General features: G+C 41.1%; 1 long non-coding RNA gene across 1 annotated transcript; it reads left to right on the top strand.

Annotated features, from left to right (window-relative positions):
* The first annotated feature begins 12,842 nt into the window (after positions 1–12,842).
* LOC142035469 (uncharacterized) lies at positions 12,843–61,201 on the top strand. The gene is made up of 5 exons (XR_012651896.1): positions 12,843–12,951; positions 14,018–14,165; positions 31,206–31,280; positions 60,669–60,738; positions 61,136–61,201. It is a non-coding gene; the product is annotated as an uncharacterized LOC142035469 (long non-coding RNA).
* The last annotated feature ends 10,888 nt before the right edge of the window (positions 61,202–72,089 follow it).

Raw genomic sequence — 72,089 nt, 5'->3', positions numbered from 1 at the left:
GAATTTTTGACCGATTTAATTCAGCTGGAAGTAAGCATACCTTGAATAATGACAGAGGCTGATGTCCTCAGCACTTAGTATTATCATTGTAAAAACACTTCTATCTATATCTCTATAGGCAAAAAAATATTTGAATTATCCATCAAATGTATTTTTAGTGTAGGCAAGATGTTACAGGTTTTTCCCCAGCTCATTCGTAAAATGTTAATTTTCAAACTTTTTTTGCTGTGGTTTTTTTCTGAAGAGCCAGTGGTCAGCAAGAAGAATGAATGACTCCATGGTGACTTCTTTTATAACAACTTTTTGCAATGTTCTTTGTGATATCTTGGTGCAATTAATAATAAATTAACAACACAAGTTAGTGGCGATCACAGTGAGAACCTAGGGGAAAACAATGAAAAGCTCCCATTTTAATTTAAACAATGCAAACCCACATTTGTATCGTTAGCATCTCTGGTAGAATATTGTAGGTATAATGTGATAACTGCTAAAAGTGCCACAGTTAATCCACACACAAGTATTAGCTCCTGCCAACACAGGCCACTTAAAACATGCATGAAAAAGGACAAAAGTATTTTATAGTGTGATAGTGTAGGGTTCGGCGTTCGGAAGATCTCGCGATGTCACGGAAAGTTAGAGGGTTAGTCGCAGCCTTGTGATGTACCTGTAATCCCGCCTCCTCTTGTTAGTATAAAAGGAATTAACTGCGCAATAAAAGGCAGAAGTTGGCGCTCACACTGTGTGTGTTATCTGTCTCTTTCCCTGGTCCAGGCCGACCAGTGATCTAAGCGTGGCACCTTGATATGCAGCAAACGCTACATGATAGTCAAAAAGACACCCTATGGTGCATGTCAATGTTATTGTAGCTATTTGGGGTGCTAAAGGTCATAAAATACTATGCATTAATGTATAGGATAGTGATTTTTTACAAAGTCAATTTTTTTTATACCAGTCTTCACCTCTTAAATGGCAAGGGGAAAGGCAGTCTGTTTTACTTGTGAGCATAGACATGTCAAAATCTCAAAGTATGCTTGTGTTGATGGAGCTGTGCAAATGAGGATATATTGGCCAGAGTAAGTGGAGGAAACTCCAGATTCCTAATAGACTCAGGATTTTTTTGCTTTTACTTCCCCTTCAGGTAACTTGTTGGCAAATCCTACATAGCACCAAAGGCAAAAAAGATACTTTTTTTAATTCCTGGGAGAAGCAAGATAAGATTTCTGTGACGTCTGTGGCACGGGCACCCAGTGGCTAAGAAGCTGCACCCTTGAGGTGCTGCACTCGCTGACTGCAGGGAAACAAGGCAGAAGTCATCCAAAAGGAAATACCCTTTCCCGGGACTTAATGCAATCCAATGCTGAGGCTGTCGGTGAGGCACATTGGGGTTGCAATGGGATATACGATTCAGGATATTACTGATACAGAGTTGCACCCAGTGTGCAAACCATTGGGTGCTGAGGTAACTTGTCTGCTGAAGATACTTCTGTCATGCCAGGATGTTGTTCAGGGCATAGAAAATATCATTTAAAATGTGCTAAAGGTAGATGGCATGCAAGTGAATTGTAATGCGTTGAGGTGAAAATGAGATAAACTACTCTTAGCCTTTGACAATACTCTGTACCACTTCAATTCTTGGAGAAAATGATAAGCTTCTGATAATAAGAAAAACAGAAGAAAACACAAGCCTATCTTCATCTGCTTCCATCTCTTTAGTTCACAGAAGTGAATGCTGTACAGGAGCAAGAGCAGAGGGTAAAGGAGGATTGAGGTGGGAAGGATTGTGGTTATACTGAGAATAGGGGATATGATCAAGTAAGATAATCAAGATTAAAGAAAGAATACTTTACATAAGCTTAAAGGGGAAGAACTTGGTATGTTGCAAATCAAAAGAAGAATAAATAATTGTTAACCTATAGCTCCTCCTGGAATTATATACATATAATATAAATACAAAATAAATAAAATGTATTAGTCTTTTCAGTGAGGCTGCAGCAAGACTATTGCCAAGGGATGAGCTGCCAGAATAATAACGAAGAGTGTTGCTATAAATTCTCCTAAAACAAAGAGGATTTTTTTGTTTTTAAGAGGAATTTTACTAGTGTGATACTACTAAGGAAGTTTTGAGCAGAACTGTTGTTTTAAAACAATCATTGCAGGTTAACATAAGCATGTCGAAGGAAGAATAGGCAATTGTGGTGTAGCGGTTAGATGTGAACTACTGCTAATATTCAAGATGAATGCTAGCAGGAATACCAGGGTAAGTAGAGGAGCATTAACAGTTTCATCTCACTTGTTTCCAGCTTTTGGAAGGAATGTGGAAGGGCAGGAAGAGAAAGCAGTACTACAGAAAAAAACCAGAAAAAATAACTTCATGAAAATGATACCAAGAGATGTGTAGAACTCAGAAAGACCTAAAGGGCCTATTCCTAATCAATAACACCTTCAAGATACAAATAGTGCAAAAGACAAAGGGATTATTCACCATATGAGATGGAGGCAAGAATGAGGGCCTGAGGCAAATGCAAAAAAAAGTTTAGTATAAATATTAAGCAGAGTTCTCAATAGTATGATTTGCTCCTGAAACTGTGGCTGTGCTCTGTACTGTGCAATGTTTTGATAAAATGCAAAATTCACTCTTGAATGCATTTGGAAAAAAGATCGTGTCACAACAATACACTGAGGTTCTCCATCATCCTGTGCTTGAACTCTGCTCGGAGATTACATATGCAGGATAACATTTCTCCTTACAGGACAGGGAGGAAAGCTTACCCCTTTCCAGTGAAGAGCAGGATCATTTTTGGGAGATGCAGTTGCCTATGGCATATTAAATACACAGATCAAGTTTGGAATAACATATTTTTTATGCAAAGTTTGGGGAACACTCCTGCTGTGGTGATGGGCTTTGTGGAGGGTGTGATGCACCTGGTGGAGGTTATGAGACTTCTGCTGAAATGCACTGGAAAGGTACAGTGCTGTGTTAGGCAAAAAAGTTAAGCATAACCTGGAATTCGCAGGCTTAAATGATAGGAAAAATGAGTAGAAAGGGAATTCTTCTTTTCCTTCTAACCTGTTAGTTTCAGTGTCTTCAGAGAAATCCTTTCCTGGGCTAAGATCATCCAAGCTATTTCATTCATACAAGAATTTAGTGGTGGTACACGTGGTGTGCAGAGTGGAAGAGACTTCTAAGAATAAAAAAAAAATCAGTTTTTTAGCTAATATCAGCAGACGCTGATCTACATCATGTGACTTTCTGTAACCTGATGTAGCACTCTGTGTTTAGGGTCATGGAACAAGGATCTGTCCTGGAGGAATTGCTCTTTTTTCCACAATGGAGACAGTGGAGAAGTTAGGAAAAATATTGCTCACTATTGGTAGGGTTATTTTCTAATTCCTCTCTTATATATCACCTGTTGGGGATGGAAGTCGCCATACTGCACTTCTGTGGTGGTATGTGGAGGGAAGCAGGCAGGAGTGAGGGGGGAAGTGGCCCCTGTCCAGTATGGCTTTTATCCTGTAGAGTGTCAGCCTCTGCAGCGGTTTTACAGGAGCTCTGCTTTATGTCACAGTGTAGGGAGTTGCCAGGAGAGGGGGACAAATGGGGGAAAACGAGGTTTGGTTTATAAGGCAGGCTGACCCCTTGAGTGAGGAGCATTGGTGGTGTATCAGTGACTGTACCAGGCTTTTAGGTACACAAGATTTGGCTGTAGGGCTGTACATCCTCAATTGCATGTTAAAGATTAAGGAAAGGCTCCGATAGCCTGAACTGCCAGTCTCCCTGCATGTATTCCTGTGAGCACTGGCTTGTGCCACAGGTTTGGGTGATGTTTCTTGTTCAACACAACCATTGGCTTCTTGGAGCATACAGGGAGAACATGTGTTTCTCAAATCTCCCTGCAACCCTTTGGATATGACTGTGTTTTAAGTTTGACAAGGGGAGGCGAGGGTGCACATGAAAGTGTGCGGTTCTGAGTTTGTTCTTTTTGGTGCTTTCATATTGCAAAGATCAATAATTTACCTCCTGTCAGGTGAAACCAGAAGATTAGTTGCATTAATTTTTGAATGCTTGCATAGTGTGTGTAAATGGATCTTACCTTGCTGAAGTCCTATTTGCAGCCCTGCCATGCTTTGGTGGCAGGGGAGCTACACTGAGCTGTGCTGGCTGAATGTATGGCTTATAAAGCACTATATGGGAATAAAAATTGCTGTTACAACAGGAGGCAGGGAAGAAGGGGAATGAATCATCAACAAACTGGTGGGTTGATGGGGCTGTGCACTGTTTTGGTTTAGGATGCTTATTACACTGGATTTTTCACTCAAGGTAATGGGTTTTTTGTTGTTTGTTTTCTTCTCAGATACACCCTGTGCTCTTGGTTTAGCTCATCACCTGTATGTACAGCACAGAGCTTTAGAGTGATTCCCAGTGTTCTTCAAAAGGCCAGTCAGCCCCTACCCAGCTTTGCATGATTGCCAGTGCTTCCTATAAACGACAGGGGTACAGAAATGCTGTGCTAATGATCTGGTGGGATACCTTTTCGGCTGAACCTGAAGCAAGTGTTGCTGCTCGTCCTGAGCACCTTGGTGCAGCAGCACTGCGGTGGCTGAGGTACTGTGTGGCTCTGACCCCGTTGGCACCTGGCGGGTCCTGGCCCCCTCCTGCTCCTGCCACAGTGCCCAACATGGGGACATGGTCTCAGGGGCCTGCAACTCCTCCCAGCTGGCTGCCTGGCTCTCTGCATTATGGGTTTGGGCTCTGAGGGCACTGAGGAGCACTCGCTGTGGGAGGGGAGTGATGCCTGCCCAGCAACATCCTTGGGCAGTGCAGAGGTTCCTCAGATAGGCATTTTGCTCCATTATCTCTTTGCAAGTACTGTGCCTGGTAGATATTATAGTGCTACCTAAAATGTTGCTTACTTACATTATTCTGAAAAAATGCTGGTAATAATCACCTACCAGCAGGCAGCGGTTCCCTCTGTGTTCAGATGCATCAATTGCCTGCTGCAACACTGCTCTCCTCAACGGCGCAGGATCTGCCTTAGGCCCATGGCAGTGCTCTCTGTGCTACTGTGAATAAAGGTAATTCTCTGATCACATCTCTCATTTGTGCATTGATTTTGAACTAACGATGTGTTTGTGTGTGCATACCTAGGGAAAAAACCAATGTATTATGTACTAGAATTCCTCCTCCATTTTGGACTGTGTAGCTCAGGGCTGTCATGGAGGTGCTGCATGTAGCACTGCTGCTGTGCCTGGATTTTTATGAAGTCCTTGGAAGGATTTAATTAAAACTGTTTTCTAGATTTCCTCTTCTGCAGGAATGGCCTTGCATAGGATCTACCCATGGGGTATTGTTTATCCAATTTAAGGTATTTAAATGCAGAATATTATTCTGGTGTATTTATTCTGTGGAAACCTAGACACAATATTTTTCCCAAGCAGTTTGCCATTATGTGGAACAGATGCAGTCCACATTCTGCAACTGCTATGAGAGATGAGATTGAAGTGAGTTTGACTCTCTCCTGTGTTTTGTCAAAAGCCTGCAGGTAACTTGGCCTCGCTGTGTCTGAACATCATAAGTATTTCTTGTAGTTCTATTAAAACACTTCCATACATATCACTGTCATTTATCTTATTCTGTATTTAACCAACTACATTTTGTTTTCTTGATTTTTTTCTCCAGTTCTGGTCACTGTACTTCTATTCAGTTTGTCCATACAAGCTATTTACTCAACTTCGCTTGCTTGCTTGCAGGGTTTGCTTGTAAATTGAATATTGTGATGTTCCCAGGTGTTGCCATGAGTGCAACATGAGGGCACATCTCTTGCACTGCCATTGCACGGGCACTCAGATTCCCCAAGTTTCTCAGTGTGCAAATCAGAGTTGACAATTCAGCCAGACCATGAAGTTACCTGTGCTGGCGCTGTAATGAAAACACCCACTGCTCTCCTGTGCTGGAAATCCCCTTGTCAGACTCGGTTACCCACAGCTCTTTTCCCCATATGTCATCACGGTTTTGCAGCCTCCTCTGCTTCAGGGAACCTCTCACCACAAACACAGTTGACTTTTCTTACTGCAAATTGAGCCTCAGCAAATTTCTGCATGATCAATTCTGTTCACCCACAGGATATGACCAGCCCTTTTCCTCAGACCCTGATCAATGTCTTCTCCTTTCGACTTGCTCCTACTTTCTACCCTACACTTTATTTATGCAGCCATATTCCCAGGTCATTCCTTGCCCTATTCAAAGAGATCAGGTTTGCACCTCTGCTGCACAGGATGTCTCCAAAGTCAGAGGCATTTTCTTGAATGAAATTAAGTCCTTATGTCTTTGCAGGCCCTTTCCCATTCCAGAAGCTCACCTGGCTCAGGCACTCTTGGCTTGATCCAGCCTGTTCCTGTCTCCATCAGACTCTTTCTGCTCTTGCCAAGCCCCAGCCCTTGGTGGGCTCTGTTATTCCTGAATCTCCTTCTAGCCTCCTCAGGCAGGTATGCAGGTCCCACGGAGGACTTGGGTGTGGGGCCATGCTGGCTGCAACGCGGTGCCTTACCCGGCTCTGCCCTCCTCATGGGGAAGCAACCAGAGCAACTGCTGGTATGTATCCAATTTTGAACTTGCGTGATTTTGAGTTGCATTGTATGAAACCATACAATATCTCCTAATGCTTACAGTATAATTTCCCCCCGTTAGTTTTCATTTTCTAGTATGGTGCTAGTTCTATATTGTAATTCATTTTATGTACACTTTATCATATTTGTCAGTAAATCTCCAGCAGACACAAAGCAGTGGGGTGTGTTTGCAGCACTACAGCTACCAGGGCTTGGCAAAATAGCAGTGCAAAAATCATTTGCATTAGAGCTAATAAAGACAGCTGGAACGGACCCCAAAATATGTTCAATAAACCAATAAGAGTGACTGCTGATTATACTCCTACTTTAGTGAAAGTAACTGGTTTTCATTCAATGTTTAGAGTACCCTAAGTGTGTAGCGTACTATTTTACCCACAATTTAAATCTAATATAATGGTCAATGCCTGCCTTTAAATGCTGACAGTTTGCTAACAATTTCCGGTCTCATGCCTCATGCATTTTATTTCCTCCATATAAGGGTAGGGTGAATGTCTCACCATGTAGTTTGCTGTAACTCCTGATAAATGCTGATACTTCTATTGTAATCATTATAGCTATCACTTTGGGGAATAAAGGTGTGTTGGGTCTGCCCACCCCCCCCCCAGTTCCTGTATTCAAGGTTTTCCAGAAATATTCTGGAGGAGTAGAGACATCATACTTAGGAAAAGAATTACAGGAATTAACCAATTAATAGAATTATTTGAAAATCTAGATGCTAACATACTGCCATAGATTCCCTCTCCATTTCGCCCTAGCAAGTTCAGCTTATCTATCCCATGGAAATGATCTACCTAAAATAGAAGTGTCAGACCTTGAGACAATAATATCCTACCAAATCTGCATGTCTTCAAAATATGTGCTTATTCTGAAGCATGCACATATTTGCTTTCATAAACGAACATGCCTGTTTTTTTCCTTGTTTGATGCATGCCAGCGATTTTTATAAAGAGGATAACTGATAGATGTTCTTAACAATAATAACAAATAACATCTCTTTCCCACAATGCTTGACAAAGCAAGGATTCTGTACAGGATTATTATAGGCAAAAATAACAAGCAGAATTTGCCTGTACCCTGTGCCATAAGTGAAACAACAGATCAGTCCATACTAAGTTCATTTAGCCATATTTTACATCTTCTAGAACTGGAATTGTGTAGCCTACAAAACAATTTATATTTTATCTGTACCATCTAATTAATTAAATGGCCCCAGAGTACCAGACTCACAAATCTCGTTAATAGCTGAATACTGAAATAAAGGCTGTTCACCCTTACTAGAATAATATTTGCATATCTCCACCTGCGATGGGTAATAAGTACCTGCCACAAATCAGAATTATGAATTTTGTACGCCTAACAAAACCGCAGGGGAAATTATACCTCAGACATTCCATAATAATTGCAGCTAAGCTGTTTAGTGCCATCCACTTATTCTGCCTGAAGTGTTTAAAGCAGCAACAGTTGTAAATGAATTCAGGCACGCATTCAAGAGAAAATGTTTTAAAAAGTTTTTCTATCTTGCCATATGTAATTATCTTTATAGAAATGTTCAGCTACAAGTTATAACATGCTCACATTTAAAATTGCAAATTAAAAAGTAAGTTCCTCCAATTAAAGTACATTTTATAAGACCTTTTTTTTTAAGTTTACTATGATGATACAGGAAACAGCTTGGGCCACGTTTATGCCATTGGTCTCCCAGAATCGGTAATCCAGTCTATAAACAACCGCAGCGAGGGGTCTGCTTTTACAGTGCTTCTTTCCCCAGTAACATGTGATTCCTGGGGGCAAGTTAACTGTTAAGGCTTGGACAGAAACAAACTGCAATGTAGATAGTCTTTCATAGGCCAGGGAATTGGGACATTAAAGTAGGAAGCATGAGTTGCCTCCGGTTTGTCTATTTTCATGAAGGGAATGGAACCTGCATATGGAGCAGAGCTGGGAAGGAAGAGCAGTGAGATGCTGGTGGTCCCAGCTTCTGAATGGGAGTATAAAGGAATGATAACACCCGAGTTTACACTTTATATAGTGATTTGACTTCCAGAGAACCCCAAAGCTCTTTATAAGCATGGATCCTCCTCAGTCACCCATATTAGGACAACTCGAAGAAGCGGACCGTCCTTTCCTTCGGGTATATGGGATGCTCCATGAATAGGGTATGAACACATCCACCGTGTGTGTGTCTGCCGCTTGTGGCACTATGTGACAGTTCCCAGTTTATCAACAGAAGCTCAGAGACTGTGGCACAGGCAGTGCTTTTGAAGCCATAGCAGTGCATGACGCACATTCCATCTCTGTCTCCAGATGAAGATATGGAGACACGGGATAGCACCTGTTCCTGTGGGATCCCTGGTCCCAGCCTGCCTCTCTGCAGGAGCTGGTGGGGACAGGTCTTTGTTACTGCAAACATGAGGCATTAGGTAGCAGACTGGTGACAGTCCTGCTGCCTCTCGTGATGTGAATGCATTAATTGTTATGTTACAGATTTTAGAGACGGCAAAGACCAACAAAAATAACTCCTCCTTCACCCTGGTTCTCACTGAGCACTTTGTGTTTTATGAAGAGCTAGGTTTCCCCTCTCCACAGCAGAGGAGAACAGAGCCAAAACTGCAGTCTGAACGGTATTTGTGATCACTGAAAGCAGCTCATCTTTTTAAAGCTAGTCTTCTGATTTTGGGGACCTTTCTCTTGGTAATGCACAGCATGGGCAAGCCTGGGAATAAACGTTCAGGCTGGGTGTGACAGTACACTGGAGGGTAGGGAGAGACAGAGAAACCCCATTTCCATCTGATGAGAAGGGCAGAGCCAGCCCAGAAGAGGGCATGGAGTGGCGGGGGGAAGATCAAGGTGTCCCTGAGGAAACCGTGTCCTGGAGCGGGGCTGGCAGTTTGGGTAAGCATTCAAATGCACATATTTGTACAGACAACCAAACATTTCAGGGCTAGGTTTAAGCTATTATAACACCAGCCGCTGTAGCCTTATAACACAAGAATATAACCTGGCTATAACACTTACTGCCCCTCCAGAAGAGGAGCAGGAGAAGCTAGGAGAGGATCACTCCTGGAGAGGTGGTAGTACCCTCTGCTGAGCCCTGCCGGTGTGAGCAGCCCCCAGGGAAGGAGACCCCACGGCACTGCAGCTCCTGTGCCTATAAACATCTGCATCTGTATGCTGTAAGGGTAGCAGTCATTTTGCTGGTGTTCTAGTAAAGGATTAAAAAATAATTAGGATTTATATATGTTCAAAAGGAAGGGGCACAGTGCAGTGAGTCACAAGGAGGTGATTAAGTCAGGTTGTCTGGCTCTGCCTAGACTGACAGCAGTGAGTCTGAGGGTTTAGGAAAATATCTGATAGCCTATTACCATGATGAAGTGTAGCTTAAAACTACATTTTATATTTTATAGGACTAACAGACAAGGTCCCTATGGATTTTTTTTTTCCATATTATATAAAATGGCTTTAGAAGCTGAATCATAATCTCTCACTAACTTACACATTAGCCCAGGGCAATAAAGATGTTTTTATTGGAGGCAGATTTCATGAAAAGTTGTTCAGTTTTATCTCTGAATATTGTACTATGCTGAAGGCATTTAAGTATCCTGTTGGGACACTCTGTCCTGGAAAGCAGTTACTCTAAAAAGGACAGTGAGGTCATTGGAAAAGCTCTCCTTTCTGCCAGAGAGCTGCAGGATCCTGCCCTTTCCCCTCCGCTCATCTCCCACTCTTTTGCCTTAAATACAAACAGAGGCCAAACCACACTTTCAGACTGCAATCCCTGTTTGTCCTCTGATGGATCCGGATCCAGATCTGGCACTGGCAGCTGAACATGGCTGAAAGGGAGGTCCTGGTCTTCCTGCCTGCTTCCTCGAGTCTTGCCAAGTCCTTCTTCCTCTGTCAGCGGTGCAAGATCCTGCCTCTCTCCAGCAAGGTTGCAGGTCTGCTCTTCAATTCACACTTCTTACCTGGGCCATTCCCAAAACCAGCAGGCTGGTTCCCTGCCATAAGTTGCCACTTTTCCTGTCTTGGCTGGAAGCAATTAAAATGCTTGCCTCAGCTCCCATCATCTTATCTTGTTTTTTCACAACATCCTTTTCTCTAATCTTGACAAAGGCAGCACTAGTTACCGCTACCCATCCATGGCACCCACCCCTACCCTAATAGCTCATGCTGGCCAGGCTGCCTCTCTGTATGCATCCCTCCCTACTAATTCCCTTGATTTCACAGACAGCATAACTTGCTTGTCATCAGGCCTCTTCCACCCATCACTTGGTATCAGCCTGCGACTGTCTCTTGGCAATTGCTGTCATTGCAGGATGTTTACATTTTCTATCAAGCCCTTCATGCCTTCTCCTTCTATTCCTATGCTTTCTCTCCCTTCAGTTGGCAGCGATGCCTCATAAATATCCATAAGCCTGGCTTCTAGCTGTTATTCAGCACTACGTGTTTGTCTCCATGGCTTCTACATTTGGAGGACTATTGGCAGTTCAGGGGTCCTCTCTGCATCTTGGGCAGTCCCAGCTCCATCACAGACAGTCCACCTCTCTTCTGGATTTTGCTGTCCCATTCGGTTCTTGTAGAAGCTCAAATACATAAAAAAGGTGAGAGAGTATCCGCTCTAAAGCCAAGAGTCTAGACTAGACTGCTATTGGCTAATAGCATCAGAAAACGCTCATTGTACTGCTAAGTAAATGCAGCAGTGTATGGCCTTAGCAGCAGTGTTACTTGGGTGTAGTCCCCTTCCAGCTGTATTTGTATCAGCTTGCCTCTGTCTAGAAGGCAGATGAGGAGTTGGCGTTAGTGGTTTCTTTCCATAAACCATTATGCAGAGGATAATCTCTGATTGATGAGGTCGTGCCCCGCTACCTTACAAAGAAACACATGTGTCTCTCCTAGATTTAAACCTAAGGCCATACTTGGCAATCAGTCAGCAGTTCCTCATTGATTATGACTGGCAGGAATTTTTATTATGCTTATTTTTCATTTTATTTCCTTCATTTATCTAAATCTACCAAATATTTCTGTTTAATCTTTCAATCTATAAAAGGTACAGATTTCATCTTATACGATGCTTTAGTATGTATGATAAGAAGACAGTTTTCCCTTTACCTTGCACTTTCCATTCATATTGTAATTTCTTGTTCAAGCTTAAGCAGTCCACATTTCATTAAAAAAACCCGCACTATTCATATTTCTTTTATCCCTATAAGATGGTAAAAGCAATGTTGCTTTGATGAAATTTGGCAGGTAAGAGGATCTAGTTGAATCATCTCAAACCCCTGGAGTTTTGGGCCTCCAGCTATTATGGTAGTGCAGCTATGAGTATTCAAAAATTGGTCCTTTGTTTGCACTGAATTTCCAAGCCATCTGTAGCACACAAAAGCCACAGCTCTCTTTATAGTTCAGAATGAATATTTAAAAGTTCAGTTTTAGATTTTATTTGTAGCACTTCAGATCTCTCTATCCCATCTGTCTTGTGTCTCAGAGCAGTTGCATTAAACTGTACTTGGCAAAGTCAGAACTTGGTCTTAGAATTGAAGGTAAATCCTGGTTCCTTTTCATTTGGTACTGCAGAGGAGGCACACGCATGATCAGGATGTGCACAGAGGACTGATAACATATGGTTTTATTTATTTACATGCTGTAAATTATTATTAGAATATTAACAAGCAGCTGCAAATATCAGGTCATCGAGCCTGAACCTTGCTGTATGCTCTTGTAGTGTGGCAGAAAAAAGCAGACATCTGCACGACTGCTGCTGGCTCTGGATGGGTGTAACATGACAGAGGAGTGTGGCACCCTGGAGTGGCTGTCAGCACCCATCCCAACCTGGGCTTCCCCAAGTTGGGAAGCCATCCTTGGACCCATGTGCTGAGCCTCCGCTTTCACAGCGTGGCTGGGAAGTGACAGGTGCCCTCAGGGAAAGGGAAGGTGTGAGGACATGTCGTGGTGAGAGGGGACTCGTGCCGGCTGCTGTGGAGGAGGCCATAGGGAAAGGGGGTAGAACTGCTCACTTCAGACAGTGTTGGTGTATGCCTGTTTCATGGAAAATTTAGCAAGAAACAACAGAACTTCTTTAAATTATAGGAAAATAACTCTTTGTGGTAGTTCACCCTGTTAGAGTATCATCATCTGCTTGAATCACATTCAGTATTTTGTACCTAAATCTTAGCTGCATATGTCAACAACGTGCAATGTTTTTTCTCTTCTGTGTTCTCTTCAGATACCTGAAGTCACCTATTCTGAGTCAGTGGTATGAAAAGAGAAGCACCATATCTTTCACAAAAAGTGAGAACCACCTACCTCTCGTTAAGACATTCTTCAGTTCTGGTAAATCATTCATCCTTCATTTTCATTCTATGCCCTGTCCTGAGCTGCAGTGGGGTGTTTGTTAGACTCTTGAGGTGTAAATGAATCACTGCCCTTAATGGAGCTCTTTAATAATTTTTTTAATATAGAAATATATAAATACATAGGTTTATATATATATGTGTGTGTGTGTATATATGTGTGTCTTGCCATTACTTTTTGGAAAAAAATGAGCAAAATAGGTACGCTAATACGTTCCACTACGAAAAACTTCTCTACCTCAACAAGATCTTAAATATAACAAACATGTTCCAATTCACCACGTAGAATCTGTCCTAAAGGCTGTGTTGTCTTCATATGAAATGAAATTAAATGAATGAAGTCTATGGTATCTTGAACTGAGGTCCTGGGATTAACTGAAAAACTGGAGTTTATAAAACCAGCAGTTTATGTTCTTAAGAGTAAATTATATATCATCATCTCATCAGTTAAACTTAGAAGGGTAAGAATTATTCAGGTTATTGTACTGTTACAGTTTAATATAATGAAAAATAGTTATTTTAGAATACAGGCAATTCTGCAGTAGTTAATAGTAATTTAAAGTAGATTCTTATAGTTATTTAGATAAATCTTTAAAGGCAGCTGTGTACAAGTCTAGTAGGTGTGTGTCTTCATCGTTTCTCACCCAGGTCTTCCATGAGGCCAGATTCTTGCTTTTCCAGAGATGAGGATTTTATATAATATTTTAACTAACATTTGCACTAATCTCTGCAGGTTTATGTCACTTTAAAGAACAAATGGAGTAATGAAAAAAGTAATATGTTTTAGCTAAATTGAATAAACTGTGGGGAATTAACTGTTGCTTCTGGTAACGCTGTCTCTGACACAGAGCTGTGAACCTCACTGGGAGTCATAGCAGAGCACTTCAAGGCTGCATTCCCATGAAGAGAAGGGCTGTTTTTACAGTGGTGGGTTGTCTCTTTTCCTAATGAAAAGCAGCCTAACTTTCTGGCTTTGCATTTCCTTACATGTTCCTGTATGAGTTTTTTTCTTAGGCTTTATAATAATGAGCTTCTCTTTACCACAGGCCTCTGTCACCTACTGCTAGTGCTCCCCAGAGATTCAATGGTCACAAAAGTGAATGGTGTTTCTGGGTGCATATGGCATCTGACACTTGAGTCCATGCACTGCCCATGCAACCATTCCCACCACTTCAAATGAGCAGCCTAAAATAAGTAAGTATGACAATTTGACTCCAAATGTTGTTCTGATTATTTATTATTTGGGGAACTTTTATCTGTTATCGCTTAATGAGAGATTGAAAAACATAGATAAGTAAAATCGTATAATGTGCCTAAAGCACTTCTTGCTGAGACCAGCTCAGCTCACCCAGCTGCAGCAGTGTCAAGTGGATGAGAAGAGCAGATGCCACACACTTACGTACTATTTGGGGCTGGGAAAGGGACTCTGCTAGAGGTGAGGAAGGAAACATTTGGTAAAGGCATTTATTGATGGTAAATTGTTTCTTGTCTAAAGGTGACTATTCTACAAAAGCTCCACCTCACTGTACTTTTGTATGGAAATGGGGAGTAAGCTTTGATCTTCAGATTGCAAAATCTAAGCTAGAAAGACTTTAGAGGAAAGGTGAAAAAAGAATAATTCAACTGTTAGTTTCCCTTCTTTTGGGAAATGAGTGGGTCTAAAGAAAGAATTTATGGAGGATGGGAATGTAAGCTCTTCCAGCTGATGGCCTGAGTAAGTTTGTTAAAGACAAAATTTGTGGAGTGTAGTTTGCTAACACATGGCTAGCCACGTTTAACTAAACATCAGGTTTTTGCAAAATTCTTCAAGTCCCGGAAATAGTCAAATGAAAGAAGAATATTGCTAGTTTCCCGGTAATAAAATCTCTAAGTGGAAAACATGATGGAGCCTCAGACCAAGTCTAATGAAGGAAACACGCTCAAACCCAAAGACAACAACAAAAAAGTCTTTCTCTGGGGAGCTCTATACCCTTTAGGCTCCAGCTGTCCTACCTTGCCCTGTTGGAGAGGCCTGAGCTCCCTGGTGAGCAGCCAGTGCTCTGGCAGCATCTGGCAGCCTTTGGTCTGACTAATAATACTTAGAAGTCTCTAGGGCTGCCTGTAGTCTCAGGAAATATATATATATTTTCATTTATTCTTTTATAAAACCTTTGTTCCTTCTACAGAGATGCATGGCTGGTCCACTGTAAATCTTTGTTCTAGATGGTATTTTAATCCTTTTGCTTTGTGTGTATAAAAAGCTGCGTATTTCTTATACTTTGCCCATCTTTATCTTCAGCAGAGAAGCTCCTTCTACAGCAGTAGTCAGCAGGTGGGATGCTGCTTCTGCCTGGCTGCAGCCTGCCCGTTTGTGCAGCAGTCCATGCCTGTTCACCTTCTACTGCTCCATAGTGCATTTAAATATCAAGATGGGTTTGGCTGCAGTACAGGATTTCCAAAACCAGGAACCTGGAGTTAGGTACCAAAGTGCATACAAAAATACTGAATGCATCTAAGTTTTGACTGGTCTCAAAAAAGCTTCCTCACAGTCTGAATTTCATGGGATGGTTATTTTTCAGGCATCTCGAGCATTGATTTAGGAACCTAGTTTTTTGAAATCCAGTCTTTCGGATCTGGCCCTGCAGTCCTATACATACACGGTGGGACTCCAAGCTGCAGAGTCCTTAAGCAGAAAGATGTTGGAATAGGGCTCTTCTCATCCAGGTGTGTGTATGCTCCCCTCTTCTGCCTTGCATACCAGCAACATGCAGACAATAGCAGTGTTTTGCATCGAGTTCATGCTGGCTGATGGCATAATCCAGCTGCTTCAGTGTAAATCAAAAAAGATTTTGAAAATGTGCAGGTACCAAGTGCTGACAGAAAAAGCATTTAAAAATACAGCGACTATAAGATCCTAAAAGAACATCCAACCTGAATTTTTCAGTTAATTCCACCCGTTTTGTCCTCTCCTCCAAAAAGTAAGACCTGTGGCTGGGAGTTGGACAAGATTTGGCTGCTGCATGGCTGGGGTAAGAAAACAAGGATGTTTCTCTGAGGGTTTTCTGAAATCATCAGCTGGTGTAATTATTCTTTTAACATGAAGTAGTGTAACCCAGGGACCACTTTCTTTAGGATAGCTAATTCTGAAATATTCTGCATATTTTTAATTGTCAAATAAGTTGCATTTAATATCAAGCAGTATGACCAGTTAGGGCAGGAGGATGAAGGTGGCTATCTGTTAAAACCCAAATCCAATGAGGTAACTGTTTTCCTGCCCAGTCTTCAGCACCGTGGTGCTTTGAGGAGGAGGGCTATGGAGAGTGAGGCAGAACATATTTTGGCCATTTCAGCAGCCTGGGCTTTCTCCTGCAAAGGAGGGGGCTTCCCTGCCCCCAGCTTGATTAACCTGCTCCTGTGGAAGAGGATGTGCAGGAGTGCTGGTCCAGCTGGGCCATGGTTACACAGTAGGGTTGAGCTCAAATGCTGGTTTTCAGTGTTTTGTCAGGCTGGCACACGCTCACCCCAAGTCTGTAATTGCACTTCCAAGCCTGGTGTGGTCTGTGCCAAGAGCTGAAAGTGAAAAAGCTAAAATAGAGAGAGCAAGGGGAAGGATGAAACCCCTCACTCCAGATTATTGGTGTATTTATTTTTTTAACCATTTGTGAATGGGCAGGGCAGGTCAGAAACATTCTTCTGTGCAGAGCTGCGCACAGCTTGAGCAACAGCCCGAGTCCCACCTCAGCTTGGTGCTGCCAGCCTGCCTGTTATCCTTGTCCTGTGTTAGAAAGTTTTAAAGGTCATCTCAAAATGAAGAGAACGAGAAGTATAGTGACAAAGAGGTACACTTGAGGTCACAGCATTAAGGTGCAAAGTAACTAGAGGATTTTTTAAATTTTTATTTTTTACTAAATTTTCCCTTTTATAGCATGACTACCATTTGGTGCCCTGTAGCTGCAGTTTAAATGAATATTCATGTAAATTTTAAAAAAGAATAAATGGTAGACAATGGGGGATTGGTTGGTTGTGATTATGATCAACACTGAAAACAAGAACATGCACCTCAAACCACATATGTGATTTTCATAGGCCAGTTTATGAAATTGCAGAGAAGGAGGATATTCAAATATTTACTCATTTTTGTTAACCCAAAGAGATTTTAGACCACATATTCGCTGAAATTCCAGAATTCCATCAAGCTGCATGTATGCACTTTTTAGTCCTTAAACTAGTAAGATGTCATTAAAACATTAATTGACACAGCCACCGTCTACTTTAGCTAGACCTTCAACATTACTGATTCAGGTCTTCCTGCATTTGCATGCAGCACCTCAGCTACGTGGCTTTAATGCTGTTCTCTGTTTTGTTCTGCTGTCAGGTATTCAGCTCTAGTGTCTTCTTCACTGAAGAATTTCTATATTACAGCTCTGAATACAATCTGTTTTGTATGCTCATGAACTAGCTCTAGGACTTGAAAAAAACCTATTTTATATTCTACACTGGTTAATTTTTCATTTTTCTGGCACCTTGGTGAAAAGTAGTCAACACAGTTAACAATATACATTGTGCAACAATAAATATTTTATTGGATATATAATCTGCACAATTTACAAGTTTGATTTTTCTCTGGGAGTCTGAATAAATCTATAATTTTGAATATTTGGTGAAAACACATTTTTTATAGTATATTACTCTATAATCATTATGAAATGTATGATCGGCTTTTTAATGGGAGCTATAGACATTACCTTCATTTTTTTCCTAACATTGCTAAACTCTAATAAAGCTATTTTATGGGGAGGGTAGTCTGGAGCAAGAAATATGGAGGTTTCATCCTGGGAACAGTATATAATTCATATGCTAGTAAATTATAGTGTATTCCTTGCACAAGATAACTTTAAGGAGGTTTTTAAAAATGTGTGTGTCTAAATACTTGTACATCAAATTCATATATAAACTAGATATGTATTTGTTTAGTTTTGTTGTGTTTTCTGGTTTATTCCATTGGAATTAATAGATTTCTTTATTTATGTCTAGCTTGTGGTTCCTATCCTTGTCTTAAGCCCATTGTAATAAAGGAAAAAATTCTGTTCTTTTCTACTCCAGCATTTCCACTCTACATCTACAGTTTTATGTTTCTGTTCATGGTTTCATATACAGGAATGCAGGGCTGGAGATCATTTGCTTTCTTTATATATTAATAAATTAGGCTTTTACTGTTGCCCGTACCTAGGAACTGTACTTGATCCAGGAGACAAAAAGATAAATTACTCCGTACGCAGGACTATTGAACTCCTATCACTATATTGTGATATATTAATTCTCCTTTAATATATTTATCCTCACTCTGTGCCTGTGAGATAGGGAGGCTAAGTCATACTTATCTCAAAGATGGGGGGATTAAGCCACAAAAAAACCCTAAGCAACTTGACTAAGGCTGCACAGGATGTTTGTAGCAGAATAGTGAATGATCATAGCTTTGAGTAGTGATGTTAAGTATGGGATCACTCACCCTCTGTTCCAAGGCTTCAGCTCTTGCCTCAGAAGCTATGCTTTCACTTTGCTTAAATAAGACTCCATTTGAAATAAACCAACAGTTGTAAATGCAAGTATTGTAGCCTGCAAGCCAACCAAGGGATTTCAAATACTACATTACTGGGTATGCAATTCCCCATCATTTTCCCCTGGTACTTTTGATTTTTTGGAACTATTGACCAAGTCTCTCGATGGAGCACAGCAACATTAGTGCCTATTTGAATATAAACAAGATTATGAAAAGAAGATGTTGCAGCTGATGATTGTGGATGTGTTTCAAGCACGTAGAGAGAAAAATATTTTCATGTCATCCAAAGGATGAGCAAAAAAAAGAAGAAAATGAACAATGCATATCAGAGAAAAGTTACCCAGCATAGCTGGCTGCATTTAGGTTGGTGAATACATTCCAGAGAGGGGAAATGGAAGCTCAGGTGCTCAAACAGTTTGAAATTAGACTGGTGAATGTGTTCAGAAAACAATTTGTGATTAAACCAGGTCTGTTCTGATTCTAAAGTTTGTTTCTGTGAAAGAAACTCATATTTGGTAATGTATTTGTTCCAAAACTGGTAACCTAAATGTTGATGCATGTTTGCAAAATTATGCTGTAGGTGCACGGATTAGCTCAAGGTTTAGAATTCCCTCGGGTAACAGGAACTATCAGTTGTTTCTCCCAGATGAAGATGAATGTGTTTACTGTTGACAAAATAGTCTTCTTTATTCTTGTAATGGAGAACTTTAATACTGCTTCTTTTAAATGTCATCCGCCTTCCCAATATCTTTCTTTTCCACCTTATCGCTCTCAAAAACTCAAGATGAACACAAAGAGTTCTTGAAGTTTCATTAACCTCCTCTTGCCTCTTTGTGTGAGCTTAGTGACTAGAAGATCTTTACAACCACTTTAAAAGTGATTATTGTTCTGACAGTATCCTCTGTGAGGGTTGTTGTCCTGCCATTGAACTGAATGGGCTGTGCACAGGACATTATCTTGTGTTTTAGCTAGGAACAGTAAACCACAGATAAAGGAATTCAATCATCTCGCTATGCTAAGTAGTACAATTTCTTTGATTTTAGACCTATGGATCATTGTGTAAAACTCCTTCTGCAATTTCTTCTTCCTTTACTATCACTTTTTTCATCTCCCATCGTCCTTTCCCGGTTCTTCCTTTCCCTTGTTTAAAGATATGGCTGTCACTGAGCTGCCCCTCGCTTATCATCAGCAAACCCACCTTTCAGAAAGATCTACCTTTTTTCCATGTCTGAAGTCAGTAAGAGTTAGCCTTGTCATCCTTTATGAGAGCCTCATCATTGACTATAACCCCATGGTTGACTGCTGTGTTATGCAGAACGAGGCAGGCTGCAAGGATGTCAGATGCAGTATTGAGTCTGTGCTTTGACAATTGGAAAAGACACTGAGAATGAGATTTCACAATCCCAGAAGACCTTCGAGTGATCAATGAATTCTGAGTAAGTGAACTAGTAAGTGAACTTCTGCTGGTATAAGGGCAAAATCAAATTAGATCCATCAGCTGTTTCTGTCCTGGATAGCCACTGTCGCCTTGAAATTATACAATAAAAAAGTAACTAAATCTGATGTATAAGACAGGGGATCAATGATGTGTTAGAATAAATGCAATGTAGCAGTAAATCAACCACCTAAAATACAAACCATATTCTAAAAATCTTGCCAATAAAGAGACATTTTCTATTTACAAAATTCATGAAAATTAGGACTCAGCAGACTGTTTGGGGAATAAATCTTGTTCAAAGTTCGCTTAGTAAACTAGTAATGTTACAAGTCTGAGCTTTGATACACTAATACGATACAGGCTCATCACATTACAAGGCGGCATTCTGATGTGAAAATGCTTGTCTCATTATTAATAATTGACAGAGCACATGATGTTATTCACTACAGGAGCCTATTAACTGAGCATTGGTAGCAGGATACAGTTGCAACAAATAGCCTGTCTTTAAACATAAAGAAAAAGGCATTGACTAACCTGTGTAGTTTCCTTTCAGATCTTGGGACAGCATCCACCTGCCACGATGGGAGTAGATTGCTGTGCTCAGTCTGGAGAACACCTTCTCAAAGTCTGTACCAGACCTTGGGGCTTCTCCACTGTCCCAAATTTTGCATTTAAGGGGGGAATTACTGCAGTTAGGACTGAAGTGGAGCCACTGAATATAACTAGCATGTATTAACTTGTGTTAAGGTATTGCAGAGAATGCCCACCAAGGACCAAAGCTACTTGTGCTGATGTTCACCGAGGTAGCACTTTCTTCCCCCTCCACCTGATGTGCTGATGATGAGGGTCATGAAAGAGGCAGCTGAGTAGGGTCTGGTGATACCTATGGTTTGAGAGAGTTGAAGTCATAATTCATCACTCAGATCTGAATTATCAGCTTCACCCACGTCTTAAGTTATTACGTAGAGAGGTAAGAACGAGAATTTTTTTTTTTTTCCCCCTAAGAGAAAGAAAAGATATTCACAACTTATAGGTCTAAGGTCCTTAATTGGTTCACAATCAATCTGCAATTGTTCTTGGTTCTTCAGGGACAAGAAAGCCTAAAATATCCTGGTTTATCATTAAAATTATCAGATTTATAGAACCAGTATTTTGTAATCAGTATAGCCTGTTCTCCCACGTGGCAGACAATATTGATCTCGTGTCTGCAAAAGGGGGGTTAGATGGTACCGAACTGCTGAATAGTAGCAAGGGTACCAATATCAGTGAAATGGAGCATTCTGTGCTAGGAGGGATCTTGGGAAGGGTTATGATCTTTTCAGTTCGGTGGGGAGGGAGGGTGAGGTGGGGTGGTGGTGGTGGTGGAAATGTTGTTTTCCTCTTTCAGGTTCATCTTGTTTATAAACTATTAACTTTATGTCAGTTAACTGGCAAGATGAAATTTTTTCCTAATAATAAAGCGGCAAGAGACTTGTAGACATACTGAGTTACAGCATCTATGGCACCTCATTATGATGTAGCAAATGGTCCCTAGATACTAGAGTATATTCAGACCAAACCTATTATTCTTCACTTCTGTTCTTAATTAGCAACTAAAAGATAAATAATTTTGCTGTCATTGCAACATAATAACAATCAGGTCAAGGCAATGCCCAGTGAGCCTTGCCCTAAATCCTGTAGCCCTAAATGTTCAAACAAACACCCCCTCCCCTCCTTACTTTGATTTATTAACTTGAGATGAATGATTTGACTGTCAAAATCTGTCAGTGCCATGCAAGGAAAATAAAATTGGTGGCAGTGCCCCGTGTGTGAAGCCACTCATGGTATCTAGCCTTAGACATTAGCACTGAAGCTCCAATCCTAGCCTGCTCCCCACCCCCATTCATTAGCTTTCTAAATCCTCCTGTCTTTGTGGAATCACTGCAGCAAGTTGAAAATGATATATGTAATGAAAACCCCTGTCTGCCTAGTGCAGAGAGGGTGGAGAAAAAAACTGTGCTTAGCAGTCGCTGCTGTGCTGATTCCAGCAACGATTAGCACAGACTTTGTTAGGGAAGCTCACCAAAGGCAGAATATTAAGGCACAAAAGGGAAACTCATTGTTTCTAAAGATTTGTGTCTGCCTGGCTGGTTTTGTTTCCTCTTTGAGTGCTATGACCAAATGCACTTAGAGAATTCAGTGGGAAAGAAATGCAGACATCTTTGAGGCTTTGTTATAGTTTGGGGCTATTTTCAATATTGTGCTATAAATACGTCATTATCTTTTCAGTATGGGTACCTGAAGAGCAAGAAAACATACAGGTTCTGTTTCAAGTGCAGGCAGAGGCAGAGGGAATGGCTCTGTGTCATATTGTGATACGGTTCAACTCAGTAAATGATGGGTGTGGGAAAATAGCAACAGATAAATATTTCTGAGGTTTTGTGAACTATGTACATACAACAATATACTGGTTATTTAAAAAATGTTTCATACTCTTCTGCATGACACACAAAAGATTTGATTTTTCAGAAGCACTGGATTTCACAGCACTAATCTAAGTCAATGACAGTGTGGGTGTTTGGCATCTCTGATGCCAAGCTATAATTGTACTTGATAAGCCAGGGTAAGGAACCTAGATGTTTAAAAATCTTGTGCATAATAGAGGACTCAAGCACATCCTGCCTCGTAATGTGAAACAAAATCTCTCTCATAACTATACAACAGTGGCTATTTTCCTGGTGGGAATGTAAATTTATTATAGTCCAGATGTAGCATAAGGTAAGAGGCCAACAATGCAGCTTTAGGGCTTGAAGCTCTATGGCCATCACTTTGGTTCCCATGGACCTACATACAGGATGTTTTGGGTTGGACACAGAAGGTTTGAGATATTTACAATCACACATACACCACCATGTTCTTCCTTCAGGTGTCTGCACAAAATTTGGTCTGTTTCTGAAGCTCTTTTGTGTCACTGGACTGTAGAGTATGTCTTGGAGCCTGATCTATTCTTGACTGCTGGACTTTATAGTCAGATTGTGTTGTTAAAGATGCTTTTTAATTGACTTGGTATTTGTCCCACATAGAGCATATAATCCAACTGTTGTTTGTATCCTGGTATACCTTGAGGTGCCCACGGAGATAAAAGCTTGTTTAATGCCCAACATGCTGGAAACTTGTATTGTGAAGAAGTCCTTGCCCCGAAGTGTTTTATATTTTCATCTAATGTGATGTGAAAAACAGAAGGAAGGAAAATGGAAAGCATGGGGAAGTGAAATGAGTTGTCCAAGTTCTGGCAGCTGGTTTCTAGCTTGTAATCCAGTCCCTGAGCAATGAATCACACTGCTTACCAAAGGCCAATTTGTGAAGGAATGAGCTCCTACTGGGAAGCAACAGGCTCATACATGCCTATTAACTTCCCTGCCAGATCTTCCCTGTCTTGGCTCTGTGCTGCACTTTACCACTCAACACAATGTCCAAAAATGTTCACAGAATAGCTCAGAGGTAGCAGCAGACTTGGAAAAAAGCCAGAGATGACCCTTCTCTGTGTGTGTGTGTGTGTGTGTGTGTGTTCTGGATGCATGCATACAAACTCCTTGGGATGGCACAATATTAGAAACAGCTACAACTACATTTGATTAATGTCTTTCTCAAAATCTACTTTGAAAAACAGCCTCAGGTATTAAAATGATAGACACGTAGTGCTAATCAAAATGACGCATATTTTTAGGATGCAAGAACTCTGGGCTAACTGTGCTGAGTCTAGAAGTGCTTGCTTTTTCTCATACTCCTAGATATGCTTTTAATTCTGCAATCTTAGCATCGGACTTTCTGAACACATTGGGCTCTCGTTAGGGTTTATGGTCAGATATTACTGAAGAACAGATGGCTTCTCCTTTTGAATTGAGCAAATATGGAGATATTTTTACTTTTAAGTTCTATGTGTTTTAAGTTACTGTGGTGCTTAATAGAGATTCCTTTAAAAAGATTCATTCCTGTCAAAGTAATAAGTGTAAGGATCCACTATCTGTGCTGTTTGCCTTCTTTCCCAATATGATTTCTTCATTGCATATATTAGATACTGAAATTTTTTTTAAGTGAAAACATCAAAAATGTGTTTATGACAAATGCTTTCAAGTCCTGAATCCTATGTTCTGTGGACCGTAGGATGTGCTGCTCTGCTGTCTCTTACCTTTCTCCCCCTGACAATTTTATTTAAAAATAGCCAGAGAGAAACAAATGACAGCCTAACAAAAAGTCCACACTGTGTGCCATGTCCCCTGCTCCAGCCCTGAGCCTCTTGTTCTAGCAACTCCTTTGCTTTCCCCTTTGATTCGCACAAATCTACCTTCAGATTTTTTTCAAACATTGCAGTGCATTAAACACTACAGCAGATGGTGCTTTTTGACGATGCCTTTCTACACGAAGCAACATTTTGTAGTGTATGCTGCATTATCAAAAAATCAAACATGTAATTATGCAAATATGTATGCCTTTATAATAATCAAGTTTTATTGTAAATGGTTGATGCACATCAATTTGATCCTGTAGTGCTGCTTTAAGTGCAGTTTAAGTGGCTTTTCAGTGTACCCAGAGGCAACACAAATGCATCTCTGGAATATTAATAAAATCCTGAATCTTTGAGACACCAACTGGTACAGCATTGCTTATACTGATTGAAATTAAATGCTAATCCTTTCCTTTATTTAAAAAAAAAATCCCCTTTGTTATTTAAAACACTGATATTAGTGCGATATGAAGGGCCATTTTATTTTAAATTGTATTGTAATGTAGTTGTTAAAATAATGCCTAATCATACTATATTCAGATTCCACAATGTAAATTTGATGAGACGAGAATCCAATCATTTTACAGCCATGAATACAGAGATGTATGTTAATACGTCCAGTTTTTCTAATTCTGTAAATTTATTAAGGAATTATCTGTTTTTAGGTTTCAATCCTGAATGCTAGAGCTTCCAAGTAACCGACTCCTAAATGCTGGCTAGAGATGGTTTTGCTTGTGAAATTCAATAAGATAAATACTCATGGAAAAAAAAATCAGCGAGGATTTTGACATCTATAATGAAGTGTAAACTTTATTACTGATCTGATCCTGGCTTTTATACATTGGTTAACTTCATTGGTCTAATGACAGCCATCTCTCTGAATGCACACATACACATTCTGCTGCAGTTCGAGCTAGCAGATGGGCTGTGGATACAGATAAACCAAGACTGTAAATTATGTTTTGCCTGTTTGTTCTTCCTGTTCTGAAAGGCAGGGCACAAAAGGAGGAGATTGCATTGCTCGTGGAGAAAAGGCAGTAGCTATACCATGTCGCCCTTACCAGTTCCAATAGGCTGGATATTTATTTTGTGGGGTCGCTATAAACAGAGGCTCTGATAACCTGAACCCAGATTGAGAAGGTGAAGAAATGTGTGCGCTTCTGTCCTTGTGCTGCCCGGGCTTTCCTAAAAACTAATTTCCTGTAAACTTCATGAAGCTTCATATGTTGGGCTTTCACTTTGTAAAATTTTTGCCTTCATTTTGGATCCCTGTTTTCAATCTACCTTCTTCACCATCTTTCTGCCTTGCTATTTTTGTTTCATGCTGCTATTTCTTGTCTCTCTGCCCTTTGTCCTCTGCCTCCTTGCACTGCTATTTTTTATCTTCCTCTCTGTGTTGTGTGTTACCCCCTCCACTTTTCCTCCTCACAGATTTTGCCTCCTCTGTCAGCCTTCTGCTCCTCAGATTTTTTTTCCAAATGTTTCTCTCAGTTTCCCCATTTGGCTTCTGAGTCCTTCCACACACGTGTATTTCCTCGCTCCAGTTCTGCTTTCCACATTCCCCTTCCAGGTTTTGCTCTGTCTGATTCTGTGTTTATCTTTTTTTATTTTCTCCCTGCTTTTCTCAATTCAGATTAGTTTAAAATATTGCAGAAAAAGCTGCTTTTATGAAATTTCATCCAGATTGCTCTTGGAGCAGCTGCTGTCCTGGCATTTCCAATACTGAGTCAAACCTGAGCTTAGGGGATAGGAGGTCCTTAAAGGATCAAAACTCAGCTTCAGAATACTACCCAAAATATTGGCAAGCAGAACATGAATATAAAACCACAGCCGATAGTATCTGAAACCTCTTCCCACAGTTTTGACTTGATCTAGTATTTTAAGGGTGGTGTTTGGTGGTTGTGGTTTTTTGTTTGTTGTTTTTTTTTTTACACCCTGAAGGAAGGGATTTCTCTCTCCTTATTTAGCTTTCTTGTGACACTGACGCAGGGAAGAGACATCATGCATCTTGACAAGGCACTAGGGCCCCTAAAATTTTCAGAACAATTTTGCTTATTTTCTTAACATATAAAACCATGTAAGTACTAATTTTTGAAAAGCTATCACAAGAAAATTCTGGGTCAATAAACTGCCTTCTCTCACTCAGACAGCACGTTACTTACAGTAATCAGAGATGCTGAAAAACAATGGAGAGATTTTTCTGAACTGAAAAAAAGCTCTCCAGGAACTTCAAATTAAGAGAAGCATTTTCATGACAATTATAAAAATGAAATATATAAAGAAACAAATTTGTAAAAGTAAACTACTATTGCTTTCAGGTGTTGCAACTTCATTCTCGTGTATGCAAACCTGAAAGTAAAATTGGTTAGCAACAAAAATGAAACTTGCTGACTTGCCATTTTTATCAGCTGTGAATGCTGTGAACTTGCTTTATTTTTTACACTGTATTTTGCCTCATTATCTTAAATGACATTTATGGTAAAGTTACTTGTTTTTTAAAAAGTATGCCTTCTAACCAATAGTACCCCTTTAAATATAAATCCTGTATATCTCTAGCACTGAACCAAAGAAGCTGCCTGAGTTAACTTGTTTGATTATTCACAGAAGAAGCCATCCGGATTTTTGAAGCTCAGTGAGCAAATGGTTTTTATCAGTTCCATAAATCTGTTTGTATATGAAAAATCTATAAGTACTATTACATTTTGATTACATTTAATATTCAGAAACCAAACAATACCCCACTCTGCTTCTGATTTTTATTTCACTGGCATGGCATTTCAAGCTTAATTTAAACACAATAATAACAAAACCTACATCCAATTCCTTGATTTCATTTGCAAAGCCAGCTAGACAGCCACACACTTTGGGAGATTTTTTCTTAAAGGTTCTATGTCAGGGTATGCTTCAGACATGTTTTGCCTGAGTCTTATGTGGGGCAAAGTCTTAATTAGAAGATCATAGTATTTTAATGTGATTTTGCACTGTTTAAAAAACAAAATAGAGATCAAACTATAATTTCATAATTGGCAGTTTAAAATATATCACTGAAGATCTGTAGACTTGTAAGAAAAATTTTTAAAAATCTGAAAAAATATTCTTAATGGGTAAGATTTGAGAGAGATATGTATTTACAAAATATTAAATGGTAGGTAATATTCTGTCTTTAAAGAAAAGATTGAAACTCATGGTCAATTAATACGGTATTTCATAAGATGTTTGAATTACCAGGCTGCACTAGTCACATACCAGTGAATAAACCATGAAGAAAATAAAGCTCAGTAATTGCCTGGTGTTCTTTTCTATATATGCAAACATCTGATTACTGATATGGCTAGCAATTTGATAGAAATTCTCATGCAAGCAAAGATGCTTGGTTCAGGCACAAGTGATTTTACTTCTAGCTTATATCCAGTGGTGTACAGGCTGTCCTTATCTCTTGGTTTACCTTCAAATGTGTTTCCAGACTTTATCCTCTATTCTACCTACTCTGGTGGTCTATATTAGACTGCCATCACATCTCAGTTACAGATCTTGAAAAGAGTGTGAGCAAGGTTTTAATCTGAGATTGCAGAGCCAAAAGCCTTAAACCCCTTAAAAGCCACCATCCCCTGTTTGGCTTCGTGCAAAATCAGCTCTTAACTTTACAATGACGGTATCTGGTAGCTCCCCAGTGAATACTCCTCAATAGTTCAGTTGCTGAATTCCTCACAAGATCTTCAAATGAACATCCATTTTCATGATCGTTTCTTCTGGTGGGCTGAAATTCTTTAGCTCTGACCATTTATGAATATATTTACTTTTTTGGGGATAACTCATCTGAATGCAAAGCCTAAGCTGTGTCAGTGCAGGTGTTTTTATGTGAAGGTGGCAGGCTTAATGACTGCACTGAAAAGAAATCTATTGTTTTAATACTTTCTAGAGAAAAAAAAGGTAAAGACAGACACTGTTTACGTTTTTTTTTTTAATGAATCCTACTGACTCCCACCCTTTACCATTTCCCTCTTTATATTTCTCCAAAGAGAAATTTAAGTGTTAAATTTAACAGAGATTGAAATTAAGAGAAATTGAATTTTTTTCCATGGAGAAATTTAAGTGCAGGAATATATTGTTTTGTACTGATTACTTTTATTCTGGTACATTCATCTACCAGCAGAAGCCCAGGTGCCATCCTCCGCTGAGTGTTTGTCCACCTTGCAGCACGACGTAAAGGTCTGGAGCCCTGCTCTAAGTCCCAGATGTGAAAGCTGTCCTTGCAAGGCAGACCCAGGCTCAGCACACTCCTCTCTAACCCTGGAGGCTCCAGCTTGGCTCAGCCCCCTGCAGTATGGGCAGAAGGATGACTTCTCCTGGGCTTTGGAAGTCGGTCAGCACCCTTCAGGTGGTACAACAAGGGTTATGGCACTCTGAATTGGTAAAAAGGCACAAAATAAAGCTTTTGTGAACATTTTAACTATGCCACTGGGTTTTTCTCCCCCTGATTTTATCATTTGGTTTATCCCTCCTTTCTTCCTGGGGAGGTAATAGAGGACTGTATCTTATGATTTATGGGAGCAGTTGCAACCACTCCAAACACCTCAACTAATAAGGAAATGAGTAAACCAAATTTATAGGAACTAGTTAAATAGTCCTGAAACAACTTCTGCTCCAGGCTGTGTTCAGGAATATGCGTGCTTTGTTAGTAGGATATTAATCCTGCAATTTCCTTGTAAGAGCGAACTTCTGAGATCTGTGAATTCCTGCTGAGAGACATGGAACTTACCATGACACTCTGCCCGCATGGAGAAAACCATAGCATCTGGTCTTGTTTTCTTTAATTGTGATTAGAGCAATGTTTCTTGAGAATTGTTCAATGAAATAGTTTTTCAAAAGAAAACCATTGAAACCAAACTTCCTCCCACATGTATCCCAGAAGAGCCAGCTGCCCGGTGGTCGGTGTAATGGCTAACAGTGTAATCCAGACACAGTTACTCCAATCACAGATGGATGGCTCTGCAGTAGGATTCCTGGCTACTGAGGGATAGGTCTGTCTTGCTTTTGGTGTAAAGCTTCAGAAAGCTGACTTGTCTTCTCAATATATCTCTGAAAGTATTGAAATATCTTATGGAACAGCATTCCTGTTTTCAGACTAGCCCTGTGTTTTAAGTCTGGATTTTCTTCTGACCCTGAAACTCTGATGAAATTTCTAAATGTGTTTGTTGCCATGTGCTTAAAAAATGTAGGCTGAATTTCAGGGACATTTCCACTGCCACTTTGTTCAAGAAGGATTTATGCTTCTGGGAAGTAGTCCTACAACAATTCTTTGGCAGACTCTCACTTTGCATATTCAGGTTTTAACTTTGAATTTGGCAGGAGACCTGTTTTGTCCTGTTTCCAAATGAAATGAGACCTGTGTGGCTGAGCTGCTTTTCTTTGCTACTCTTTTCGAGTGCCTTCCCTGAAATAATTGCTGAGCCAGCTGACCAATTTCAATCAAGTTTCATGGAAAAAGAGAGCTGTAAGAGACATGAAGTTTAGGAAGAAAACAGGTGCTTGAGTATGTCTGAGGGACCCAAATTAGTGCTTTTAGTAGGGAAAAGTGATCCAAAAGCCAGGAGCCAACTCACCAGTCAGCTCCTAGGCTTTGCACCAGCCTCAGCAGAGGCTGTTACCTGCCTCAGTGGAGAGGTCAGGGAGGGATCCTTTGGGAACTGACACCTCAAGGACACAGGAGGCACCAGGGACAATAGCACAGCAAAGTGTTTGTCAGGGGATTTACAGTGAGATATTGCTCAGGAGCAACTTGTTAGCTTGTACTTGGGTCTTTGCGGTGTGACAGCAGCCAGGTAATAGACTTTACAAGAGGACCAAAGAACATACCTACCTTGGGGTGGCTAAGTTAGCCAGAACTGACAATCAAATGTTAAATAATTAAATTGTTTTAGCTATTAATTGTAAGTGAATGTTGTTTTTAATTGCATTTTAATAATGCCATGCCCTTTATAACCAAAATTAATGTTTTCTGTCTCTCTGTTTTTGAAGTACATGTCAGTTTAATTAAACTATTAATGGTAGATAGATTTTTAAGTACTTTATATTCTTCATTAAATTGTATCTGTTCAACAAGCATAAACAGGAAAATAGACTCAGTTAGAAGCAGATTCACGTTCTGCCTGATAAATCATTCATCATCAGATAAGATGATGAGGCATGCTTGTTTTTCTGTAGGCTCACAATGATAAACAAATCCACTTTTATATTATAATATTTATTGAGTTCATAGAGAAATAAACAAGACTGTTCACTTTTAATATTAACAACAGGCCTGAAAGCTGCTGTTTGCATTTATGACTGGTCAGTGAATGGAAAGCAGTATCTTGATGGTCTGAGGGTCAATGTTAGTTCATTTTGTCTGAGGTGCTTGTTAGCAAAATATTTCTCTGGTCTAAGATACAGTGCTTTCAGGGCCATTCAACTGCAGTAATGATGAATATTTCTACTGTTCCTGCAGTGTTATCTAATCGTGTGTGGAAAGAATTAAAATATCTTTTGATTTGGCAGAAATGATATGTTTATAAAGCAAATGGTGAGTAAGTCTCAGTCCTTGTAGGAGCCATTGCAGGAAGGCTGATGAAAACAATTCTTTTTAAGATTGTACAAGGCAGAACTATAGCAAGGTCATTTTGTCTCTGGTGGTAAAGTCTGCAAATCCTAATGGGCTGTTAATGGGCTAACAGGCAGATATTAGGAAACACTGCAGCAACTGCTCGTGATACATTCCTGTGCATATTATACAGGCAGACAAAGATGTAACTGGTTATAATAGAGACAACAACGTCCTTCCTTTGTGCGGCAGATCAATCAATAGCCAGGCATGTGATCTTGTTCACTATTATGTTAGTAATGAAACCTTCTTGTGATGTGACAACTGTGGAATAACATTTGGTCACAAAGCTGGTGTTAACAAGCACAACTGGCACTCTGGTAATTAGACTGATTTCTGGTCTACTTTCACAGATTGTCGATAAATGCAGTAAACAACAGGCTGCTTTCTTTCAGAACGAGTTATATGAAGTCGTCATCCATTTGGCGGTATGTACTGTACTCTCCTTCATTTTTTTTATCAGACTGACAAGGTGGGCTTGTGCATATATTTCTTTATAAAATCATCTTTCACAATAGAAACTTTGTGTGCATTGTTCAATCACCTAATTAACCTCAGCCTTTTTTCTCTTAGGAAGAATGCTAATTTCTCAGTTATAGGTAGGCACTTAGATGGAGATGTTTTTCCTCATATTTCCAATGTTCTCCCCTCTGATAAAGCTGTGTCTGCTGTGGACAGCCATTAATATTGTTTAAGGATAAACTGAAATCTTAAAAGCCATAGATTATCCTTGTTTTTAAAGGCCAAGAATATAGATCGCATACAATTGTAGTATAATTTGTTACATTAAACAAAATAACTAAATTCAGTCATGGGTGTGCTGCTAGCTTTTCCATCACCAATTTAGGACTGTTATGTCAAATCTCATTGTCTGTGTTTTGCTCTTCCTATAGTCCCACAACAGTGGAAAGCTGAACTGTAGTTTGGTCTTTTCATCCGCACGGCAAAGTGAGAGGGAGCGAGAACTCCTTCCCTAGGTCCTGTACCTCCTCCAAGCCCATAGCCTGGCTCCACACATAGGAAAATGTGTGAGGTCTGTAGTTCTGCCTCCTCCCCTTCCAAAGCAGATAAATTGAGTCAACTGGGATATGTCTGGGGGAGCTGCTCAATTTATTTTGCATTGACTACATGGCAAAGCTTAAGCTGGAGGCACTGTAATGTGGACACTATAAACCAGCACGAGTTTCTACGCTTGCTGTCCTTTCACAAGGACATTCAGAAACTGGAAACAGTGGGTAGGGGACGGTGAGTGGTGGCAGTGTCATGGCGTGTCTGGGCACTGGTGCTACCTGGCACTTTGCTCAGATCTGCTGAAGTCCAGCTCCATGCTGATCTCAAGGATCCTTACTTGTACAGTTTGACTGAGAAGGGTTTCTTTCTCGTGCTGAGCCATGTTTTGACCACTTGTTGTATGTAACTAAGTTCACTTTATAAGATCAAGAGAGCAGTGAGCATCTCTTCATGGCTGCTATCAATGGTTGCCAGATCGGAATTCCCTGTGCAATCAATGAAAAGCAGTAGGGAGGAGTGTTTTACAGTAGGTACCTAATTTTATGCAGGATTAAGGCAGGAAGATGCCTCATTAGCAGCCAGTGAACATAAAAACTAAATCCATGCTCATAAACCAGGGAGAGGTTTTGGACAAGTTCACTCAGCCATAGGTATCAAGAAGTTAGAGGGTATAAATAGCAGTGAATGCAGAATACTAATCTGAATGGTTGGAAACGAAGATCAGAGGTGTCTGTCACTGTTCCCTTCAGAGCACTCTCTGTTCTGACAAACTGCTGAGAAAGACCAATGAGGCTCCATATAATGCCTGTAGGTTTGTACTGCTGAAAAGCCTACAGGCTCCTAGGGAAGGAGGACTATGAAAAATAAGATAGGAATTTGTGGGGTTTTGTCTGATAGGGCAGAACAATGCATAGGAAGGGATTAGCAAGAGGTCTGTGGGTGTACCAAAATGCCAGGTACTCAGGGAAGAGGCAGGGTAAGAATCTCTTCTCTGACCTGTGGCTGGCTGAAGATGGTGGTATGATTTTGAGTGAGACCTTATGTCACACAATCCCAGCTTGGTTGGGAAGTGACTGCAGGAGGGCTTAGGTCCAATATCCTGCTGAAAGTAGGGTCAGCAGTGAGGCCAGACCAGGTTGCTCAGAGTTTCGTCCGGTCTACTCTTGTGAACCTCCAAGGATGGAGATGACACAGTCTCCCTAGGACCCTGCTCTACTGCTGCTCCCCTGCCAAGAAATCACACTTAAACTATAAATGTGTCTTTTCACCAGTTTCTTCAGTTCCAGTGTGATTCTGTTTGGAGCCAGTGCTTCTCAGAGCTACACATAGTTTTCTATGGCTAAACCTATTGATAAAACACTCAAATCTGCTGCCGATGCAGCACTGAGACTGCATTCACCTGTCAATGGGAGCGCATAAACAATGAATCTTTTTTGCTGCACGAAGTCTGAAAATAAAGTCTTAGCTGCTAGAAGAGACTGGGTTGAAACACCACTAGCTGCAGAAGATAACAAGGATGATCATGTTACTTAAAAAAGAGGTGGTTGGTCAGAGCGTGTGTGAAAGCATTATGTTTGGAGAAACAACCTATGCACTTGGAAGGTAGCTGAAGAAACGAGACAAGGAGATGTTTTGCCATTTGTATGATTTAAGCTCTGCTGTTTTGAGGAGGTTTTATGACAAAAATGACTGTCAAAGGATGGCAGTGTAGAGTGTTTCCAGCTTCATGGCTGGAAGATCTTAGCCATAGCTGCATGTATTTAGACCTTCCCAGAGCACTGTGTGTAGAAAAGTTTTTTGTCAGGAAGGAGCACAGTGTTCTCCCTTCTTAAGGGTATATTTCACATTCTAAATCAATTTCTTTGGTAAGATTGACTAAATTCTAGTTCACTAGCTTTGATTTTTAAAGAAATGGAAGGAACAGAGCACAGCTAGTGACAGGGAAGTTGCCTTGGCATTTTGTGTTTATTTGCCATCAGTTACTTCCATATTAAATTGTTCCATTTACAAGCTAGTATAACTTTTTTTCTAAGTGCCGGCTGCTCCGTCTAGTTGTGGAAAATGAAGCTCAATTGTTTATGACCTGCACTGTACTTCATCACTAACCTTCAGCAAGTGTACAAGTTCTGGAATGAGAATAAAACTTCTCTGGTGGTGGCACAGCATGAGGCAAAGTATAATGCATACTACTGTGGCACACCTGTGCTGGCTTTCCCTTGCTTATTGTGATAAAAAGTTTGCTTTGTTAGCAGGCAAAATAGGTATAGCTTAAAGGCCCAGTCTCCTCTGATTGGCGTATCTGGTTCCCATTAACATTAATGAGTAAAATGGACATGTGTTGACAAGAGAGCAGACACTTGAGGAAGCAGATAAGTGCAGGAACAAGGTGACATTTTTATAGTCACTTTTCTGACCATAACAACTCTTGAACAGCCATATAATTGAACTTTTAGACTCTCTAAATATAAAGATTGCATAATGTGTTTGTATTGCTTAATAACTGGCAAAAATCTAGCGAGGAAGGCCAGGTCTGGTCTTGACCTTTGAGAGAATAAGCTGCCAACTTCTCCCCAGCCTGTGCTTAGGCCTGTCCTCAGTAAAACCCCTCTTGACACCCTTCCCACACTCTTAATGATCATCTTCCAGTTTTCATCTTCCCTGTGGAAATGATTACTTAAAAATTCATTAAGAAGGAAGCTTTGTCACTATCTAGAGACCTCAGATTTTTTGCACATTTTCAGTCTGGTTTTGAAGGTAGTAGATGCATGAAAGAAGATGGGGGGAGAAGGATGTCAGTCACTGGTTTTCTTCTGGCAATGGGCAGAGGTGGTGTGACTCTTTGGGATCTCCAGCAGCCTTTCATGTCGCAGGCCATACAGTCTGGACCTACTGTCAGGGAAGGTGGACCGTGATGGCTGGAGGGAAGGGATCAGCTCTTGCTGAAATGACAAAGGTGGCAAGCATTTCCCCAGTGTTCAGTGTAGGTAAAGATACTTAATTCTCTAGGTGTCTTCCTTCACACGTACAATATATCTGTCTTTCCAATTTCTCACCAAGAGTTAGATCCTGAACTTCTAACTTGACTGGATAAGGTGACTAGCCAGAAGAAATAAGAGATCAGCTGAGGAGGTTTGTAAACTAGGTTTACTGGGGAGCCTCAGGCTCCTTCTGGCTTTTCAGGCTGCAGAAGTAGCCAAGAACATTTATTCCCATTTCCACTTGGCAAAGAAGATATTTTGTTTCTCCCCACCCCCCCTTTTTGTTTCAGATATGGGCTTCATTGCAGTTACCTCTTTTCTATCTTTCCCAAATTCAATTACTTTTTGGATACCTTTAACTAACACTCTGGGTGTCCATTTAAACAGCTAGACACAGATATGATGTATAACAGCTTTTTGGTTCAGTGACAAAACTGAACCCAACCCAGTTGAACCTGAATCAGACAGTGTATTTTTATTCTACATCCAAAGCAAAAAGTTTAAATATTTGATGATTTTTTCCCTTTTTTTAGTAAGTATTTTTTTCAGTCATAACACATTTTCATTTCATAGTGGTAAAGTTATTTTTAGAAAATAAAACACTTTGGAATCTCACTTTTAAAATGCTAAAAAATGTTTCAACATTTAAAAAAAAAATTCCTTTTGTACTTTTTCAGCCAAACTTACGTCCTGTACTGAGCCCAATAACAGGAATTGTCTCCATTCTCCCGTAACTCAGTTTGTCAGTAAAGGCAGCCCTGCACGGTGAGGGGAGCACATAGCCCTGCCTGGCGATAGTGGTCAGTGCCAGACACTGCCATAAGTGCTGTCAGTGGTCTGCTCTGTCCTACACGTGTTACTGCTGTGCTCCACAGACTCGCTAAATTGATTTCAATCATTTTCTAGGCTCACCTCAATGTTCTGCATTTGTATCTATGAAGGGCCTGTGATTACAGTCTAGGCAGGGCATGATTAAAGAAGAGGTACTTATGCCCCCAGCTCCTCCAGTGATTTTATTAGACTCTAACTTCTTTATTTAAAAACTTATCTGTAAAGAAAACCTTAGTTAGGCATACCTAATGCCAGTGGTGTCTGCATAAATATGTAGCCAGCCTGAATCAGAGTACCAGAGAGGGCTGATTGCCCCGAGAGCATTCATGGCATGTCAAACCTAAGGCTGTGCTGGCAGGAGGACTGCAACCTGAGTAGGCAGGGATGACCACCACCACCACTGCCCTTCAGGGAGGAATGCCACCACACTGCAGTGCCTAGCATGGGGCCACATGCTGCCGCTCTCTGAAGCCATGTGATGTGGCCCTCCTCCACAGCCCATGTGTGACTCTTGCCTGGGGACGTTGCAGCCTACCTTCCTGCTGCCCAGCTGAGTTTCACGAACTTCTGGGTAAATTCAAATCCTGTTTACTTTTTCAGTGTTTCTGCTGGGGAGATGGCTTCCTGACACATTTGAGATTGTTTGTCATTTGGAAACATTGAGCCAATTTAGTTAATGTTTTAATTTTTGTTGGATTTATAATTGTTGTCATGTGTCAAGAGGTCAGTTTAGACAGCTGGGTAAGCTGGAAAAGCTAGCAACAAATCCGATCAAGTGAATATCCTTTTGTTTCAATGGCTTTTCCTCTCCTTGTTTCAAGCCCAGAAGGAGGCCTTAAAGTTGTTGAGAAGATAAATTCAATTATACTTAAAGCCGACTTTGGCTCTTAGCTCTCATACTACCTTTCCCCATTTTTGCCATCTATCCTATTCCAATCGTTTAAATTTGCCCCAATAGTAGTTTACCTATTAGCTTTGCTAATGAATTTACTAGTGCAAAAGACCACTTGCAGGGCTGTCCTAAACATAATGAATGTAATTATTTAGCACAAAACCAGGGCAGCATCTTTTTCTCTCTTGACAAGAATAATTCTTTATTCTCTCATTAGCTATGTGCCTTGGTCTCAGTAAACTAGTTATTGACCTGCTCATTTAAGGAGCTTCACTCTAAATGCTTCTTCCCTTACTTAACTCAGACAAGTTCCTATAATTTCCCCTCACCATGCAGTGCTAGCCGGTAAAATGTAACCATTGTTCATTTGTTGTGAAGAGAGCTGGAAGACAGAAAGCTATTCTTAGATGGATGCTCAGCCTCCTGAGCCCTGCTTGCTTGTCCCTAGTTATAATGGATACAAAACTGTATGGGGCTTAGTAGACATCATGTAAACTCTATAGGAAATCTGAGCCAATGAATCATGGAGACAGACCCCTACTGAGCATTGTGTATCTGAATAGACTGCAAATAGATAGAAAAGCAGCTTAAGCAAGTGGCTTTCATATGACAAGAATGCATAAATTAGAAATGAATCGAGAGTATCTGATGTTTTAAGGCAGTTGGATTTTTACTTTCTGTACCATTTCCCTGTTGTAAGAAACCACTAATTACTCAGACTGTGCTGAAGACTGATGCAGGTTTTTGCATGTACTTAGTTCTTGTTGCTCTTTAAGCGTTCTCTGCTGGATTGTGCTGGCTCAGCCTGGCGGTGCTGTCCCACCCTGCCTCCCCAGCAGCTGTACAGCTACCCCGTCCTGTCCGGCAGTATCTGCTGGGGCATCCTTGGAGACTCCCACCTGGAGCATGACACAGAATCCCAGAGAAAGCAGGACTTCAACGGTGTGAGGGCTTTACAGGTTCACCTCCCAGCCAGGGCACACAGGTCCCCAGCCCCAGCCAGGAGCACAGCACCACTTGAACTCGGATTATCCCACGGTGGAAGCAGCAGCCTCACATCTCACCCTTGCAGTACTCAGCACTGGGCAGCAGTTGGTTGCCTCCTGCTCTCCTTGGGCCACTCAGTATGCAGGACTCCATCTCGTTCCCACCCTGACCATCAGTGAGCAGAAGGGAGCACGGCATTTCCAGGCAGCCTTCTGCTGGAGTCAGCCATTGCCTGACCAAAGGGGACATCCCAGGGGTGCTGAGGAGCAGAGTCTGCTCAGTCTGGATCCAAGCTGTCCTGAGTCAAAAGGTGGGCTGTGAGTAGAGAGGCTCAGCTGCAGGATGATGGCCATGTAATGGAGGCAAGGATGAGGAGAGGATAAAATCCCAAGACCTAGCCTTTTCCCAGCCTCATGGTAACAGCCTCATCCCAGAAGGGATTTTTTGCTCAGGGATTCAGCAGGCTCCTCTGAGAGGGATACTTCCTCGCTGCATCCATGGTCTGCAGGTGGAGAACGGGCAGCACTGACAAACCACATCTGCTGCTGATCACGCACTACCACCCTCTGCTCAGTGACAGCAAGTCAACCACCCAAGAAGCAGCTACCATCTCCCCAGCTTTCTCTGCAGCAACATCACAGATCAAAGGCCAGGAGCAGTAAGTTTTTGTCCTTCCCCCGCCTTTCCAGCTGAGGCCCAGCGAATCGTCTGTGCCACGCCTCTGGAGCACTCTGTGTCCCACTGCAGCCCTGTGTGACCCCTGCGGTGTGCAACTGGCTGGGGGTGCAGAGGGCCTTCTGCCAGCAGCAGCTCCAACGTCGCACAGGGGAGTGGAGGATGTTGATGGAGTTGGCAGAGACAGGGCAGCCTGAGGAAGGGCTGGCAGTTTTGGTGCAAGCTCAGCTGCCGACTGTGAAAGGGGTTTCCCTTTGAGGCAGTACCATGTTGGCTATAACTGCCCTCACACCTCCTGCACACAGTGAGCTGGCTGCACAGGCAGGGTAATGGCACTCTCAGGTCTTGGAGAGTGTGGTTAGGTGCTCACATTTGCAGGAGAAGGGCTGAAGCTGGCACCCACTGTGGCTTCAGCAGCAGCAGCAATCGTCTCTGTTCTGGGGCAGCTGATGTGGTGGTGGGTCTGGGAATGAAGTGCTACTGGGTTCAAGGGCTGGCAAATGTGGCTCCATGTAATGGCTGACTGTAGTTTTGTTGCTTGCTTTTTGATTGTTTTCTGGCTTTTTCCAGTGCCTTTTTTTGTTAACTTTGCCATTTTCTAAGATGAAATATCCTGTGTATAATTGTTCACAGATTGTGATAATAGACTGTGGGCAGATGGCCCATAATCTGTTGTCCAGCAATCGTATGAGAGACAGATAGCAGCCCTCAGTTATGTTTATAAATACTGCTGGTGCAGAGCTGCTGTTTCTTGTGGCCCAGTATGGGCTACATCACCTCCTGCTGTTATGATCTAGGTTTTTCACTGAGTCATTTGTGCCAGAAGTCCACATGAGGTCCCTGGCTATATATAGTCTGTATGGCCTCTGATGGGCCTCCAGATGGGCCTTGGGAGCAGCAGCACCTTGCCTTTGGGGAGGCAAAGGGGGTCTGTGTCTTTTCAGGTGGGAAGAAGGTGACATCTGAGTGACTTGCCTAATAACGAAGGGGAGGGGAGCAGCCAGGGCAGCTAAGACACCCTGTTTGGGCACCTGAAGCCCTGCAGTGAGTGCAGGCTGGGAAAAGAAGGGACTGTGCCTGTGGGCAACCTTTCAGGCTCGGTGTCCCACAGACACCTCACCTCGTCCAGCACCTCTGCTGATGGTATTGCAAAAGCCTGTGCCATGCCTACCATTGCCCCATCTGAAATGCAGTTCAGCTTCATGGGAAGTGCTCATGAGGTCCTGCCGTTCCCAGTCCCTGTGGTCTGGGGAGCTGCTCCAGGGTAGCAGTCAGGAGCATGAACCACCCTGTGTCCACCTGGCTGCGGTGTGTCTATGTTGTGCTAACTGTGATAAATCCATGGAAATCTGGCTTGCACAGTGTAATATAAAACAAAAAACCATCAGATTTTGTTTTAGAAGTGAATATGAGTTCCAAACTTACCCACCGCAGAAAGTCAGTGCAAAGTATTCATATTTAAGAAGGGAAAATAAGGCACTGTGTTTTAGCTTCCTGGTTTTCTCAAAATTATTCTTAAAAAATCTAATGTTTTTAATAGAAAACCTTTTAGGGTAAGTATTTGATATGAGGCAGCTTACTTTCAAGGTGTTTTTCCATTTCTCCTAGGTAGATTCAGAAAAATAAATGCTTTATTTTAAGCCAGCATTTGTCTGTTTGAATGTAATTGTGCTGCAAAAACTTAACAGTAAACACTTTCACCTTAGGGAAAGCTGGTTAACATTTTCATTGCATTTTTATGTTTGAAAAATGATGCTTTAATATATCTTTTTCTTGGCTGTAATTCCTACTCTCCTTATAAGAGTAACTTGGCTTGACAGTGCATGAATTCTAAGATACAAATGAGACAAATTAGGAAGAACAGTGGAGAAGTGGCAGTGGAGAACAGGCAGCAGGACAAGGTGGTATGACTAAAAAGTATTGTTCAGAACAGTCTTCAGCCTGAGATTTAGAAAGATGTGTACCTTAATTTTGTTAAAAACTGTTTAATTAAAGGCTTAATTAAAGGGGCTTATTGGTGTGTGTGACTCCAGGACCAGGTCTCAGTTCCCTAGTCATGACTCATGGAGCTGCCCACCATTGTGAGGCTCTGCAAAAGATGGGAGATGTGCGAATGTAAAAATGGTGTGCCAGGCACTGAACTGGTCCCTGATGCTCTGCAGTATCTGAAAAAAGTTTTCTTCAGGTCTTGCTGAGGACATTGCAGAGAGTTCTCACTAATCTTGACTTCTGTACCTCAAAAGGCAGAATTAGCTTTGGATGGCAGCATTTTCCTAATGGCTCCAAGTTTCATTTGTAATGGCAACAGCTGCTACAAAGGTAGTACACATGTAATACGAACCCTTCCAAGTCCTCAGTAGAGTGAGTTGATCTGCGACATCATGTTTTTCCAGTTGGTCGGTCCATTTCTAGCTCTGATAGCTCTCTTTGCAAATCCTCATTAATTATTTCATGTGAAACATGAGTAAGGAAAGAAAACAGGGTGATTACAGTCGCTTAATTCTACTTACAGATCTTTCTATTTCTTAATAGTCACTGTTTTTCTATGAAAAATGACTTGGCACTGAAACATTAGAGTGTAAATTGCAAGAGGAAGATTAATATGTCTCCCATCTTGGCAAGTTTTCCCATTATATCATTAATACTGAGACTTTAAGTTTAGCTTGTTTTTAGAGGTTTGATATAACTCAGAGAAATTTGAGGCTAGTTTGATTTGATGCGCACAATCATATTGGCTCTTTTCTTCTACTATTAGACTGGTCTTTAATGTAGGTTTAGTTAGATTTATTTATCGGTGTTTTAACAGAACTGACTGTGTATCAAGCAATTGTTTATAATATACTTAAAGCACTCCCACAATTAAGTAATTGCTAAAATGAGGAGGAGGGCAAAACACGATGCATGTTAGGAAACAGTGCTGAATTACAAGTTCTGCCTGTGCAAGACAGAAATGTGACAAAGGTAAGAGGAAAATATATTCCCCGAGATTTATATTTGAAAATGTGAACACAAAGGATGAAGGGTCTAGGATGATTTTTACTTTTAGAGAGAATGTCCTTTTGAGGGTTAAGGTGCAAGCTGTTTCTTCATCTCTAGCAGTGGGATTTGCCTCCCACCCACTAAGAGAAGAAAGTGCCCTGCGACACTGCAGACCTTTGGTGAAGTTACCTTTTTGAGTTGCTCTTCAGGAAGCCTCTTCTTGTTCCAGCTTGTGAGACTCTCAGGTAGTCTCATCAGAGCTGTTATTTCCAGCGTCATTGTCCACTTGTGGTATGGTACCTGAGCTGGGACCCTCCTGTACAGTGGAGAGCACAGGGACACGTGTGCCCCATCACAGACATTGTACTATTTAGCAGAGAGTGGAAAAGAAGACAAAAAGCCCTGTGATCACAAAGGCTTGTGCTGTGTGATAACCTTGAATCCGTGATTTATATTTCTTCTCTGCAGATACATATTTGTATCTAAACCCATCCTTTCAAGCTCCTCTCATGAGACTGATCATTTCTTGGCATCCCAAGAGAAGGGGATCACTGGTGTTTGGAGGAGGAGCTGAAGTAGCAGCATTATACAAAGCATAAACACGTCAAGAGTCAGTAAATGAAAGCGATGTACTTTGCTCCAATACTCATCAAACAGAAAGAAGAATCTGTCTCAGCATGCTGTAGGATGATCATTAATTTTTAATAGTGTTAATGTTTATTAGTGACAGATGATTGACTTTAAGTGCCTTATGAATAATAAATAAATTATGTGGATTTGGGGCATCTGCCTTAGATTTGTATGCAAAGCCAGTGGGACTAACCTTCACAGTTTCAGAGGAGTGTAGCTTCGATTCCTCAACATATGCCATAACACAGGCTTTAAGACTTCTCAGGTTTTAGCTCCGATAAACCTGGAAGGCCCTTCTGGCCCCTTTCTTAGGGCACATCGATTGCTTGGGGGCCTCAGGGTGAGAGGGGAGCTCACTGCAGCTCTTTTGGCTAAGGCAGGACTGCTGGAAGGTGCATTATTCACTCTGAGGCTCTGCTGGATTTCATAACACTTAAACACCTGTGTCCATCAAACAGAACACACAGGATCGCAGCTAGAGCTGCTCTTGACTTTGTAATTTCATTGACTGACAGTTTAATATCTATTTATTTTCACATCTGACTCCAGTAGAGTCAGGCTGGCATCCTGAATGTCAGGATATTATGCTGACAACTGTGTTTTTTCATTACTATAGGAAAAAAAAAAAGAAAAAAAGAAGGATTCTTCATAAGTAAAGAGGTTCTTTTCAAGCACAGCAATTGTAATAAAGACCAAATTACACTTCATATAAATTTGGTAGTAACCAGTTATAGGTTATGTGTACATATTTATATAGGAACAAGGGCATACAGTTTTGAACTTTCTAGTAATCTGTCTCTTCTATACTATGAAATGCCATGTAATTATATTGTTTAAATAGCTGGAACAACTGCCTTTACCATGGACTCTCATAAGCAGCCTGTATTTGCTTAAATTAAGTGTTTAAAATTGGCCTCTTATTTTGATCCAATTTTGTTTGCTTTCTAAACAGAAACAAGTGGCTTATCCCATCTAAATTCTGCAATATTGAAACTACTTAAGAGAACCTTTCAAGAAGAGAAAAGAGAAATATGTGTCGGCAAGGCTGTGCTGGTATTTAGAGAAAAGAGGGTAAAACTGCTTCCATATTGGGCACCGGCCAAATAGCTAATAACTCTGTAATAATGTTCTCCAGATGTTAGGCAGTTAAACCAGACCAAAATGGCTGTTGCTAACTTACTGTCATTCAGCGCTTACTATATAAACAGAAAATTTGTATTTAATTCCACTTTAGTTCAATGGATTGTGATTAATATTGTAATTACCCTGATTCAGAGAACTTTTTAGACCAGACTCTTTTGGGTTTTCTCAGAGCGTAGCACTATACATGAGCCCTGATTACATGGTGCATCTGACTGGGAACTGCCCTGTAATCACATGCCCTAGCATTCCCTGAACTACTGGGTGTTATGGCAGTGAAAAAGAGACACAACTGCACTCTCTAAAACATTTCAAGACACTGAAATTAAATTCCACCTTATGCAGGAAAAAAAAAAATTGCTCTCAAAATTCACAGCTTTTAATGGGTCATCAGGTGACATGAAATCACCCAAACTTGTTTCTCATCAGCCATGTTAATTACTGTCATTAATGCAAGGCCTTGCTTATAATTTTTGAAGCATTTTTGTTATGCCTAACAAATAAGTGCCTTATCTCAGTTTCAGGGTGTAGTCAGAGCATCACAGTATTGCATGCATGTGGCCAGGGGATGTGGCACTCTGCTGCCAGGACATGGGGCATCCTGCTCCCCGTTCGGGCATGCAGACACTACCGCAGCAATGCCCCTTACTGCACCGAGTCTGGTCCCCCCTCACCCAGCCCTGCCTTGATCTGTTCACCCATCCTCAACCTGGTCGGCTGCTCCTGAGCTCTCGGTTAGAGGGCTATGGGCTGGGCAGTTTTTACAGGTGGAAATCTAGGCTCTTCCTCTCCCTGGGAGGCACTTCGGTGCCTGTAGTGGGTTTCTGCATTGCACTTTCAGGAATAATTGCACAACCTGCACCCTAGGAGAGCCTTGGGTATCACTCATGCCTTTGGGAATCCACCCGAGAGTGACAGAACTCCTCGCCTTTACCCCGTAGGCACCTAGGATTAGCCATCTTGCTGCTGTTAGCCACCTAAGTATCTTCAAAAACCAGTCCTGTGGCGGATGTTGGGGGTTTTGCTATTGCCATACTATACAAATACAGATGCAAGCAGACCCATCTTGGTGGTCAAAGGTAAAGAGAAACACAGTGTTTGCACTTGTTTGAGTACATAACCAGCAGGACAAGATTTTGCGTGCTAAATGCAAAAAACAGATGTCTGTGCGGTGAATCAAAGGGGCAATATTTTAAGCCCTGGTAAGAGCTTGGTGCTCTCCTTGCATTTACAGCAGTGTCAGGAGTATAGCAAGGACAAATGGGAATCTTGCTTGATCATAATGTTCCTATTTATATACACATAAAATAGAACAGGGTTTTAAAAGCTAATGCAGTTTTCTATTATAACGATATCCTTAATAACAACATGGTTTCACAGCAGAGATATAAACAAATATAATAGAAAATGAGATAATGCCATAAAATAGATGCATTATTTTTGGAATTTGAAGGACACTTGCCAGAAAGCATTTACCAACTTACGCAATCCACAGCAAATGAAATACAAACTTACCTTCTGCTGTTGCCTGGATATAACATATTTACTATACAGTTCTCTTATCACTGTGGGTTTCTAACATAATTAGTTGTTTCTGTTGTCAAGTGTGTAATATCTGACCTAGAATTTACCAGAACTCACTAAACAAATGTTGAAATCAGAAAAGAGAAAGTACTTTTTTTAATTCACTGGAAGATGCAAAACTGATAAATAGTGTGTGTTTCCACAGCAGAGCTATACACCAGCTAGATATGTTATGATTATCTCAAGCATTTTATTGAAATATTCTGTTTATATTTTGCATATGCTTTGTTGCTAGCTCAATTGAAATGAACTGCAATATCCAATTAAAAATTAGGTTTGTCTGCTTTAGATTACGAACATTAAAAATATTGTGGATGAAATAAGAGCTGACCTGAACAAAACCACATCCTATAAGCGCATTGTAACTAGCATTTGTTTTTAGACAATATTACAGATTTTATTTATGAAATTAGCCTTCGTCCTCTTATTACTTAATTCGTCCCTTCTATCTTTGCTTCTTTAGGTTTTGCTGAAATCACAGAATACTAACATTCTCACAAGAGGTTGGTTTTCTTTGTAGTTTCCACTTCAGTTCTTTGCTGATTGTGTGTATGTTTCTTTTAATCATTTAAGTGTTTTGTCCTGTAAATGACCATTCTTTTCTCTTTCATTATGGAAGACTATAACCAGGAGTGCTGAAGTGGATTGCTGGACAGCGTTTATTATTGTGCATTACTTTACCCTGTCTTTGCTTATCCACGTACTTGGCATGTTGGCAATCTGTGCTGGTTTTCCCTCCTGTCCTGGTTTCAGCTGGGATAGAGTTAATTGTCTTCCTAGTAGCTGGTAGGGTGCTACATTTTGAGTTCAGTATGCGAAGAATGTTGATAACACTGATGGTTTCAGTTGTTGCTAAGTAGTGTTTAGTCTAAAGTCAAGGATTTTTCAGCTTCTCAAGCCCAGCCAGCGAGAAAGCTGGAGGGGCACAAGAAGTTGGGATGGGACACAGCCAGGGCAGCTGACCCAAACTGGCCAACAGGGTATTCCATACCATGGGACGTCACATCTAGCATATAAACTGGGGGGAGTGGGGGCGGGGGATCGCAGCTCAGGGACTAGCTGGGTGTCAGTCGGCGGGTGGTGAGCAATTGCACTGCGCATCATTTGTACATTCCAATACTTTTATTATTGCTGTTGTCATTTTAATAGTGTTATCATTATCATTATTAGTTTCTTCTTTTCTGTTCTATTAAACCGTTCTTATCTTAACCCATGAGTTTTACTTCTTTTCCCGATTTTCTCCCCCATCCCGCTGGGTGGGGAGTGAGTGAGCGGCTGTGCGGTGCTTAGTTGCTGGCTGGGGTTAAACCACGACACCTCCTCTTGGAGCTGAAGGATGCTCAGGGAAAGAGACCCTTCTCCCATCTGATGCTGAGGTAGCTGGGCTACAATGTCCCTTAGCCAGGGGCAGGCAGGCCCCTGTGGTGGAAAGTGATGCTGCAGAGTAAGAAAATGTAGAATTTAAAAAATGAAGGATGGCTTGTGCCTTTGCTGTTGCTGGGTGAACCCTCCTGCTTTCTGCCCAGTTTAAGGGCATCAGAACTTGAACCTCTCTCTTCCCTCTCATGGAGGACAGAAATGAGAGGGAATGAGAAATGTTTGTTTCTTGTTTTCTCAAGCATGGTTTGTGATGCCCAACACATCTGGAGGTGGGGTTGGAGTATTTGGCAGTGGAAGGAGGACCTGGAGGCTGGAACTGTCTCAGCGGTGTAGGAAAATCGGGACCGTGGGTCTGCAAAGGGCTGGAGGGGAGGACAGGCAATGTGGCCATGGAGGGAAGGAGTGCTGGGCTGCTGCATCCGCTGGGTTGGCCGGAGCGGGAAGTGGGACGTCAGGGTGTGATGCCACACACCCAGCCCTTGGGGCAGCAGCCAGGGCTCCGGCATGCTAATGCATGTTGCTGCCCACCTTGATCCACTGCCCTAAGCAATGGCCTGCTTGTGTGTGGCTGCGTCCGAAATGGGCTCTGGGACATGACTGCAATAGAGGCAGAATCAATCCATCTATCTTTTACTTGAGTCCCGCTGCCTTCCCCCCACTAACACAATGGATTTTTTTTTTCTGGTGCTCCCAGTTGTCTTCATTTCACAGATTATCAAGGCAATATACCACAGATTCTCTCCTTATTATAAAAAATGCAGTTAGGTATGTAAAATGTCAGTCTGAATGCTTCCTTTGCCTGAGCAATGTAGGTTTAAATCTTGAGCAGGGCATGTGATTTCCACTTGCCTTGAGTGTAATAAGAAAGTAATTACTCAGCTGTTGAGAAAGGCCCTAATATCATTACAGATAACCTGAATGTCCAGGCAATATCTGCCTATTATTTCAAATGGTTTCAAAATACATTTTAAAAAAAAATCTTATATTCAAATTACATGGAAATAATATGAGTTATCATAAAAAAGTGTTATGAGATAATTCTAAATGTCAGTTTAGCATATTTTAGCCTATTGGATCTTTAAACAGAGTTGAATAACATCTTTCATGAAGTGAATGTCTTTTTGGTAAACTGAAAGGGACAATAATATTTAAAGGTCAGTTAACATGGAGAGTTGGTTCTAGTTATTATTATTAAAGATCCAGCTGTATTACCTTTACACAACATTACCCCACAAATCCTTATTAAAACTGCAAAAGCAAACCACGTCTTTCCCTCTCTTCCTCCCTCCCTCCTTCCTGCCACAATCCTGAGATCTTTTATTCCGCCTTCTGTTTTTCATGTGTAACAATTTCTCTAGTGAATAGCACTGGATGATCCTCACCCTGCTTCTGCCACACTGCACCCAAAAGAGTCATACATTATAGTTGCCGTCAATGCTGCCAACTAGAACAAACCTCTCATTTCTACATTACATTTCAGCCTCCCACGTACCACGTGAGCTACCCTGCAAACACTTGTTTAATAGTTTCGAGCTGCTTAGGAAACAGTAGCCGACTTCAATTTTTTATTTAAAGAAGAAATTACAGTAGCGTGTTGTACAACTGCTACTGCATTCAATTGAAAACAGGCAAGCTGTCCGTCTGCCCATCTAACTGCCCACCCATCCGTGACCAATTGGTATTAATAGTCTGTGCGATGCAATGATTCGTTTACGCACAAGCACCCATGACCCTCTGAAAACTCTCCTGGAAGGACTCTCTAGTAGGGTGCGTGCATCCCCAGGGGGCCGGAGGGGCTTTGTGGAGGTGTGCTGCAGGCTGGCAGCCCACAGCCCTGCCTGTTTCAAGAGCAGCTAGCCACAACCTACTTTTGGGGCCTGCAGGAGCCAGTATGAGCTGTAAGGGAGGTCTGGTGCATGGGATGGAAGAGTTACCTCTGCGTTCGTGGCTGCATCCGGGTGATGCTCTGTGCTGTGCTCACAGTCACCAAGCCAGCCTTGAACAAAGAGGTGATTAGTTGTTTTTGCTGAGGATCCCTGATGGGAATTTGCTGCCAGGGTTTGGCACTGTGGAGGAGGGTGTTGGCATGAGTGGAGCCAGCAGCTGGGGAGTGAGTGGGGCTGCAGGCTGGGGGCTGTGGTGGGAGGGGAACAGGGACCACATACTCCGTGCATCCCTGCTGGGATCCAGATGCTCTTTGCTCTTACCTTAGGAATGGAGGTGGAAAAGCAGTGACCAAAATAAGGAGATGGGGTGATGCTTTGCTTTGGGCAATTCAGATGTAACCACCCTATTTTAGCATATAGAAAGAGTTCAGGTAAGCAGATGTGAGCTGTGCTGTGTCTGATGGGTGCCAGTTCCAGGGGCAGTCTGTGGGCCCTTTTCTCCAGTAGTGGAGATGTAGCCTGTGTGCCCAAGAATGATGAAGGAAAATTTCCTGGTGTTCAGTGCAGTGAGTGCTTCTCTGTGCTGAACGAGCCTACTAAATGCAATGTGCAGTTGGTAAAATGGCTTCCATGGAAAGACTGCAGAAGATGACTGGCAGATTGCAGAAGATGACTGGCAGATTTTTTATCCTAAGAAACCTCAAAAAAAGTCATAGTTTCTATTTTCATAAAAGCAGAAATGTAATGTTAGGAAAATGGAATGGTTTTCAACAAGCTGTGGCTTTGATGTGACGTACTAGTGCGAGTACCCAATCTCATGTTACTGCTAAGATGGACATGAGGGTTTGGTGGGTAGTGTTCTCATGAGCATAGATTCCAGGGAGAGGTGTTGGTCAAAGCAGAACAACACTTTGCCTGTAAACTGTGTTTGTCTAGAATCAGGCCAGATCCTTGGATGCAAGTTAATTACCCAAATGACCTGATGGTGTCAGTCAGGAAAATCACCCACTTGGAGAAGGACCCTGCAAACCTAGCATGGCTGCTTCCATGCAGCATTGTATGGCAGCTGGTTATGGCTTTGGGAGAGGGAGGAGGAGTGGGAGCTTCCAGGCATCGCCTCTGCTTCAGCAGTTGCTGCTTTGGTTCCCTGAGAGCTGCCTTCACATTTTAGAGCAGTCTGAAGGATTTGGTCTCTTGTACATGTTAGCGTTTGAGTATAAGATGAGCACAGACAGAGCTCAGAGCCACAGACAGGGATCTGGGCCACACAAGGAGCTCAGTGCCAGGGTAGCTAATAAATGCATCGTGCTGTCTCTCCAGCCAGCCTGCTCTCTCTGCACTTCTCAACAGTCAGTTCTCGTGGCCCAAGCACATGCTGCCGTTAAGGCAGTCAGATTAACAACAGATCTGCAGGTACCAGCAGCGCAGGCAGCTGGAAGGCGTGGAGGGCAGCTGTGTTGGAAAGTTGCTTGCCCTCGGTTGTTTTTGCAACCCGTTAAAGGCTGAGGTTGAAGAGATCCAGAACTAGCACTAATGGGACACTGCAGAAACCTCCCTTTTCCATTGAGATGGGAAGCTTGAGTGCCGAGCCCAGTGATGCTACTCTAGTAAACAGTAAAAACACACAGAAGTGCCCAGCCTTCCGTTTTTCAGTGCTGCGGGCTTCTTCATGAGCTCTATATCTATGGTTAGACCCTGTCAGAAAGTGTGCCTTCCTGTTTGTGTTTTTCAGGGTTGTTTCCAAAGCACCCTAACTTCCTTCCTTCCTTCATTTCATTTGTGGATGAAAATCCAAAACTACACAAGCACTTAGAATTTTTATTTCCCTGCTTCTGCTGTTCTTGGCTCCCTCGAAGCAAAAGGTTTTAAAAGCGCCACTTTCCCAGCTCCCTGTTTCTCTCCCTTCTTGGGCTGGCTTGCTGATGACCTCGCTGGACTAAATATAGGCTCACCTCCTCCAGGCGCAGGAGAGCAGGACCGCACTGCAGCTGTGGAGGTGACAGGAGCATTGCCTTTCCTTTTAGAAGCTCTGTCGGCTTCCATGATTGACACCCCATCTTCCGCAACGCTGCTGCAGCCTGCTGCTTGGGCAGTGTGGAGTTGCTGCTCCCTGACAGCCGCAGGGCTGCACAGGGGCCACTTCCCTTCAGTCTTCAGCAGCGCCCTTGCCCAGCCTTATTGCCCTTACTGAGGGTCTGCAGAAGGTGTCAGTTTGGAGCTGGCCGTAACGGATGGATAGGGCAGGGAAGGGCTGAGGGCTGGGACACCTCCACCTGCTGGGGGGAGAGGCTGGCTGCTGCACAGGTCCTTCGGGAGGAGGTTTGTGGTGGGGAAGGAGGTGGGGACAGCATCTCTGGGGCCACGGAGGGCTCCTCTTGCTGCGGAACCACAGAAAGCTGAAAGGTGCTCCATCCGTCCTTTACCCCTCCGATAAATATTCTGCCCTGTGCCCTCTAGATGTGAGGAGGAAAATATGATTAAATAGTTGAAATGCTTTTATTTGTGAAATATTAACTTTCTGTAATATATATTCAAAAGCAGATACTCATTTAAAGGTTATATTTAATACAGCTCTGCTCCAGTTTTTCTTTTTTATTATTATTTTCTTACACATCTTTCCACTTTCTAAGGCAATGCTCCAGTGAGTACTGCAATATAATAGCTGCTTTCTCTCTCAGTACACAATTTGACAGCATTTATTCTTTCCTTCAGTGAACATAATTACTTCACATATGGAACCTGTGATAGCCTACAGGCATCTGAGAGAAACCAGAATCATACAATCTGTCCCCTTTGTGAGCTTAATTTACATTCACAAGTGTCATTTTAATAGTGCTGGCAACATGTAGGATAAAAATTACAGGTCAGCTGCAGCATGTCACAGGGAACTGTGCTTAAGTCAATAACATGGTATTATTACATTCTGGATAATTTTACAAGGTAGATCTCACAGGAGGAGTTTGACCCCTATTTCTTTGGTTTTCTGCCTTTTGGTTTCCTCCATAAGGTAATTCATTTAGAAATGGATGTTGCAAAGCTGCAAACGTATTGACAAAAAGGTTAGGCTGTCGCAGGCATTTCCAAATCTGAAAGCAACACCTTTCCCTTGCCATAACTTGTAACAGCACTTACAATTACCATGCATCTGGCATGTTTAAGAATTTGCACTGTTAATTCTTGAAATTTTTTTTCCTCATCTATGTAATCAAAATACTGAAGGGCATAGCCTTCTGCCTTCTAATTTCATAGAGTGGACAGAAGTTTCAGCTTCCTGCAACTGATTTGTTTTTAGCCAGTTACAGTAGTCTCAGGCTAGGCATTTTACAGACCTTTTTGTACAAGAAAAATAGTGAGCATCAGAGACACATGTGCAGAGCTATATATAATACCTAGTTTAATTTATATATTTATAACACCTAGAAAGAATAGCTAATTTCTTATCCTGGCATCTGAAATATAAATAGAGCTGCAATAAATAGTCTAATAAAACAACAAGTGACTGTTTTTAGTAAAAATTTGGGTTTGGGTACAGTGCTGAATCCAAATATAAAATCAATCTCAGTTACCATTACTGATTATTTTCTGTTTTTACAAACCCCATAATTTACTGCAGTTTAAGTTTTCAAAGTTTGTTTAGGGTAATATTCAAGGGCTTGTATAGTTTGTCCATAGTACTCTGATATTCAAAAAGTCCATATATGCACAGACAAGGCAAATACACCCTGAGGTGCCTCCCCCTGCGCATGCATACCCACACAGAGCTATTCTCTGAATCATGTGTTCATTCACTCCCCCTGAAATTTGCATCCCTCTCTTGCTGTAAGCACTTTTACTCGTTCGAGCAGCACAAGGGGGAAAAATACCTTTAATCCAATGATTCATTTTCATATCACTGACAGTGTTGGAGTTTGAGTGGTTGTTTTGATTAAAAAAACCCAGACAAAACAAAAAGCGTCTTGTTCCTCTGAGGAGGCTAGACAGAACATACTTGAATCTTTATAAAAAGTGTGACAAACTAACAGCAAGGAATTGGAATGACCTACGTACATTTTCTTGGTAAGCCTTCTGCTAGAGTACTCTGTCCAGTGAAACAATGGTGAAAAATTCAAGTAGGTTCAAAATAATTGACAGAATGATCTGAGATATGGGAAGCGTGTTCTTTACAATGAGAGCCAGGTCAGTTTATTAACTTGCCAAATTCTTGGATACATAAGTACCTAGGTATAGTGAAGATGCCTGCTACCTGAAGACTTGTAACATGGCCAAGGATGTGACAAAAATACATATAAAAAGACCAAATAATTAAGATTAAGCCAGGAAAATTAAAACTTGAGTAAGTTGCACATTTTTGAGAGTGGAGGTAATTAGACACTGGAAAGGATTCCTGTTGAGACTGGTGGATTACCTATCAAAACTCCATGGCTTTCCAAAGGACGTGTCCTACTCCAACAGAGTCTGATGCTGGAGGTTGGTCAGTTCTGTTTCATTGTCCTTATTTAAGTCCATCCAGGCCTTAAATCCTCTGAAAACACACAGCCAACCTCTGAAGCCTTTGGCCAGCCTTTACTTGGGAAAATGTCCATTTGGAACACTGGGAAATTCTTCCATGTAGGCAAAGTGTCTGTTAGTCATGTTCTTCAGAGTCTGGCATAGGGAAGTGTTTGCATTTCAGGTACTCTTTGCCTTAGCAGGAGGTTCTGGTTTTGTCGTCAGCTCTCTGTTGCTGCAAGGGTGTAGGCTGGGAAACAAGAGCTACAAAGGGCAGGCTGGAGATACTCATTCCACCTCTGGAGCTGTCTCCCCCACCATCTTAGCATAAAAACTTCTGTCACTGATGTACACAACAGCATATATGCAAATATTAATATTTTATGTGCCTGATGACCTATTGGCTAAACTGAAATATCTGAAACATAACAATTTTCATTCTTTGTGATGATCTTGTGTGATCTACAGTTCAGTTGCAGATGTAGTATCATTCGTTCCTCAGGAGATCTGCTGGAGTGTCTTATCTGCCTCTCCTTGGCTTCTGTCTTGCCCCTCAGCTGACATTAAGTTTATTACTTGCTTGATTAATGGTTGCCATATCTGTTTTTCCTATTTTGGAGAGGAAAAAAAGGAAAAGAAGAAAAAAAGGTTTACAGGAGAGACTGCAGACAAGAGCAAGCCAAGTAAGAGGCCCTGCCTGTGAGTGGGTATTTATTACTTCTGCTTTTTAAAAGGTAAGGGACATGGTCAAGTTTTTGGCATGACATCCTCTTCTCACAGGTAGCATACAATTACACTGATAAGTTTTGTGAGAAGATGCTGAACATGCAGTAGATTAATTATGTTCTTGGGCCTGGGACTTGAGCCTTTCAGCGCTCTCAGCTTTCGATGTCAGGCTTTTTAGAAGTCCTTTCACTGTCAATGCCTGTTAAGTGGATGTTTATTTGTGGAAAAACTTTATCTTAAGAGCTATTAAGAGTGTTTCATCAACCTAGTTTTGAAAAAAGGTTTTGTGTTTCATCAGCACTAATTTTAAAAAAAAGTAAAGTCTTACTAGCTGGTTTCAGAGAAGTCACCAGGCAGCTGGGACATTGTGGTGGTTTGTAGTCACACCTGATGGCTTGTGGACATAATCAGTTGGTTTTGCTCTAGCGAAGTGAAATAAGGAATTACTACGGTGAGATTGCCCAAAACAGAGTTTTTCCCATGTTAGGGAGAAGTTGTGTGCTCGGCTGGGATTGTGGTGCTTGGGCCGTGCTTGCCCGGTGGCACCTGGGGCTACCTCCATTGTGCTGTAGGCAGCACACCATGCCCCAGCTCAGCCCCTCTCCCCCGGTGTGTAGTGTTATGACGGATGCAAGAGCGTGGATTAGTACAGGCACTCTTTCATATTGTATCTTCTGAGTGATGGATAAAGAAAAAAATATCTACAGATCATGTGTGTGCCATTTTAATTTATCACTTAGAGGATGAATCTGAACAGAGTCTGTGGTTAATATAAATTTTAAAAAGATGATGAAATGTTTTTTTCTCCTAAGCTGATATACAATCTTATTTCCCTTAGTCCTCCTCCTCCTCCTCCTCCTCCAAAAAACCCCCCACCAAGCTCTTGTCTCTGATTTGTTTATAAATACAATATCAAACACCTCCTCTGTGCCTCTGATGTACGTTCGAGTCCGCGTGCCACTGTGCTGATTCATCTGGAGGATGCCCTGCATGTGAGTGGTTTGGCACAGTATGGTACAGGAGAGGAATCTGATAGCGAGAAAGGCAGAAGCAATGGCATAATTATGAAGGATTTTTTTCCCCTCATAGCGCTTCTTGTTATTTATTCTTCTCTCCATGCTCCCCTCAGTTATTTCTCTTCCCGAAAGGAAAATAACCTGGCAAGAAAACAATGTTTCCACTCCCATCGTTTTTTAGGCAAGGAACACCAGGCATGTTTTTTTTTTTTTAACGTGCTAACTGATGGATGATTATTCATCAATTTTTTTTGTTGAAGCAAGTGGGCTTGTTAACTGTGGTGACATTTTAGTGATGCTATGATATACCTGTGTCATTATTGCTTGATTTATCAGTGTGTAAAGGATTATTTTGTTGAAAAACTTACTATGGATCTTGTGTTTAAGGCTGACTTTATACATGTATGAGCATGTGTGTGTGAATTTGTATGAAAATAAGGGACAGAACTGTTAAGATGCTGCTTCTGTTTTGGGCTTTTGACTCTGCATTATAAAATAGAAACTGTAGCCTTGAATTTCCGTGCTTGAAAATGGCATACTTAAGAAAAATTTTGTAACTGAGAACAGCTCAGCCACAGTCAGCCTACAGTTTGCACCTATTTACTCCCTCTCTCCTCCAAATTCCTGACTCACCTTCTCTCATCTCTATACTTCTACAGGACTGTTACTTGCAACCCTCTGCCTCCCCAGCCACTCTCCCACTGCAGACACGCGTCACACTCACCATCCCCGACTCGTTCCCCCCCACCGGCAATGCACCCCAGCCAGCAGCCTGCTAACAAGGCACCCAGTGCCTGGGCGTGCACATTTTGATCTGTCTTCTGTGTATGGCTGTCATGGGTCTTTGAAGGGTTAAATTCAGCATGCCACTGTGGTTGGAGAAGCAGGATGGTAGTGATGTTGGGGAGTCTGTGGGGTCACCCTGGCTCCCAGAGGACAAGCGGGGATCCCGTTCCCTTGGAGAGAGAACACTTGGTGAGAAATGCCCTGGGGAAAAACATTGCTGAAGGATTAGGTGTGAGGAGCTCCGGAGCACCAACATGCTCCAACTGACCCTTGTGCAGCAATGCGAGGGGTAGCTGCAGGCACAGCTCTGTGCAACTCGGACGGCCAGGAGACTGAAGCGGTAGGTATGATAATGTGAATGCTGGGTAGCTATGTGGAGATGCAGCAACCACAGACAGTTTGCAAAAAAAAAAAAAAGAAAAAAATTAAAATTGAAAAGAAGTGACCTTGATCCTTCTTAAACTCAGTGGAAGTGAATGTGCTTATATTTCCTGGGAAAGATGCTATTGGAAATTCTGTGTAAGTGTAAATGCATGAAAGCCAAAGGAGGTAAAGTTTTCTCTTAATTAGGATGATTAAAAAGAAAAGCAGCCTGGAAATTGAGTGCCAGCCACAGCCAGAGCACCATGGCTCCTTTGCTATAGCAGGAGCAGATTTACTAATGGGGTGACATGTCCTGTCCCTTTTGTCTCCTCCAGCACCCAGGTTGCCCTGCCTGGGTGAAACATCTCGACTTCAGGCTGTGTGATCCAGCTTGGGCTGTACAGCCCTTCATACACAGCATTTCTGGTCCAGCCAGTGTGATTTCCTGGCTCCCCCCCAGTTTTAATTTGACAAAGGCGTGTGGTGCTAGCAGTCTGACAGTGGCTCTTGCAGTGCACCCATCATCTCCAACTCCCTCAGAACTCTCTGGGAAATTCAGGTCCTTTCCAGCTCTCTGAATCAGGTCCACAGGGGCTTGTCTGCTGTATTAAAAGCAGACCACAAGGTTCAGGTTACACAGATAGAAGAGACAAAGCTCCTTACTGAGGGTAGGCCCTCAAAATCAGATGGACTGTCAAAAAATTGTTTTGTCCTGAGGAAAGAAGTGGGGGAAGGGGAAGGCAGAGCACATTTTAGGGCCACTCAGGAGCCCTTTATGTGGGTTGTGCCATTTAGTCTTCAATAAAACATGAATGCTTGCCATAGCAACCACAGCAGCCACCTCTGAGATAGCCATCGCTTTAATAAAGATGGATGTTCGCTGAAGAAATTCTAACAAACACATGTAGACCTTTTATGGTGCCATTCAAGAAAACAATCTCACTTGAAGAAGCAGTCGTGTTTTCTCAGGAAGGGTGTAAGAGTTAATGCAATACCCTGCCAGGTTTCGCTGCCTCTGCTGCACGCTCACTCCTGGAAATTGCTGTTATTTGGGTGGTGCGAGCCAGGGGACGGCAGCGGTGGGGTGGGCATCTGGCACGGCCCTGCTGCCTGCACTGCTGGGAGAGCTTGCTGCCTGCAGCCAGGACAGCATATTTTGCCTCCTTTCCCATTAAAGCTTGTCCCAAACTCCCTGGATGAACATCAGATCACTGTTTTCTTGAAATCTTTCATCTGGCAGGTATTTTCCTGAAATGCCCTCTTTCACTTTAATCCCTGCTTAATCTTACAGAAAGATGCAAACAATTGTGTAATGTCACTTTGCCTCGGGAAGTCTTGGGGATGTTCAACAAAATCTTGTGGCTTTTTATTCGCATACCCCGAGAGCACATTGGGGTCCCTCACAGTAAGCAGGTTTGGATATGGGATGCTCCTAGATCAACCTCCTGGAAAGAGGATGCTCTGGCTTGTAAAATTTGAAACAAAATGTTTATTGAGGAAGTATTAGATTAGTCACAGATTAATTACAATTATCAAGTATTATTCACGTGTAATAAGAGTGAATTCTTCACTCAAGATTCATAGCAAAATAACATTATTTTTCAAATAGAAGTAATTTAAATTGAAGTAAGACCTTCTAATACCACCATCTGTACAAGTAAATTACTTTCAGAGTAATTAAATATGCATATCTGGGCTGCATACTGTACTGATGAACCAAGTTTTATGGATGCAATATGCTTATAAATCCCTTAGGTATTAAAGATGAAGAATCCATGGCATTTTGCATTCATATAACCATGAATAAGAAAAAACCCAAAATTTCTGTTGCATAATTTTGGGGAATATATTTTTATTAACTTTTCCTGGTTAATTAATATTTTTGCCAAATAGCAAATATGATCACCATATTTATTAGTCTGACATTTCATGGGGACTTAAAGCTCTGTAAGAAATTTCAGCATTGTATGTGTCTGAATTTATGATCGTGACACAGTCACTCATCTTCTGCAGGTTCCCAGGAAGCAGAGCAGTGCAGTGAAACTGCAATCATTATGTTGACTGAATTCGTTACCACTGGACTTGCCCCGCCATGAAATAGCACTGCTCAGCCAATTGGGATTCATGGTCACAGCTCTTCATGGGAGCATCAGGGCTTATAGTCCATAACAAATACAAATACAGAAAGGAACAATAACAGTATGATACATCTGACCTATTATCCCACCTTGAGACACTTTGTCATGAGTACCTGAATAGTGACTGACTGTATGTTTTCTGTTGTGCGGACGAATGGGATGGTCGTAGGACGTAGGAAAGAGAAGCCATGCCTCAAAACACAGTGCTGTTGGTGTGGTCTTCAGTGACTAAAAGCCGTCTTTATGCTTACAACACATCGTTCGTGATTTATGTAAAACACCGGTGTGTAGGGGAGCTTAGGAGGTTTGCTGGGAGCATCTGAACACTGCAGAAACATTTGGTTAAAGAAATACCTGAAGTCAATTCTGCAGAGCACTTCAGAAGCAGCCTGAAATCCCAGCAGGTCACCCCTTTCAAAGCAGCAAATATGACTGTCTACATGCCACCAAAATGCAAGAGCAAACTCAAGCATAAAGACATACATTTGGCACAACCTCTGTTTGCAAGTCAGCCACTCTGTGTTGCACAATGTGAAGGAATCTTAGATATTTTATGTCAATGTAACATTTCTTATGAAACACATAGAGATTCCCTGTCATCAAGAGATTTAGTCTACCTACAGCACTTTCACAGTTACCTGTTCAGATCAATTGCAGGAGCCTGGCAATGGATGTGGGTCAATAGATCAATTCTTTCTGTACCCCAAACATAAAATAAGAAATGGTGACCTGAAAAGCAGATAAAGAGGAAGCAATGAGAGCTTGATTTCTCTAAGCCCCGTGCTAACACGTGTGAACCAGCAGATTGTGTCACTGCTTTGGGACCTGTTTATGTGTATTTTAGATCGTACTTTGTCATAGATGGAGGTGGATGTTTATGTAGCCAAGAGGAAAACTAGTGGAAATGTGTGCCAGTTGACAATCCAGAAGGTATTGAACTTTGAACGACATAATTTCTGACCTCATATAAGGTAGTAGTTTGGTGAAAGATTCACTTGTATCCAGTCTAATTGTGCACATGTATTATGCTGGAGGTAGCCACCTTCTGTATGTGCTTTCTTAATCTTTGGATCTCTCTTCTTTGGGTGTCTTATCACCTTTGTCTCTGCGCTGTCCCTGAAACCCAGTTCACGCCCAGCCTGCAGACCCCAGCATCTCCACATGCTCTACTTCTAGCAGTTCATTTTCTGGAGCTACCACTGGAAGACTAAATACTTTTCTTTAGCAGATTTTCTGGCAGGGTTGAGGTTTGAAAGAAAACAAAAGCGGGAATTTGAGTGTGGATGCGCTGGGTGAATCCTCTAGAAACGGGATTTGGCAGGTAGGTGGTGGGATTGCTCCTAGGAGGGCTGTATATAAAAAAGCTTTATAGTACTCCTGAGCAGACCTGATTTTCAGGTCAAGGTTTGACCCGTAATAGACAATGTATACAATAATACTGCTTTCAGGCAGCAAAGTACAGGTTGGAATTTAAGAGAGCCCTATAGCAAGAGTCCTAGGACAGGAAAATATGCAAAAGAAACTCTACATATTCAAAAAGGTAAAATTGAAATGTGGATCTCTATTCAACTTCTGAATGTTTCCATGTTTGTGACTAATTTGCCATGTTTAAGTCCAGGTTTATGCTAAAACATTCTCAGATCAGCATTATTAGTGTAATGTAGCACAAGTCCCAATAATTTGGAAATGGATCTTCCTGGGTGTTTGAAAATGCCATGCTAGGACAAGGACGTTAAAATCCTCGTCTTCCTGTGTCACAGTGTCTTGTGTTCAGGATGTCTCCAGTTCTCACAGAGGCTGGAGCATTATTTTCCATACCCTTTTCCTCCCATTTAGCTTCTAGGTACTTAGACAAAATTGAGTAAAGAAGCCTTTACCTGAGAACCTTTTTACTGGTTGCCGTGCTTTTAAAGCTTTAAAAGCTTTTGCTGAAAAGGTACCTATTTTCTTATCACTTTTTTTTTCCTTTTTCCCTCTTCAGAAAAAGGGCATCATTTGAAGTTCTTTTTTGGCAGCTGTATTTCACTGTGATACATTATGTCAGGGCACATCAGTCACATGAAGATTTTATGGAAAAAACTATACCTTTTTTAAATGCCCCTCTCTGCAGTCCCCTTCAAAACACAGTGTTTTTTCAAGAAACTCTTCAACTATCAACAGCATTATGATACTTGAAACATTGTGGGTGTAATGGCTTCATCTTACTCAATTATATAAATGCTACTTAAAGAAAGAATATAGAATTTAATGTGGTGAATTTAGTAATTCTAAAAAAAAATTGACCATTTTCACCTTTTACTGATGTTTATTTTTCAGTGTTGGGCAAGAGCTTCATTTCTTTGTAACCAAGTTAATCCTGTGCTGTTCCTTATTTTACCATAAAATGAGATACATTCTTGAATTCAGATTAAAATGAGGTACCTTGATGAAAGTGGGCTTCAGGTGTCGCACACTAAGCATTGTACATTTCTATTTGCTCTGATCCTCCAGCACACATAAGATTTCACCTCTTCACCTTTGAACAAGATTGCACTAACTTTGATCTTTTCAATTTTGTTCAACTCCAGGGAAGGAGCAGCTACTTGAAACATGTTATCATTTAGATGTTCAGAGGTTCTTTTTTTGAAAAAAAGGGGGGGGGGGGGAATTGAAAGCATGAACTAAAAGCTGTAGATTTTTAAGCATCAGATTTTGTAGCTAGTGTGTTATGCTTTAACATCAAAATGTAGAACAAAACAAAATGTAGATTTTAAAAGCACGCAGAATTATTAAACACAAATTTTGTTTTACGTAAACATTTTTTCCACAGTAAAACTATCCTTTCCCAGGTCAATGCATAAGCTTTGTGTTCTTGCTACTTTGCTTATGGCCTAAGCCTGTTATTTCAGTCTCTGTACTTTTGTAATACTAATTCATGATACTGACAGTTAATCTATTTTTATAACTGTTATTATCTGAGTAAAATAACAAACCAGGTTCTTCTTTTTCTCTTCATATGTAAGAACATGTAACAGTGGGAGGAAAATTAAAAGTACGATATTTTTCAAGACCTTACATGGTTTAGCAATATTCTTATAATGATTATCACCATGTGCCAATATGTTTTTTCTTGGTATTATTTTGGGGGTATTTTTTTGCTATTACAAGCCAGATTTTCACCCAAATACTTAAGAATTTTAAATCGTAGAGCCCTATTTCAAACTGCCCTTCACCTTCTGAAGAACAACATGGCTATAAGGTCCTAGGAAGTTTCATCAAAATTCTTATGTTAACAATTGCTGAAAGTTTACATTTTTGTCCTTTTGTTCCTTTTTCTTCTTGCCTAGTTTACTCGGACTTGCATTGTTTCATCCCTGTTGTCTCTGCTGAGGCTGAAGTTGTTCAGGGATGCTCATGGTAAGTAGCTCTTTGTGTCCATCCTCTTGCTTTATTTTGAGGTTTGCTTTGCACAACAGTGCAAACGGGGACAGGTTCCCCCTTCTAGGACATGCTGCTTGTTGAATTCGCTTCCATTAACAAGCTGTTGGAAGCAAGTTAATGCCACATTAATTTACTCTAGCATATGATTCTTCCTGCCTATTCTAAGGGTTGCTTAGACAACAGATCATCTCCTAAATGGTATCTCATAAAAGGTCTGAAGTCCCCTCCCCCAGAAAAGTGTTGGTATACTATACATGGTTAAAATTATTGAGAGAGCTAATCTGTACAGAGATTCTTGAGGTTGTTACTTATAGGGACCAAGTAATATACTACTCATCATCAGCTACTTATCCACTCTCCTTTTTCTTCCTAGTTTTTTTAGGTGTCAGGCAATCCTGGAATGAGGGACCTCAAGCCACGTTTTATCCTCTAGTTTCCCTGAAAAGATTTATTTACATGTTGAAGTTACTGGATGTGTGTTCTGACAAAGGTATTTGCCTACACACTCCTTCTTAGGAACCCTTGATCTCTTGTGGACCGAAGCTTCATTGAGATTTTGGCTTGCTAATTTTCATAACTTCTTTGGGCCTGATTTTTCTAGGCTAATCAAATAAGTTATTTTGAAAAGTACTTGATTTTCTAGTCTCACAATCACATACACCTTTTGCAGGTGAACTCCACTTCTAAGCAACTTCTACAGTGGTCAGTGTCTCACGGTCACCAATTGACTGGCACCTACTCAGACATCACCTTGGGAGGGTTGTGATGAAGTCACCTGGGCTCTTTGGTAATACAGGACATTGGCAGCTGTAGCAGAAAGCTTCAGGTTCTCTGACAAATGACAAGAAAAGGGGGTGGTGCCAGTGTAAAATCAAAGTAAGGGGAAATGGCATAAACCGGAAGTACTCCTGAAAGACCAATTACTCACTGTCAATTTTGGGGAGAAAAATAAGACACACTGTAAAAGCTGACCTTCTTTGTGTTGCCTAAGTACCCAGTACTGCAGTATGTGGCCAAAAATCTTATGCAAGTGAGACACAGGCTATCGCTTGCAGACTTCAGGGCCAGGAAAATCCTCTTGTATCTCAGTGTCTGCTGGCTGTAGTTCCGGGCTCTGTCAGTGAGTATAGGAGCAAGCTGTCTGTAGTCTCCTTCTCTGGGAAGTTTGCTGCTGGGAAGCACCCCCAGGAAACACTGGCATTCCCAAGGCACTCAAGCAATGAGCACTGGTGCCAAACTCATAGTTTTGTGGGGTTTTGAGATAGATGTCTCCATCCAGGTTTAATGATATCATTCTACTCGGCTTAAAAGTTATTCAACTTTCTATTTTCCTAATTTTTCCAGGAAAAAGTGCAAAACCAAATTTTCAATCTGCAAGAGAAAGATTCCTTATTGCAGCACAACATGGATTTTTTTAAGTAATACATTATAATTTTAATTTTCCTGAGTATATACAAACCAGTGTAGTACAGTATATAGGACAGTACCTATCTTAAAGGCACTATTATCTAGATACATTTTTTTAGAGTAGTTGGTAGTTAAAAGCTGTCCTTATTGCACTGAGGAAGTGAAATCCACACTTGTTAGGCTCTTATTTCATCCTTTTTCCTATAGTCTCACCTTTTTGGCCCTGCTAACTTTCATGTCCATAATGAACTCCATTTAGCTTCCCTGCAGTAGGACCTTGTCTTTGTTAATCACTGACCCAGCGGCATGAAGCTGCATAGGAGAGCAGGGTTTTTTTTCTTTTTTCTTTTTTTTTTCTGGATTTTCTGTACTTCCTTCAGCAGTTGTAACTTCTAAGAAACTTCAGAACAAACAAGTATAAAAGATCAGGAAGATGGTCTGAAAAAATAACGTTTAAAAGATGTCTCATTGTACTCAGTTCTCTACTAGCTGCCAACTACAGACTGATGGCTGAAATCTTAGAAGGAGTTAATGAGATTAGGTCTTTGGTGACTGATTGCTTGATGCTGTCTTCTCATTCAGTGGTGTTAGTCTTTTTTTCTTTTTTCTTTTTTTTTTCAGTAACCATATATAAACTTCTCATGGAGATCAGCTGGGACCTCTTGGCAGAAATCTCATTTAAAACAACTGAAAATGACTTCACCTTGGCCCAAGTCACAGCATAACAGCCACCTCCTCCTCCCCCAGCCCTGCTGTGAGTCAAAGGCATTTTCTGGGCCATTACTTTCCTTGAGCTTCTTCCTGTTGCCCCTTCTTTGCTTGACTCAGCATGCGCATCCCTTGCTCTTTGTAAATAACCCTGCATGCTCACCTTAGCAGTGTTCCCTTTTCTCAACAGCTGGAGGTACTGGTGCCTTCTCGGGCATTGAGACTCACATGTTTTAGTTCATAGATGCCTATAGTACTTTTCAATACTCTTGGTTGTGGGGACTTTTCCCACTTCATAAAAAAAAAAGTTGATATGTCAGATACATAGTACTCAGCTACTGGTGTATTTCTCAGGGCTAATTTCTTTCTGCCTGCGCTTGCAGAGTGAGGGCAAATCAGGTGAAAAAGTAGAGTAGTAACATTTCATACTTGCTTTGCTGGGGCAGAAATAACTGCAGGATTTGTGAAGCAGGGGAGAATCAGCCCACCATGACCACCGTGCACAAACATGATGCAGTTGGAAGACCCCAGCTTGGGTGGTATGCCTCCCTACTAATTGGGAAGGCTGAAATGCTAATAGACCTTGTGATCTGCTTCAGGTCAGGTAAAGGTCATCAGACTACTGAAAAATGTTAGTCCTTTCCATGGAAACTTTGTGAGTTTCCCTAGGATCCTGCAGGGACAATCCATGCATTTGGTTACATGGAGAATCTCTGCTGGGAAACCGAGAGCTGGTGGAGTGGTGGGAGAGAGGCGTGAGGATGGCAGTGGTGTCAGAGGGGTGGTAAGGTGCTGGGATGCCTTCTAGGGCAGAGTCATCACCCTTTGCTTTTTCTTTTTCATATTAAACACTGTGGAAATACACCTGTGAAACAAACCCGCTTACTCTTTGCTACCGATCATCTCCCCAATCTTCAGTCTCCTCCTAAAAGGCTGCATCAGCCTTTCCCAGCATTAAGCGCTAGGTTAGATTTGAGCACAACCTGAAAATAATAGGGTGTAAGATGGGGAGGATGCAATACTGAGTGCTGTGCAATTTCTAGCTGATGTGGTGAACACAGTTCATGCGTTCAGCAAGATAGTCTAGCGTGCATGTAACTTAAAAGCATGTCCTGCTAAAATATAGGGGGCTATTTGTGTGTATAAATACATGTCCATGCTAAAGGGCTCTGCTGGGTGGAGGCCAGGATGTTCAGCAGTGTGTGGGCTGAGCCCTTCCAGATGTCTCCAAAGATAAAATGAAAAGAAAGTGACAGTCAGCCCTGGATACATGGAACACAGTCCAGCTTTTAAAAGGCTACTTTTGATAATCAGATATTTTGTGTACTGTGGCAAGATGTGAATTATGAAGCCACTAACAATAATATAGTTCAGTCAGGGTAGCCTTGAAATTAGACCCCTAGCAGAGAGGTTGCACTGTATAATGATAGTACTGTACCATTTGTTTCAACACATGGAGCACTTCAGAATGGGATTTTTTTGTTAAACACCAGATGTTCTAGTGACCCGAGTGCTGACTTTAAAAGAAGACACAATAGAATAGTGTGTCAAGGTCAACAGCACAAATTAATCTGTATTATCGTGCTGTCATATTATACCGTATGCCCCATATGAGCAAGATCTATGGCTAGTGCTTTTCTTACATGTAACTCCATGGGGTGTTTCAGTATAGAGATTTTTAGCTTCCCAAACCCTCATATCCCCCTGAAGGAAATCTGATTCTTGCTTTGATAGTTTAAATTGTAAACATAACATCCTTACAGAGGGGGAGGGATGTGTGAGAATGTGACTGTAATCTTGCAGAACTGGAGAGATGCACAGCAACACAATGAGAAGTACGTTTGTTAATTGTAAATTCTGCACTTGAGGACTTTAAAAAAAATAATCTGGGTAGCTTGGTTGTCTGCATTTTTCTCTTGACTAAAAAAATTTATAGGGCACAAATGAATAATCATTTACAAACATTTGAAGTAATAGTTTACCTGAAATAGATGCTTTTGTCGACGTGAGTCCCCCATATCCCTCCTCTTCCCTACCCTGTGACTTCTAAGCTATTGCTGCAAGATGGCAGGATGTCAATGCCCCCAAAATTGAACCTGTGATTTGTTTTTCTTTGATTTATGGGCTTGTAGTCAATAAACTTTATAAAGGAAAGTATCAGACTATGCAATCAATCAAAGATAAGCAGATTCTTGTCCTTTAAAAGCATTTCACCCCAGTAAGCAAAGGCCTCATTCATCTTTTACAACCACTCTTGCAGCTTTCAGCTGAGAAAGGGCTCGCTGCTGACTACAGCCTCTTCTGCTGAAAAGTCCCCTATTCTTGCATCTGAGCTGAGATTTTTAAAATTCATTGCAGCAGTATGCTTCCCTTCCATTTTATTTGCTATCTCTAAAAGGCCAGATTGTTTGCATGTTGTTACTAAAGGTAAATCTCCTTGCTGTGTAGAGAGGAAGAGGCTTCTGTTTTAAACCATCAGAGGCATGGACTGTTGTTCTGCAGAAAGAGTATTCATTTTCTTTGTTATTTTACAAAACAAAACATAAAAAAGGGTTCCCATTTGTTCTTTTAGTAGTATCTGAATTTCTCTTTGAGTAAGGCAAATGTTATCCTGCATGTTTTGCTTCTCTGAAGCACAGATGGTGTGCATATGCAGATTGGTGATTTTCTAATCAATACAGTGACACTTGGGAATATATGTAAGTATTGTAATAATGCATTAGTCAGGAGTGATGTTGTAACACACTGAGATCATACACATAAATCTAAGACACCATGTCTAGACACCCCAGGGAAGATGGCATGCCATGGGTTAGAGCAAGCATTAAGGAAGTGCAATATTTCAAATATGATGGGAAAATAATGCAATTTGCAGACTTTAATAAAACCATTGGGGAATTAATTTCACTAAGGGTACACTCTCCCAAAACATCCATGTTTCTACATTTGCTTCATGGATAATCAGAACGGGAGACACTTTACCTGCTATCTCAGGCATAAACACAGTAACATATCTATGAATTGTGCTGTATCTTTAATGTGCTGAATATGAAAATAATCCCTTTATAGGTAGTGCTTTAGTAGTATGAAACTGCATTATGCAAACAATGCACAGACAGCATAAACCTTGGTGATTCAGAATCTGAAGAGCTTATAAATTAATCTCATAAGTGTTGATTTGAGCATGCTCAGGGAGTGCACTCAGCTGTAAAACTTGACCAACCTAACCTTCCCAGTTTTAATTATTAGCTTTTTGATGATCAAATATTAAAGGAAGATGTGCAATTTATGACTTTTTCACATGTATCAGTTTACTTTCTCTGAAAAGATTTTTAAATTTTTTTTAAAGAATCTTTGCTGCTTTTGGTTATCATCTTGTCTCTGTATAGCTCTTGGCATACAATTTTAATCAGCCAACCTCCGTTTAATTTTTTGCCAGCTGATAACTACTCACAAGCAAGTAACTTGCAGTACCATGCCAGGAATGTTGTGCTACAAATGTCAATTTAAACTTGGCCAAGGATGACAATCATAACTATTTCCAAGTGAGAAACTTGAATGGAATACATAACACAATAGTACTTTTTGTGTTCTGCTGGTGAAATACATGCTGGAACTCAAAAGGTTCCTGTAACGATAACCCTTGCAGTCAAAACTGAACTTAAAAAGCTGGCTGCATTGGTAGCTCCATCAGCCCCATCATCTTTTGTCATCTGAAAGGCTGACAGTAGAAAATCCTTAATACATCTGAACATTGTCAATTAAAATATAATCAAGTCAAATTCTAGCTGTAATGAAACCTATTAATTCTGCAGCTATAGAAGTTAGTGAGTGAGGGAGCTCAGGTTTTGCAAATAGTGACAATGGTTTATATCCTGCCTAACTGAACTCTGTTTCAGAAAATAAGAGGTACATATGTTAGCATGGAGTAAAAGCGAACATTTCAGTATTTTTCCTTCCCCTCGTCACTCTGTTCCTCTCTGCTCTATAAAGCCACTGATCCATAGTCCTGTGTTTGGTCAAAACTCTAACCTGAAGATACTTTGAAACCAAAACCTGAAATGTGATGAGTGATATTTTAAAATGCACAGGAGTTTCTTGGGAAAGGTGTGTTGCAGGAGCTGGGACCGTGGCACAGTAGCACTGCTATGAAACCTCTCCACACATACACCTGTAGATAGCCCACCTCCTCCTTCAGAAGTCCGTAAAACACCGCTTATGCTTAAGTCCTTCCCATTTCAAAGTTAGGTTTCATCTTCTGGGACCTTTAGGAAATCTGAATGGGCCTCAGAGCTTGTGCAGGGGTAGAAATATCTGTGCAAAATAATAATAAGGAACAGCTTTCATGAATCTCCATGGAGACTTCCTCCCTCTGAGCATCTTCCAAGGCCTTTGCCACAGTCAGGGCAGAATGTCTCTGTTATTAGACCGATCTTCCTATTGTCCTCTGCCTCTTCCACCTAGCTGGTGCTACCCAACTATTATGATTATTCTTTATTATATATTCATTTGCACAGTCCTCATTATAACTGTGGAGTGTCAGTAGCACATTAATGATCATCCTTTAACCTTATTTTTGCCCTCAAGAAATGTTTTCTAGTCTCTTCCTCTTTCCTTCACTTTCCCTTACTCTGGCACTTGATCTTTGTTGAATTTCTGCTGTGTTTCTGCTGGCACTTCATCCATGTTGATTACTGCCATCCTTCATATTACGGTATCCAAAGTCCACCCACTTTAATCAGTATCACATAAAAATGCACTGACATTTTAATTTGAAGATGGTTTTGCTAATATCAGTTCTTGCGAAGGAAATGCATCACAGTCAGTTTCAATAAATATAATCCTCACCGTTTGCTAGAATAGAAACCATATCCTGGATTCTTCTTTTCTGTGGAGGCTACTGTAGTTTAATTTTAGCATTTTGTCCCTATTAGATGCATCTTTGCTGTATCTCTTGGTATGCATGGAGAGCTTCCATGAAGCAGCACTGGGTCATACACATTCTCTTTTACAGTTCCCGGCTGCATCCCACCACATCTGCCCTTCATCAGCACACTTGCACTCCTCCTCCTCATGGAGATCTGCAGCAGAGCGGATGGGGTGAGGAAGCTGGCCTTACCTTCTCTTCTAGTTATGTATCCATGTGTGTTTGGGATCAAAACATTGTGTAGATCCAGTTCTCCTGCTATGAGTGTGTAAACGCTGGCGCTGCCCTTAGACGTGTCTCAGCAGAGGGTCAGCTGTGGTTGGGGCTGGGGTGTGATGGAGGCGGGAGGATCTCTGTGCCTCCCTGCAGCAGCCCCTCTGCCCAGTGAGCACACAGCCTTCACCGGACTGTTGGAGACGATCATTAAAGCTGGTCATAAAGAATAACTTGTCATCCTGCAGGAATATCAGATGCTAGACAGAGCACTTTAACCTTGCTTGACCTTTCACTGTGCTCTTCGACTAATTAGATGAATGGGAGTTTTATTGGTGTTTCTTGACCTAGATCTTTTACATGACAGTTCTGTGTATCTGAGCAGCCTAATGCCTTACATTTTGTAAATCAATATAGCTTTATCTGTTTTTAAAAAGCTAGAAATGTTTTTTTAGGCCTACTATCACATCCTATAAATAATATTGATTTTGTTTAGCCTGAAAAACTATTTAATTCTGAATTGGCTCACCTTGTTAGTCAAATACAGTTCTTGGGTAAGTCCTGGCATGATTCTTATGCATCACACTACTTTTATCCCCTGTGGCATATGCAAATCTGATGTCAACAAGTTGAGAATGGGATCTCCTGTGCATAAACCACATCTAAATTTTCACTTTATGGAAGCTTTTCAGGCACTGGGATTTAACTGACAAACACAAGAAAGCAGTTATAGCAGATTGCATAGCCTTGTGTTACTTCAGATGATGCAGATGTTATGGGACAGTGATGGGAATGTGCAACATTAAGCAAGCCTTCAATAGCGTTATATGAATTGCCTTGGCTAGGCTAAAAAGAAAAAGTTAAAAATTTATTTTTTGTTTACATCTTGAATATACAATTTTCCTGGTCATTATTTTCCTTCTATCCTTCCATCCTTCCGTTGCTGGAAGTACAAATACTCTGTTTGCCATTTGTGACGTTCTGGAATGAAGATTTTAAGACAAGATAACAAAACAATAATATTCAAGGTTAGGGTCATTGCTCCATCTGTTGTCTGCTGTGTTTGACACAACTAATATTATATTGCATGTACAACTAGAAAGGACCAGTACAGTGATGTTCCTTGCAGATACTTCAGACACTTCTGAAGGCACTTTTGAATGTAACTTCTGCAACCTGTTGACATTTCTTTACCATGTGTTCCAGACTTCTGTACCAGTATTTTCTCCGTTTCCATTCTGAACACATGCATGATGTAAGTAATCCAATTCTCAAAACCAAGTCCAATGAGACAGTATTTTAAAATACATTTCTCATTAGTGAACTCTATGATAAGATTCTTATACAAGCCTCTGGATTGTATGGTAAATAAATACCCATTTAACCTGTTTACATATGAAACATAAAATCCTGATTTGATTATCCTCTCATAGAAAATGGTTGACACTTAAGGTACCAAATACATTATCTGAAGATTGACTCTGTAAGTACAGAATCAATTCATACACAAATTCAGGGGTGATAGTGAATTTCAAGGCTCGTTTTTTATGTTAGCCTTATACAAATGCAACTGAGAAAGTGATTGTTATGTTTCTCTGTTGAACTTCTGGGATGTTAGTTTGCATATTATTACTTGCATTTTGCTTTTTAAATTTTACTGTTATTTGCCTTTCTCAGTTAGTGAAGAAAAAATATTAGATTGCCCAATACATTTTATGTGGGAAGAAAAAACAGGAGTTATGAGAAGGTCAGTCTGTGAATTTTTAAGGAAACATCACAGAGAAGCTAAACAACTTTAATTCCTAGTTCCAGAAATTAACATATAATACTGTTTTCCTAAAATACAGCATCATTTCATGGCGGTAAAAATGACTGTGTGAAAAGCACATCAGCCTATTTTGTATAGAAACTAAACAGAAAGCATTCATTTCTTCTTGTCAAGGGGATGCCCATAAGAATTTGTGATAGGCGTCTAAATGCGGAGGTAAGTAATAAGCAGGTATTGACTTCTATTGAGATCAGTATCGAGATTTGCTGACCCAAAGAGGTTACAATTGACTGAAGAGTGGGGCAGTAAATCTTGTTATTGAACAAAAAGCAAAAGTCAATATATGTATTATTATAAACATTTTTCTTTTGGAAGACATAATAAGGGTGGAGTGGTTTAAGACTTTAGATTTATATGGCCATGATAGCATACAGCTTCTATTATTTAGTCAAAGGATAGGGAATGCCTCAGGTTTTTTGATTTTGTTTTCTTTTAAATTTATTTATTTTTAATACAGCTTCACCAATCATGCCAAAGCAGTAAAGCCTGCATCAACTTTCACATCATAAACCCTTATTCTCATTGTTTTATAACTCAGCTGTAAAGATTATTTTCAGATTGAAATTTGGCTGCAAGATTTTGCCTAAGAATCATTTTTTCCACAGAAAGGTGAAAGGAATAAAGAAGATCTATTGAACTATTTATCGAATTTTAGAGGAGCACAAAAAAGACGTGTTGTAATTTTTATGTAATTCAAGATTTAGATTGTATTCTTTATTGAATATTATTTTCTGCATAAAGCAAGGATTTACTTGATCATAAAGGTGGAGACTGCAAATGTTCTTTCACTGCTTTCAAGCACCTGCTAATATGAATACACGCCTTGTATTGTAAACAAGTATTTTTATGATTCTTATATTTTAGTCCATTCCATTACACTCTGGTCAGTGCATTATATTTTACGTTATTGCTTGGAAAAATAAAGAGGAGACAGAGCACAAGAAAACAGAAATCCATCCAGCTGAAGATATTAAGCTTATTAATTAAAATCACATCCAACCCATAGTGAGAGTGACTGTGAAGAAATAATTGTTGAATTACTATTTTATAACATTTATATGTGCTAGTATCTTGGCTGACAGTAGAAAAGGTCCTTCAGTACCTCCAAAATTCTCTAACAAAAATAATTTGTTGTTTTCCATTGCAGAAACCATCTGCCTCCTGCCTTCCTTCACAAGACCCTCTTACATTTCTTTAGGATTCAGGAGCTTGTACTAATTTAGGAGACTCACTGAATCTCTTTAGCAGCACAGGCTATGGTAAATGCATCAAACGTATTCTCTGCTCTTTGCAGTGGCTTGCTGTGAAATTTAAAAACAAACCCTGGCTCGCAGTCCTTATCTTGGGGATACTTTGTGGCCTGGTCCCAGTGCAGATGAAGGCTATCCAAAGCTCGCAGTGGACATGCTGCCCACAGCATGTTGCCTGTGCGGTGCCAGGCACGGCGCTCTTTGTGGCAGGAGCGAAGCTTCCTTCCGCAGAAGGCAGAGAAGAATAATCACCCTACCCAAAACCTGGGTCCAAGCTCTGCTCTGCTCCCTGGTGAGGTGATCTGTGGTGGTGGCACTTTGATTCAGTTGCCTCCTGTGCTTCTACATCAGTGGCATTGCTTGCAATGGCATTCAAAGCTGTGCATTACTCCACTGTGGCTTATGGCCAAGACCTTTTCCCTGCCATGCTTCTCCTTATCTCTCCTGCAGCACTGGGGAATGGCATAGGACTAATCTGGAGTTTCTTCTTCTTTATCCTGGTGGGTGAGGGACTTTGCCCTCCTTGGAGAAGTTCTTTTCCTGACTCTGAATAACCTCAAAACCAGTATCATCATGAAAATTATCTACTCTTCTGTCAGGCCTCAGCATCTTGAAAGAGGTCTTGGGAATTGTATCTCCCACAAGAGCAGTATTTCCAAATTCACTGCAAAAATGGCTTGTTCTGAATTAAATACTATTTTCTCTCTCTAATTATGCATGTTCTGTTCTGGAAATGTATAGGAGGGAAGGGCAATTGTCTCATCCCCAGTTTTGCCCCACAGGAAACATGCATGCACATAAACACTTTTTCTCTGATAAAAATGATGTGACCTGGAGGCCTCAGCTACCCACAAGGCTGACCAGTGTTTAAGGTCCTTTGACTTTTGTCCTTGAAATAGGAAAGAGTGAAAACACCAAAAAAACATTTCACAATCATGAAAAATGTCATAGCTACTTTTTTCTTTGTAATGTAGAGTGATCATTGATACTTACA

Source organism: Buteo buteo, chromosome 10 (assembly GCF_964188355.1).
Source record: "Buteo buteo chromosome 10, bButBut1.hap1.1, whole genome shotgun sequence".
Taxonomy (NCBI): domain Eukaryota; kingdom Metazoa; phylum Chordata; class Aves; order Accipitriformes; family Accipitridae; genus Buteo; species Buteo buteo.
This window is presented reverse-complemented; position numbering and strand designations above follow the sequence as displayed.